This window comes from Phalaenopsis equestris, unplaced genomic scaffold, assembly GCF_001263595.1.
Source record: "Phalaenopsis equestris unplaced genomic scaffold, ASM126359v1 Scaffold218652, whole genome shotgun sequence".
Classification (NCBI taxonomy): Eukaryota; Viridiplantae; Streptophyta; class Magnoliopsida; order Asparagales; family Orchidaceae; genus Phalaenopsis; species Phalaenopsis equestris.
The window spans coordinates 8,218-80,306 of NW_018237078.1; the positions used below are offsets into that span (position 1 = coordinate 8,218).

The following is a 72,089-nucleotide window of genomic DNA, read 5'->3' on the forward strand; positions in this document are numbered from 1 at the left end:
TCTCTCGAAGAATTCCTCACAATTAGACTCTCTACACTTTTTCCACACTTCAATTTTGAGCCTCATTCTCCCTATTTTCGGCTAAAGTCTTCTCTTTAAATATGTTGATGAGTTTTCCTAAGAGTTGCCTAAGCACCCCACCAAAATTCATCCTCATCCAATGCATAGTTGGACATAACCGTGGAGCTTGCCGTCGGCGGCCTCGAGGGGGCCATCGGCGGGGGGGCCGTCGGCGGCCTCGAGGGTGCCATCGGCGGGCCTTCTAAGTGAATTAATTCTGGAGTCTCAGGAAAAGTCCGTCGTCGGCGTCGTTGGGCTCGCCGTCGACGCCCTAGTTCAAATCTTCACATTTTGGTCCTTTTCGCACCAAATTCGCTCCTTTTTGCATCTTTTTGCTCCAATGACCCTAATTCATCATTCCTGCAACAAAACATAAAAAAATACCTTTCTTTAAAGTGAAATATCATAAAAAATAGTGTAAAATAGGTATGAAAATCTAAACATATTTTCCTTTGGTCAACAGTCAGTCTGAAGGCATTCATCAGGACATCATCAAAAGAATCGCTCAGATGCCCTTTCTTTTCACTTGCCATTAGAGCATCCACATGAAGAATAATCCAGACTCTAGACAAAGGAGAAATGCCAGTCATGACAACTGACAAAAGCTGTTTGGCAGCACACGGAAATCTAAAAAAATTAATTATTAAATTCTGATTAAAACTGCAATTAATGAAGTGATTAACTTTCTTGTATTCATAATAGTTGTCATTCAAAAAATAATAAAGTTGGGAAACTATATGTGTATGGCCAAGTCAAGGTGGCACGAATCACCACACAAGGATATGAAACACAAAAATGAGGTGGACCCATAACTAAGATGTGTCAGAGCCGGTTTGGGGAATCAAATTAGATCATTCGGAAAGACAACAGTCAAACCTGAAGGTCGTCACAAAATACCAATGGGTCGCCCGACTATATGACGAGAAGACTAACCTAAAAAATCGAACAAAGAACATCCGCAGAACCAGTCGAGCAAATAATATCCATCGAGCGGGGAAAAGCAGACCAAGGAACTGCGATGGGAAAACCGGTGAAGCTGAACAAGAAGACCACATACTGTCATCATGTGATTCATTCGACTAAGAGACGAATGAATGAAAGCAAACCGAGCAAGTGAGTGGTCACCCCATCAGTAAAAGGTCCATTTATACAATGTATCATGTAAATTATCTTAGTACCCCTGAGTTTTTTGTATAGGAAGAGAGCATAAAGATAATTTTTTACATAGGGTACCTCTCATACCTATAAATAGAGAATCCTTTCATGAAGAAAAACTCTGCCCTGTGTTCAACTGTTTATTTACTTATCCTACGTGCTTTATTTTTTTGGGCATGATTCCCGAACATTTTTGGGTTGAACAGTTTAGATATTGGATATGCAAATACATAAGAACTGTGTGGTATGTTAATGACTTGTTCGTGCTAGATGATCATCCACTCAGGCAAGAAGATCAACACCCAAGTTCATAAGAATAGCTTGCTTGCATCACTCATTAGCATCCTTGTCATCTTCCAAGTTGCCTCACAACCACTGAGCTTGCCTGTTCCAGGGCCGTCTACATGTGCCCATTGTTGTTCTGACCATAATAACAATGTATTTCTACATATCTAATCAAATATTTTCTTTTATTCATTTTGATTTAGTCATGACATAGCATTTATTATGGCGTCATTTGCAGATGATCCTTTTATGTATTTTCAATTTGGCCACAAGTTTTTTTTTAGAAATACCTATCCTCTCCAATATCTTCATTATTTGTCCTATAAGATCATAAAAATTATATTAGTAAACGTTTTCATCATCACAAATTATCTGTATCCGTCACATCAAACAATTTTCTATTAAATGAAATTGTAATATTTAATTGCCACTGTACCAGACCGGCGGTTTTAAATGAAACCGTTTAATAAATCACAGTAAAGCACACCCTCCAATTTTCTTTAGCATGCGGCATAGAGCAGATGTTAGTGCAATAGTGCGTTGCTTTGCTTTGCATGACGATTAGCGCGATATATTTCCCCCTTGGAAAAAAGCAATAGGCTCGGTTTCTCTCTCTATTCTCTCTCCTGTTTGTGTGGCTCGCAGGACGCACCAACCACTCCTCTCCGTCAGCAGCGCCGAAGGCATGCTTTTCCATTTTTGGTAAACTATAATATAATTTGAAGTATCCCAACTTCGCTTTTCTCCTCTCTCTTTCGCTCATTACTCTGCCATTACTCCCGCACTGAACCCTTCAGTCTTCTCTCTCTTTTCTCCTCCTCTTCCCTTCGTATCTTTCCCTGTTGAAGTTCCTCCCCTTCCTGCTCTATTTCATGGAGCCTTTTGCTTAGGAAAGCAGGCGCCTTTCTCCTCCTCGGGAGAAGATCCGTTTGCCATGGAATCAATTTTTTCAGGTTAGTAGGCTTCTATGTTTCTCTTTTCTCTGACAATGCTGGTGATTTCTGTCGTTTATTTTTCCCATTTTAGTTTGTTTTTGCTCCAACCTATTCCCTTTTTGTAAGCCATTTATCTTTAAGTGGGAGAAAAAGGTTCTTAGCGTTTGTTGGACGGTTTCATGCCGTTTTCTTTTTGGCATTGCCTTACCGAGAGTTATCGTGAGTTATTGTATCATGCTATGGTTTCCCCTAACATACAGCTCTGCTATGCAACGACTAGGATGAAAGATTTAAGGGTTTTTTTTAGTCTTCCTTATTATTGGCCTTTGGAGAGAGAAAAATCCCAACTTTTGGTGTTTAATAATTGTCAATGTGGGTATATGAGCATGCACTTTCGTCCTTTCCTACATAGTTCTTGGAATATACTTTCTTTAGTGGAGAACTGTAGTTTAAGGGTTGATTTCTCCTTGTGTTGGTTTATGAATTTGTTGGATGTTTTAAAAATTCATAATATCACTTGCTTTGCAGTGATTATTGGAATGCCATGGAAGGTTATGCTTATCGTGGCTATTTGTTCTTCGGGTTACAATTTTTTCTGTTTTATAAATTTATTATTATAGATATCTCAAGATTTAGTATATTGGGTTCTTGTTCATTTTCATCATTATAACGCTTATCTCATCATTCTGGGTTGGTTTTATTAACCTTGATTCTGTATTTATTCATGCTAAGTGTGTCAAGAGGTGCTAAACATATTGTGCTTAATTCTTTGATACTTCTATCCAACTTCAGAGACCATGCAATGGTCTTGTTATGTAATTTAACTCTTTGGTTCATTCTAATTAAATGAAGCATGACAAACCTTGGAGGCATAAATAGTCTTCAGCAACTTTGGCTGACTAAGAGCAATGCAGGTGTTGTATTTAAACAAGAGTTCTTTTCAAACTGAACGAGATAGCTAGGATTGGTAAGGGATGTCTTTATTATTTTTTTATTTATTGTTTCAGTTTACTAGTCAATTTGAAAGATGAATTTTGTGAAGTAAATATCAAAATAGTGGCAATGAGCTATTGAAGCAGTCATCATGGAAAATGGCTGAGCCCTGAAATGATTGATTTGTGGATAACGCAGAAGCATTAAAATGATCATTTTTTTTTTCACTTTTGCTATTTTTTAACCCTAGTTGGAAGGATTGAGAATATTTGTCCGAACAGATTCTTGTTAACTTTCCTCTATTAGGACACTTTTCTAGCAGAATCCATCAGTCACTTTGTGGAACGGATCCCACTGTATATTAGCAGTCTTATTTTAACTATTTATTAGTTTTGAATGAAGGAGGATTGATTGGATAGTTTAATTTTTGCTCTTTGTCATCTATTTCAGTTTGGTTAACTGTTATAAGTTAGTACATCTTTACTGGTTGAAATCAGCTCGAATGAGAAAAATTGAGGCAATAAGCTGCTATTGTTCAAATTATACATTATAAATATAATTTGGCACTTTGTGATACAATGAAGGATGTTCTGCTTTGAATACATGGATGATTTTCTATTTTCTTGTTGGAGATTAATGAGTAATTATTTAGTGTTCCTCATAATTAGGGACCAATTAAAACATTTGAAGTAAAATATTGATAATTATAAACCGTAAGTTTTCCAAGCTTCGTGCATTCCGTCATTTAGTAAGCTTATATTAATTGGAAAAGTGACTGATAATTTAAGAGGAGGCTGGATAAATTAATACACATAAAAAAATAGCCATATATGTGATGCCAAAGTATTTTTGCGCCTAACAGAGTTGAAATTCATGGGTATCTACTACAAATGCTTGTATACTATGCATCTTTCACGTAGAGGCATTTTTAATACATGTGGCAGTTTACTCATGAGCATATATAATTACACCCTGCTTTTGAAAAAGCATCTAACTAATCATGAATACCGCCAAATGATCACATCTCTTTAATGCTTACGCAATGGTCAATGTACAGCCACTCTGCCCTTTAGGCTTTTCAACACCATTCATGCGACCACTCATCTTGATGGCCCAACAGTGGCCAATAAACAACTCCCCCTTCCTACCATCCGACAACTTAATAATGACAAGAAGCTGTAGAGGAAATGATGGAAAAAATGGTGAGTTTCTTTTGACTTGAAGATTTAAACTCCAATTTTGTCCCTTATAATAATGACTGAAGAATGTTTTTGACCACTTAGAACCCTAGCTGCCTTTAAGAGCTATCAGTAAGTATGAAAACTCCTAGAGCTTAAGTGTTGCATGTTCAGCGACCAATTCAGTAAAATAAATTAGAAGATGACAAATTTCTCCCTTTGTGTGATAGTTTCATTGGCTTTCTCTTTACATTTAACTCTCCTCTCCAATTCCTCTTTATCTTCTTCTTTATACTTCCTAACATCCAGAGTATCATTGCCAGTCAGAGTTATGTATAACTCTCCAAGATGTTAAGTTTGACATTCATAATGCTTGCAATCAATGCAAAATAATCTTTATTTGTAAACCATGGCCTTTAAATCTTATACTAGTTATTGAATTTTGCCATGAAAAATGATAATAAATTTGATAAGCATGCATATGCATCAAATTGCTTGCGTGTATGCATATAAGTATTTGAGGATAAGATTGTAGCATTGGGTTGATTGCATCCATTTTGATCTTTTAGGTCTTATGTTTGCATTGGGGAAGATTTAAAGAAAAAATCTTTTTGCAATGTAGTTTAAAGCTATGTTCATGTACCCCTAACTTTTTCTTGCACTAAGCTAGTCTCATGCATCCTGTTATAACTTTTTAAAACATGTTTGTAAAAGGGGTGTAAGAATGCTCGAAGTATTTACTTATTCAAAATTCCAAGGATTTTAGAGTATAGACTAGATATAGTTCCGTGAGAATAAAAAATTTTTTAAATAGAAACAAGTATCAAGGAAAACTAATAAGATATGATATGATTATTTAAATTTAGTTCTTTATTTGTATAGGGGTTGTTTGATTATTCATAAATGAGATGCAAAACAAATGAAATGCAGTTCATTCTGAATGCTCAGGAGTAATTGGTTCTGTAAAGTAAATGCTGAGTTTTTTTTTTTCTATCTATTTTGTCAGATGCATGCAAAATTTGTCAGATGCATGCAAAATAAAGTAGTAACATAATCTAAAGACTTATGAGTTATTTGGTTATATTTAAAGTGAATACAGAAGTATTATTTTCCCTTTTTACTAGTTTTATAGTATATAATTTTTATAAAATTACATATATTAAATATTAAAATGGTAAATAAATATAAAAATGTAAAATACAAGTGAATTAGTAATTCATTTAGCTACACTTTTCTCAAAATAAATGTAATTTTACTACTAAGAACTTACATGACTGTTGATTTATATCACATAAGTTGAGTCTCTTGCATCATAGAACAACACGACTTTGTCTGTTGGTACTTGCCTAGCCAATTTTGGTTAAGCTTTATTGAATCTTTCTAAACAAAGTTATTTGCCTTATTGGCCTAAGTGTCATCGGCGAATGAAGGCAAGAACCTGTAAAAACAGTACCATAGACCTTGGACCAATTAAACTATAGATCTTAAAAAAATTCTTATAGGAGTTGTATTATAGGCTCTTAGCCGACATTTAAATTATCAACAATTTGCTGAATATCAAGTTATATTTAGATTACCCTGGTGACTATGAGTGATATGTTATGCAGATCACATGTCATGAGAAGGATGACCTCAATTTAAGAACTCAAGCCTATTAACTAAAGTTCAATGCCTGGCAAAATAAGCTAATGTATAAGTTCTAAAAATAATTGACATTGTCTCATTTTCTTAAGCATAACACACTCATTTCTTGATGGAATGTGATGATTTCGGTATAGTTACAAAGCTAACAAAATTTTCTACAACTTTATGTTATTTATTTCAGCTAATTTCGATATGATATTGACGCGGGAGCGGACTTTCTCCCGTAGAGGGACACTGGAGCAGGTTTTCTTCAGCAGCGGGACACGGGAGCAAGAAATCTCATAGGAGGAACACGGGAGTGAAAACTCCCGTAGCAAACCGACCGGTCAATTGAAGACCAGTCCAGTGGAATCCTGAGCCGAGCCGCCCGAGCGAGAATTCTGATGGGGAAAGTGACCTCCCGCGCCTCGTCCCTTGTTGTTTTTGCTTCTCCTTAGCGAAAGATTTTAATGGCTATTCTGGAGTATTCCCGCTGTAGGAGTTTCCTTTTCTTCCTTTTCTTTCTCCTCTTCCTGCCTTTCTTGTTTCCTGCCTAGCCAGAGCTATATGTATGCTGGTTTGCTAAGAGTCTATGGAGTTTTTGCCGTCTGTTGATTTCAGATTCTTGTGAGGAGCCATTTTTCCCTTTGTGGGCTGTATCCGAGGAGGTGGTGGGGCTCCGGTTGTATACTACTCTGAGGTGGTGATTGTATCTCTCTTTTTATCTTTCCTACCTCTTCTCATCTACTTCCCTTAGCCGTTGGCCACCCCCAACAGTTTCTCTGCATGCTGTTCGGCCTGCTCTCTTGTTGTACAGCCTTCCGCGCTTGCTGTCCAGCCTGCCCTCTTGCTTTCAGCCTTCCCCGCTTGCTGTCCAGCTTTTTCTTTTGCTGTCCAGCCTTCCCTGTGTGCTATACAGTCTCCCCGCTCGCTATACAGCCTTTTCGCTTGCTGTCCAGCCTTCCCACTTGCTGGCCAACCATTCCGATCCACCTAGCTGATCTCCACCGCCCTTGGAATACACTCTCAAGGTGTCCGTTTGTGTCGTTTTGTGTTTTGGTGATGTTATTGTCAGTTTGCGTGTGTTGTAACCCTCGTTTCCTATCAACAAATTTTTTTTTGTGTTTTGGGTCTTTTTTTCTTTCTTATCATTTTGTTATCAGAGCTAGCCCAAATCAAGTCTCATAATATGGTTCCGTAGGACCCACCCCCACTCAAACCACCCCCAGAAAAAGAGCCATGAATGTTTTCAACAATGTTCGTAAAATTGAAAACGATCTTGGGATAATTGATTCTTTCTGAATATTTCAAGCATAACACATTCCATACTTGATCAAAATTGACATTTTTAGTATAGTTGAAAAGCTAATAAATTTTTTTACAACTTTTATGGTATTCATTTCAGCCAATTTTGAGGCGAAACATTACAATTCTCAGTAATGTTTGTAAAACTGAAAACTGATACATTACAATTTTCAGTAATGTTTGTAAAACTGAAAACTGTCTTGGGAGAACTAACCTTGTCTTCCTCTTTTAGGTATAACTCAATATTTGGTAGAATTTGACTATTTTAGCATCGTTAGAAAGTCATTAACATTTCATACAACTTTTATTTTATTCATTCCAGATTGTCTTGACGCACCACGTTTTCAGTAATACTTATAAAACCGAAAACTTGCTTGGATAACTGGCCATCTCACTTTTTCATGCATAACATGCTAACTCTTGACAAAATTTGATGATTTTGGTACTGCTGAAAGTTAGAAAAAATTTTTTACAACTTTTATGCTACTCATTGCAATAAATTTCGATGAGATTGCACAGTTTTTAGTAATATTAAAAATGCAAAATCTTTCTCTAGAAGATGAGAAACTTAAAACTGTGATTTTTGTAGAATAAATGCTTCATTCATTTTAAGACAGATCTTTGAAACTGAAAAATATAAACTTTCATGTTGCTTTGGTTAATTTTTATTTTGTCTGCAATGGCAACACTTTCTATAATGGTGGAGAATATTTCAATTCAAAGCTTTGAGCACATCACAGAACAATGCCTTATATGCTATGATTGTGTTCCTTGTGCGGTCGACAAGCTTGTTTTGATTCCTCTTCATTGATATTTCCTTTTCAGTTTACTATACTACCATGAAAATCTTGCATTTACTGGTGATTTTGTTTTAACATTTAAAGTTATATCAATGCTTTAATTTCTGAAATTACTTGTGGGATAAAAAATATGTGTGTGTGTGCACGCGCGCTCACCAAATACACAAACATTTCAGAATTTCAATGTTTGTTAAATCTCAGAAAAATGATGAGCTGCCTTGGCTAGCATCTTGGTAACTACTAATGTCTATTCAGCTTTATGGTATATGTAATTAGTTTTATGGTATTTCTAATATGCATTTTCAAACTTAAACAAAATCATAACATGAAATTGTACTAGTTATTGTCATAAGTTGGTCATGTGAGCAACTAACAAAGCTGAAAATTATTTTAAACATTTCAAATTATTCAGAAATTATAAAAAGTAAAAACACGAGGAAATGTAGTGGCATTACTGGGAAGCATTTAAAGGCTATTCTAATATTGATGTCTTCCTCAAAGGCGTAACTAAAGGAGTTTTGCTCATTTGGAAGATTACATTTTAGGTGATCATATCTTCATCAAATCCAAAAAAATTAAATTTCAAACGTTTTTTTTTAATTCTGTTTAGATTTACATATATTCAATTTAATAGAATACAACATATATTAGTATACCTGAAATTAAATTTCAAATATTTTTTCTTTCTTGAATTCTATTTATATTTACAAATATTCAATTTAATACAATACATCATACATTTGTCTACATGCATAAAGCACAAAATAATGGTTATAAGTTATGGGATGTAAACCAGCAGTTTAAGCCAGTGCTTGAATCAAAACTTATAAACTTCAAATATGAATTAGCAACACATTGAGTTCATCTATCCTCTTAACTAAATCAATACAGTTTTAAACGCAAAAAAAAATTGCTTGTAGAAATGGCGCATTGTTTTATGTCAAAATAATATTCATTACTAGATCAAGCTCATGATTGGTTCACATTGATCATTGAGGAGAGTGTAAAATTATATCCAAAACCCAAACGCCAGATCATTAAATTATTAAAAAAGCACAACAAAAAGAGTACATTTCTTCATTTTTTTGATGAAAAAGAGCTAAACAAAAGTATTATTGCCCTTCCTGCAGAGAGTAAATGAAGATCAAGTACTCTACCAAAGCACCACAAAAGTCACATAACTATAAAGAACGATACAACTTAAGTTGTTACAGTTTTATGAGTAATCCATCAGTACGACCCTAAAAACAATCATTTGTTTAACTCCTGCAGTAATATACTCTTTGATTCCACAACTTTCATGAGGAATGAGTTGATCAATGTTAGATTTTCTTGATAAATTATTGTATAGCATTTATCTCTTCGTCAGAAAATCCTAGAATACTTGATAACTCAGTCATGACCTTAGTAAACATTATTCTTTCCTCAGAAACCCTTGTTGTACTCTGAATTGCATTAGCCATTATACCAATATGATCACAAGGAGACTAATTAATACCATGCCATTTATTTCTCTTACATTTTGCATATCCCTTGGAAGATGACAACATCAATCTCTTCATTAGACCCATGAAGTCTTCTATAAGATTCACCCTAATCCAGTCGGTTGGAATGCTTCTTTGCCAATCTCAATAATAGCTAAGGGTTTGTTATTGCCCAAGTTGATTTATTGGGTATCAAAAAGAGTTTGAGAATTAGCAAATTTCACCCACTCACTCGTTAGTTAATGTTTTTCTGTCACACCCTTGGTCCGAAAGGCGGTCCACTCCAGCAATGCAGGGTGTGATGAATAGAATTGCAATTATTTTGTATTCACAAAAGAAAAATTGCATGTTAGTACCAACAAAAATAAACTAGAAAATATAAATTTTATTCCATAAATAAGAGTACGATAGATACAATTGGACAAACAACAAGAATTCTGACTGAAATAAATTGAAATGATGATAGACAAATACTACTTAAAACCCAAATGGACAAAAAATAATAACTTATGAAAATTTTTTAAAAATACGAGATATAAATGTAGAAATGAAAAGTTTGATCCTATGGGACCGATCCGGCAAATGCTTGAATGAAATCTGATTTGTAAAAATAACAACAGGTGAGTTTGACAAATCAAACTTAGTAACTAACTATTATTTATTAAATAATAAAAGACCAATATTAGGTGTTTTGTACAGATATCACTCATCAACCATTTAACACTACATAATAATATATAATTTCATTATAGACACACACACACACGCACACGCACACGCACACGCACACGCACACGCACACGCACACGCACACACACACACACACACACACACACAGATATATATATGTTTATACAACACTCTGAAATAAGGAAAGGTAGATACCAATCCCATGAAAATTCACTGATTTCTTTGAGGAACCGTCGGCCCGGCTAGCCAAATATAGAGTTTAATGCAAAATAATAATATTATAATATCAATTATATTTTATACATCACAATAAAAAAACATGAATATAACTATAAAATATTATCACATATTTATAATCAATTATGATAGTGTAATAATGAAATTTCACATATCAATGCTATAAAAAAATAATAAATAGTGAAATATGACATGCAAGCAATTAAACCTTAGTCTATGCAACAATGAAACAATTGTAATTACACTGGAAAGTCATGAAGAAAAATGTAATATACTGTAATTATATTAACAAAATTTAAATGATAAGGCTGATAAACCTACAAATAGCAAGGAATCTAATACAAACAAGAAAATGTACATTTTTCCCATAATAAAGAATAATTATTTACCTTAGTGCAGACAATAAAACTTCTTAAAAGTTTTAGTGACTAACCACCATCAACTAATAGGTTCTACACAATTTACACTAATAGATGTCAACAATTATGTAAGTATATATTTAGTAAAACTAATTATTTCATGCGTTGGGTGTAACCTAATTGATCTACGATGTTATTATTATATAATACATGTATTTTCAATTATTATTATTATTACAATATTAATGGAAGACTACAAGTGAATAATAATTATAATACATGTACGAGAATAATATAACAAAAAGAGTAAGGAGAAAAAATCGGCAACTATCACTTCATCAAAAGAGAGAATACCTAATGCCTATGTTTCAGCCCAGGCGAAAAGATCAAAGATGCTCGATTAGGGCTCTGAGAGGAGGAAGGCGTAGCTATGGGGTTGAAGCAAGAAGTTGGGGAGGAGAGGGACTTCAGTGGCTGCGGTTTTGGGTGAAACCACGAGCGATAGTGGGGGGAAGGACATTGACAGGGGTTTCAGTGACTATAGAAGAAGGCAAGGGAGAGACGAGCGATGCCCCAAGCTTCAACATTGATCCCCCCTGAATAACCTTAAGAGGCAGTGTAGGCAAATTAAGGAAAAAAGCATGTACAAATCGGGAAGGCGGCAATGATAGCAAGAGGAAAGAAAAAGAAAGATTATTTTGAGATTATCATCTCCAAATAGGGAGGAGAGGAAGATAAAAAAATTCGGATATTACATACAACTCAAAAGAATTTGGTCTTCAAAATCATACTCAAATTTACATCAAAATTTACTAGAGGGAATATTATAAGTGTAATAGGTATATGTGTTTTGTTAATAATAATCTCATAGTCGTGAAACTATTGCGTGGCAAAAAAAGATGAGCCAGATGACACAGTTAATGCGATATGCGACTTTAATGAATAAACTACTATACCAAATGCAAATTTATATAATATGAATGAATGTGATGCTATAATAATGAGATTTCACATATCAACAATAATAAGTACTGAAACATGTCATGCGAGTAATTGAACCTGAGTCTATGCAATAGTAAAATAAGGCTAATTGTATGAGAAAGTTATTTTGAACAAAATGAAATCCACTACAATTATTTTAATAAAATTTAAATTATAAGACTGACAAACCTATAACTAGCTAAAAATCTAATACAAGCAACAAGGTTAACACTCCTAAATAGCGATGATATGTTCATCTCATAATAAAGAACAATTACTTACCTTAGCACATCCAATATAACTTAAAATTTTAGCGGTTCAACCAACGTCAACTAGTAAGTCCTATACAATTTAGACTTATAGATGTCCACAATTATGCAAGTATATATTTATTAAAACTAATTATTTCACGAGTTAGGGGCAACCTAATATATCCACAATGTTATTATTATTTTTATTATTATGTAAATACAAATATTTTAAATTATTATTATTACAATTTTAATTGAAGGCAACAACTGAATAACAATTACCATACGTGAACAAGAAAAATATACCTAAAAAAGATTCAACTATCACATTATTGAAAGAGAGAAACCTGATACCCTAGGTCTCGGTCCAAGAAAAAAGAACAGAGGCTCGATTAGAGCCATGGGAGGAGGAAGGCATAGTTTTGGGGTTGAAGCAAGAAGGTGGGGAGGAGAGGGACTTCAGTGGATGTGAAGTTGGAGGAGGAGAAAGATAAGAGCTCCGGTCTCTGTGTATCCCACAATCCTGTTGTTGCTTTCTCACTTAGCTCTAATCGTGACTGTATCTTAAGAGTTCAACAGAGGAGAAATATAGAAGCTTCGGTGGTCGATGTATGCCATGATTCGTCATTGTCTTCTCGGCTATTTCTAATCCCTACTGTAGTGCAATGATTGAATGAATCAAGCAGTGGTTTTGGGTGAAACCAGAGAGGGGGGACGTATGCCAATAGGGGTTTCAGTGGCTACAAGAGGAGGCAAGGGAGAGATGAATGATACCCCTGGCTTTAACGTCGATCCTCTCTAAATAACCGCAATAGGTGGTGCCGTCGAACAAAGGAAAAAGACAAGTGGAGGCAAGGGAGAGACAAATGGTACTCAAGCTTCGAAGTTGATCCTTCCTAAATAGCCGTAAGAGGTGGTGCAGTCGAACGAAGGAAAAAGACAAGTGCAAATCGAGAAGGTGACAATGGTAGTTGGACGGATGACAAGGGAAGAGTATTTGTGATAATAGAAAATAAAGAAATTCAAATCCTACACCTTGAACACAAACCTTTTCTAGTTCTACATAATTTGGAATTGAAGTTTTAAAAAAATATACATCTTTTGAGAATGCCTGCATTATAGTAAATGAATTATATGTCATATATAACTGCTATATTTTATATAGAAACTTACAAAAAAAATTACTTCAATATGTGTTGTGTATTCCTCTTGCCCCATTAATATCATTTTTCTATTTTTATCCAATGACATTTCAGATTTTGGTTTAACTCCTGAATGTGACTTCATATAAATTTTTTATACCTAATCTGATTTTTGCATTGTTCGGGTGTTACCTCAATTGTAAACTTCTTTTCAATTTTGAGAAGCACATTTGTACACAATTTATCCAAAAACTTGAGCATTTCTCATATTAGCATCCGACGTAGTCACACATTATTTGGAGAAACTAAAAAAAATCATGCTAGTTTTTGCATCACAAGAAGTTTCTTCTTTTAATTTTCAAAGCATGTATAAGACTAGGAGGATGCTCCATTTGTCCTTGAAAGATGTAATCAATATGCTAAAATTATTACATACAGTTAACATATAAATTTATTATTTTTAATAAAAAATATATATATCACACAAAATCACGAATAATTTGATCTCATAAAAATATAGACAATATGCGATAAAAAAAGTTATTTCTATTTACAAAAAAATTATGCACACTTTGTAAAAAAAAATAATATGTATTGCTTTCTCAAAAAATTATGTACAACTTCCATAACCAAAAAAGGAATAATATATGTTTCTATTTTCCAAAAATCATACAAACAACAACAACAACAAAGCCTTAATCCCACTACGTGGGGTCGGCCCAAAAATCATACAAAACTAATGTAAAATAAATTTCTATTTTTGAAAAAAATTATATTACTTTTTTGAGAGAAAGGAATAGAGAAAAGGAATATTTTTGTTACCAAAATACCTAGACATAGCTAAAAGAATTGTTTTAGTAATCGATTTGGTTCATTCAACTCTATATTGCGATTGTTAATTGGCTTTTTTTATCCATCCACTCCTTGTAGTCATTAGTAACTTTTTTAGATTGCCTAACAACATTTCTTCTAACCCACTCATCTTCTGATAGAATGAAGTCATCACCAACATCTGTAATGATCAACTTATGTAATTTGCAGTATGCAAGGACAATGTCAATTTGTGTTTGTAGGGAAAATTATAGGTCACACTTTATTTATTTTTTAGAGAATCGAAGGCACGCTTTATAATGGTATGCAGTAATGAGTTATGACGGTTAACTAATTCTTTGTAATTTGTATAAAGAGATATATAACTCTCTTTAGTTAAGTTTCTACCATCAATTAAATAGTGTTTACTTGTAAGATAGGTGTTAGTTACTCATTTATAAAAGTGACATAATTATCAAGAAGAAATATTCAATGTGTCATAAGTTTGTACTTCATACGTTCTAACACGCAAAATATCAGGTTCCTATAATGAATTGCGAAGTAATATGATATCATGTGTTTTATATTCTCAACCAACTATTAAATATGTGAATCTCAAATCGAAGTTCATTGCTGCAATTATATTCTGTCTTGGTTAAGGTTTTCACCCTTTAAAAATAGATTCATGTTGCTTAACTAACCTTAGATTAACGTGTTCTATCAACAACTTCAATGTAGTCATAAATTTAATTACTGATTAGTTATGTTAGTGATAGTAATTGAAAATTTACATAAGATATCATGTTCATACATTAAAAAAATGCATTAACCTATCATTTATTTGTATCTTATTTGGAGTGTGTAGTGCAGGAGGCTTAATCATCTTATGCGTAACTCTCCTAAAACATGCACCACAATATTTAAATACATATTGACAATTTCTCCGAATTGTTGAAATGTAAATAAAATAATCTGAATGCGTACACTATGCACTGGAGTATGTAGTAATATAGTAACATGCTTTTAATGTGCACATTAATTGTGTCTGCTAGTTAGCGCTTTATGTGGAATAAATTATATAATTAGAAAAAAGTTTTTACCTTCATTTGCACCATACTAACACAATTCAAATCAGATCATGATATAACCTAGAGAGATACCTTTCATTTTGAATATTCTAATTGAGATTTTATCTTTTTCTTGTCTCCTTAATGCAAAACAAATAAACACAACCTTAATTGTCCTAGCGATACTACCATGGACAACTGAAGTGTTCAGATTTTCATTCGTCAATGTGTAATTACAAAAAATTGTCCCAGTTGGATGCCTTTTATTATTCACATCTAATCTTTCAGCCACAAAGTCTTTTTTCTCTAATTAACATTTAAGATGTGTTCGTCGGCTGCAAAACCTTTATCCAGTTGGATGCCTACTACAACTACAACAAAACCTTTATCCCACTAAGTGGGGTCGGCTGCATGAATCATTTTTCTCCATTGCATCTTATTTATTGTGATATTTTCATTTAATTCTAATAAATTAAAATCTTATTTTATACAATATGCCCATGTCTTCCTAGGTCTAACTCTGCCTTTCTTAACATAAGTTGAATCTAAAACATCTACTCTTCTAATCGGATCATCAGATGGTCGACATTCAATGTGACCAAACCATCTAAGACGGCTCTCTAATTTTGTCCTTCACAGGAGCAACACCAAACCTATCACGGATATATTCATTTCGCATTTTGTCTCTAAGTGCAAATCCACTCATCCACCCAATCATTCTCCTCTCGACAACACTTACTTAGTTTTATGCTTCTCTTTTAAAGGCCAACATTCAACGCCATAGAGGATTGCAGGTCTCACCTTTATTTTATAAAATTTTCCTTTCAGTCCGAGCGATACTTTTCTATCACACAATAGGCCCGAAGCATTCCTCCAATTCAACCAACCAGCTTGAATTCGTCTAATAACATCCCCATCAATATCACCAACACTTTGAACAATAGACCCGAGATATCTAAATTGTTCTCACCTTTTAGTAATTTGATTATCCATAATTATATTTCTATCACTTGAGCTACTACTAATAAAATTACATTCCATGTATTCAGTTTTAGTTATACTCAAACGAAAGCCTTTAGACTCCATGGTAGACCTCCATAATTCAAGTTTTTCTTGAGCTTTTTTCTCTCATCTTATCCACGAGAAGGATATTATCAGCATACATCCTCCTGTAAGTGTCCAGTAAGACCATCCATAACTAAAGCAAAAAAGATGGACTTAAAGCTGATCCAAAGCTGATCCTTGACGTAAACCAACAAAAATAGGAAAATATTTGGTCAATCCTCCTTTTGTTAGAACACAAGTAATAGCTCTTGTATACATATCCATAATGACTTGAATATACGTCATATCAACACATTTCTTCTCAAGAAGTCTCCAAAGGATATCTCTTGAAACCTTATCGTAAGTTTTTTTCCAAATCAATAAAAATCATATGTAGATCCTCCTTATCATCTCTGAACTTCTTTATCAAACCTCTCAATAAATGTATAGCTTACATAGTAGACCTGCCCGACATAAATCCAAATTAATTATGAGAAATCTTTGTAGTATGTCTTAACCTATGTTCAATTACCCTCTCCCATAATTTTAAAATATGACACATCTATAATTTGCACACTCTTGTGCATCCCTTTTATTCTTAAAACCAAAATACTCTTCTTCCATTCCTCAGACATCATTTTAGTTTTTAAAATAATATTAAGAGTTTAGCGAGCTAAGAAATTCCCAAATCTTTTATATATTTCCACACTTCAATTGGGATCACACATATTTCCACACTTCAATTGGGATATCATCAGATCCTACAAACTTTCCATTCTTTGTTTTCTTTAAAGCCTTCTCATCTTTTTTATTAATGCGCAGTAGAAATGAAAAATTTTATTATTATTAACAATATTAAGATCACTAAGGTCGATTGTATTTTCCGAAACTTCATCAAAATGTTTATCAAAATAATTACCCACCAATTTTGAATATCTTTTTCTTAGAAAAGTTTTTTTTTTAATTTTCATCTTTAATACATTTTACTTGAGTTAAATCTTTATTTTTTATTTCTCTTTGTTCGGAAAATTTATATATATATTTTTCATTCTCCTTAGTATCTCATCTATTAAAAAATGACTAAAATCAGAATTTTAGCATCATAGATTGTTCTCTTAGACTCCCTATGGGTCATTTGATAATTTTCCCAATTCTCCTAGCTTTTGCTTTTAAACCAATTTTTATAACATTACATTTTATATTTTATCTTATCTTGCACATTATTATTCCACCACCAACTATTTTTATTTAAAGAAATTTTTTCTTTTGATTCTCCAAGTACAATGATAGCAAAGTACCGCTTAGACTGAAAGGAAAATTTTATAAGACAGTGGTGAGACCTACAATGCTCTATGGCGCTGAATGTTGGCCTTTAAAAAAGAAGTATAATAATAAGTTAAGTGTTGCCGAGATGAGAATGATTAGGTGGATGAGTGGCTTTACACTTAGAGACAAAATGCGAAATGAATATATTCGTGATAGGGTTGGTGTAGTTCCTGTGACAAAATTAGAGAAAGTCGTCTTAGATGGTTTGGTCATATTAAACGTCGACCATTAGATGATCCGATTAGGAGAGTAGATGTTTTAAATTCGACTTGTGTTAAGAAAGGCAGAGGTAGACCTAGGAAGACTTGGGCTTATTGTATTAAAAATGATCTTAATTTACTAGAACTAAATGAAAATATGACACTAAATAGGACGCAATGGAGAAAAAGGATTCATGTAGCCGACCCCACGTAGTGGGATTAAGTCTTTGTTGTTGTTGTTGTTGATTCTCCAAGTACACTTTTGTCATTTGTTTAATAGTGTTTGTTTATTCCACATAAAATTTGCTTCTCATGAACATCCCAAATTTTGAAATATTAAAATTTTTCTCATAAAAATAATTTTATTTGTATTTTTTAAGTACCACTATCTAATTCTACGATGATGATTCCTTGTATTCTTTATTTTACAACTCATCATAAAATCTAGAACTAATAATCGATGTTGAGTACTTAAATCTTCACTTGGAATGACCTTACAATCTTTACATTCTTGATGATCTCCTCTTCTCATAAGAAAATAATCAATTTGTGTTTTATTAGATCCATTTTTATCAGCGATAATATGCCCATCCCTTCACTTGAACAAAGTAGTAGCAATAACAAAATCATACGCTAAAACAAAATCTATTTTAGTTCTACCTTCTTCATTAATCACTCCAAAACTGTGGCCACCATGAATATTTTTAAAATCTTTTACCACTCTACCAACATGTCCATGTTACTCTCATCCAATAAAAATTCTTTCTTCAAGAGGTATCATTTGTATCAAGTCTCCAAAGTCATTCCAGAATTTCTCTTTAAAACCTATATCTAAACTTGAGTAGCATAAGTACTTATAATATTAAAAATCTTAGTATCAACAATATTAAGGGCTATAATTCTATCTCCAACTATATTAATTTTTATAACATTATCTGTTAACATTATCTGTCAAACTCTTAACATTATCTGTCAAACTCTTATCTATAATTACACCTACACCATTTATAATATTAAAAATCTTAGTATCAACAATATTAAGGGCTATAATTCTATCTCAAACTCTATTAGTTTTTATAGCATTATCTTTCAAACTCTTATCTATAATTACACCTGCATCATTTCTAATGCGACTCTTAATTGAATACCAATGTTTAAAACCTAAGTTATCAATCTCTCTAGTCTTTTCTCCAACCCATTTAGTTTCTTGAACACATAAGATATTTATCTTTTTGTGAATCATAATATCAACTAATTTCATTAATTGGCCAGTGAGAGTACCTATATTCCAAGATCCTGTCCTAATAATAGTTTCATGGACTAACTTTTTTACCAGCATCCGTTCGTAATGTGGGAACTCTTGCTTGCTTTACACTACACTCGAGCACTGGTGTAACGATCCCTGCACATTTTTCACTGTATTCAGGCCATATAGCGCGTTTCTTCCATGGGACACCCTAACACTTACACAATGATCAAAATGATTCATGTCATGATTTTTCGACAAGTTTTACGCTGACTGATGAATGCCTAATGCAACCCTCCACTTTTCACATCTGGGCTTGGGACCGACAATAACAGTGTTCATTAGTAGACCTAAGATGATAAAATGATTGGATCATGATTTAATGTATTTGTACTTTCATAACCAATCCTTGTGCATTTGAACTCAATACCTTACCTTAAATTTGAGCATAAAAAAATTTCTTAATTGGGAGTGATATCGTGCAAATGACGATTAACTCCAAAAAAACTAACACTCATAAAACTCTCAACAATTTGTTTACATAAACATTGATTTAACGTTAAGTAAAATATGGTTTAAACAAACTAAATTAACCTCAAGAAAAACTGGCCATGAGTTCCTGTAACATCAGCAAGCGCTGGAAAGGGTAGCTATTCCTAAACGATTAATAAGTAGATCCTTGTCCGTTCAAGCCATCACATTAAAGGAATCACCTTGGCGTTTACTTGACCTTAAAATAATTCTTTGCTGCTCAAATTAGCTCTAGGTTAAAATCACTCCAATTTTGAATTGATGATGGCTTCTTCTGAACTAGTCGGAATTGAAGTAAGAGTTGAAATTAATTGCTCTAACAAAGAGTTCATGTAGGAATCTATTGAAGAATTGAAGAGCATGAAAGTATTGAAGAAATGCTATGGCTAATAGGGATTAAATTGGACTTGTTTGCTGGAGGAAAAAGTTAATGAAGTATTGACAATTTAAGATACATTCGATAATGTGAATCACAATGTTGTGAAGCAGGATATCAAAATAGTGGTCCATTTGTACTTTTATATGAAGAATAAGATTTCGGGTAGACATTTAAAGAAGTTTTAAGCCAAATAAATTTCAATCAACAATAGCATTAAATATAAATAAATGAGTCAAATAACAGCAATTCAAGCGAAAATTTCCTTAAGATCCTTTTTACAACAGTTCAAACCCCACACTTTAATTTAAACAACTAAAGAAGTTTCATTTGTGATGAGCCAAATTTTATGTTCAACAACTCCTCAATTTGGTAAAATATTAAATTTTATCCCCAACACTTACATCATTTGGACCTAGACAAATCCAATTGTACAGTTCAACCAGACAAATATGAAATGGCATTAATCGTTATAGTTGGTTACAATGAAGTGGCGTTAATGGATATAGTTGGTTAAAGGATCTCATCAATGAATTTGTACAATTTAGCAAAAATACAAAATAGCACAAGATCTACTATTAAAAAAAAAATTTGTATGACTGCCACAATCTTCTCAATGACCATAAATACATGGTGAAGTATAGAGTGGATGCTCGGTTTGAGCGAGAGCAGGTGACAATAAGGGGCTAAAAGAATAGAGTATAAAAGAGGGAGAGGGCAAGAAAGAGAGACACGCTACTGCATGATGAGTAGAGGTGCTACAGTTACAAATGACATTATAAGCTCAAAGAGCACGTGGGAGAGTGGGAAGCAACGCTCAATTGTGCCAATCACGAAAAAACATTCTTTGCAGGAAGTATAGTGTCAATCGCGATGAATCATACTCGCAGGAGGATGGATATTGGCCGAAGGCGCTACTGGTCACGAGGAATCCATGCCAGATACATCACATGACAGCAAGTAGATATAGAGAGATTGCGAGAGGAAGCATAGTGGAGGGAGACTGATTGCAAGATTGCGAGGCGGAGCGATAACGTCTTGTGTATTTAGACTTTGCTAGAAATATTTGAAGTGGAAATTCACGAGAGCAAGCAGTTTTGAGGAATTAGAAACACCTTCATAGTTTGCATTGCTTTGTATTTGCTTTGTCCAAAATAAACAAGAAAAGTAAAATACATGTAAATAAATGCAACACTCCTTTTTCACCCAACCAAATAGCCCCTTAATGATAAAGAATGAAATAATAAACAATGTCATGGATTGGTATGATGGATTTATTAATCTTAAAATATTTTTAGATTGCTATTAGCGGAAAAATATGATATTTTAGTAGTTTAGAATTAGTGGACATTCGCATCAACCAATATTTCCCCTCACGTTGTGGTTGTTGGATAATAATTATCATAATGATTGTGCCAATTGTCAGAAAATTTGGCGGATTGTAATGAAGTTGGATAATATTCCATCAATCTTCTCTATATGTTTTGTCCAATCAAAAAGAACTAGGTTCATTGTAATGCTAATGGTAGCATTAATTTCACGGAATACTTTCATTATACTACTTGATGGTCTCTTTAATTTTTGTTGTATTCTATTTGATAAAATTCCATCACAAAATATGTCACATAGACCTGAATTCCAATAGTTAATCTCCTCTAAGTATAGCACTTTCTCAATTTTAATAAGCAAATACTTCTGCACTTCTATTAGGAATTTTTCCTAAAATAGAATATTTTATTTCTTAGATATTGTAGAATCTGACGAACAACATTCATGTGTTTCTGAAGTAGTTTTTATGAATCATGTTGGAATACATGCTTAGGACTGCTGATTTAGTCTAAGTTTAATTGAGTCAAGTTTGTTCCTTAATCTTAGGAGTTGGCTGCTATTTTCTTGATCTTGTTTCTTGTTTTTTGTTTCTTTCTTAGCTGTTTTTAAGTCTTTTTCTTGGAAGTTTGTTATTAGTTCCAAGTTTAAATATTGTAAGACTACACAAAATATGTGTGGTTCTAATTTTCCCTTCAATCTACAATAATTCTCTTAAGGTTTCTCTTCTTTCTCATTTTAAGAAACCAACAATTTGGTATCAGAGCTCTCTTCTTAAGGGATCTGTGCGTGAGTTTGAGCGACAATGGAGATCGAAGCTAGTTTTTCCTCAGTTGCTCCACCAGTGTTTAACGGAGACAACTACTAGATCTAGGCAGTCCGCATGGAGACATACATGGAAGCTTTGTATCTCTGGGAAGCAGTGGAAGAAGACTATGACATTCCTCTTCTCCCTGAAAATCCCACTTTAGCAAAAATTAAAGCACAAAAGGAGAAGAAGACAAAGAAATCCAAGGCAAAAACTTGCCTGTTTGCTGCAGTTTCCTCTACGATCTTTACTCGTATCATGTCATTGAAAATGACAAAGGGGATTTGAGGTTATCTCAAATCCGAGTATGAGCGAGAAGAAAGAATTCGAGGGATGCAAGTGTTAAACTTTGTTCGTGACATTGAGTTGCAAAAGATGAAGGAATCAAAAACCATAAAGGAGTATTTTGACAGACTATTCAACATACCGAATAGCAAGGATTGTTCAGAAAATCTTTGTAACAGTGCCTGAAAGATTTGAGGTTACCATCACCACCTTAGAAAACACGAAGAATCTGTCAAAGATTGCTTTGACAGAACTCTTAAGTGCTTTAGAAGCACAAGAACAGAGACGTGTAATGAGGGAAGAAGGGGCCACGAAGGAGCTCTACCAGTCAAGCATCAAGATGATGAAAAGAATAGGTGGCCCAAAAACAAGAAGTTTCAAGCTACAAGTGGACGAAGCTTTGCACCTGAGAACAGAAGCAAAACTGAAAATAAAAGATTAGGAGTAAAAAAAGATTACCCTCCATGTCAACATTGTGGCAAGAAAGGTCATCCTCCTTTCAAATATTGGAGAAGGCCAAATGCAAAGTGCAGCAAGTGCAATCAAATGGGACATGAAGCTGTCATTTGCATGAATAAAGATCAGCAGCAAGGAGAAGAAGCACAAGTGGCAGATCAAGAAGAAGATGACCAACTTTTCGTTGCAACTTGTTTCTGAGTTACGAAACAAGTGAAAATTGGCTCATTGATAGTGGCTGCACTAATCATATGACACATGACAAGGAGTAATTCAAGGAATTGAAGAGCACCGAGTCTAAGAAGGTCAGACTTGGGAATTGTGAATATATTGCAGTCAAAGGAAAGTCACTCTAGCCATTGCAAGCTGTTCAGGAACCAAGTTGATCACCGATGTTCTCTATGTACCAGATATTGATCAAAACTTACTCAGTGTTGGTCAATTAATAGAGAAAGGATTCAAAGTGATGTTCATGGAGAAGACCTGTTTGATAGAGGATGCTACAAGCTAAAAGATGTTTGAAGTTAAGATGGCAGGGAGGAGTTTTTCCTCAATCCAATGCATGAGGAACAAATTGAAAGCACTATGATAATTCAATCAGCAATTGAGATGACTGAGCATGTGAAAGTTGATGCAGAGCTGAGGAAATTAGAACTGGAATCAACCTTACAGAAAACAACTGTAGTTTATTTAGAGTTGAAAGCTCGCCTTTTGAGTATGGAAACAGAACTCCCAGCCATGTTGCGAATGAATGATGAATTGAAAGATGAAATGGATAAGGCAATGGCGAGCCAATTTAATTCGGAGATGAGGCTGATAAAAGCTACTACAGAAGTCACAGAACTGAAAGCAAACCTCTTGGATAAGGAGACAAAGTTGCAAAGCATTATGGATGAGAATGAACAGCTAAAATTCGAGCTCAAGAGAGACAGGGAGCATCAGGAGAATTATGCTGCAGCTCTATTGGATGTTGAGAGAGCAAAAACTGCAGAACAAGAAACACTGATGAGACTAGGTGTTGTCAATGGGGAGGCTAAAAAGAATAACAAGAAGGCAACAAAGGTTTTGGAGCAGCTTGAGGCTGAGCTAAGGAGGCTTAGGGTGCAGTCAGATCAATGGAGAAAGACAGCTGAGGCAGTTCTCACACCAGGGAACAATGGCAGAATAGTTGAGAGGACGGGCTCTCTTAAATCATACTACAATTCACTGTCCTCCGACGACTTGGATGATGATTCTCCCAAGAAGAAGAATGGCAATATGCTAAGGAAAATTTTAATGAATCTCAATCTAGAGCAGAAAGAAAGCAGTGAGATTTTTGTTGATAACCAAGCTGCCATTTCCATTTCCCATAATCCTTGGGAAAACTAAGCATTTCAACATCAAGTTATTTTTTCTAAGAGAAGTACAAAAAGAAGAATTTGTGACTCTGATTTACTGCAAATATGAAGATCAGTTGACAGATTTGTTTACAAAGTCACTTCCAATCAGCAAATTTGAGTTTCTAGGGCAGAAATTTGGTGTTCGTAGCTCCTAAAGTAAGGAGGAGTGTTGAAATACATGCTTAAGACTGTTGATTTAGTCTTAGTTTAATTGAGTCAAGTTTGTTCCTTAATCTAATGAGTTAGTTGCTATTTCTTGATCTTGTTTCTTGTTTCTTGTATCTTTCTTATTTGTTTTCATATTCTTTTCTTTGAAGTTTGTTATTAGCTCCAAGTTTAAATATTGCAAGGCTATACAAAATATGTGGTTCTAATTTTCCCTTCAATCTACAATAATTCTCTTACGTATTCTCTTCTTTCTCATTTCAAGAAACTAACAAATCTGCTTGCCATGCTAACCAAGAAGCAAATATCACATTTGGTATGTGTCAAATAAATCAATTTGTCTAAAGTATCCAATATCTTCTTTTATTAGTTGAAGGAATTCAACCCTAACTGCTCTACTTAATGAATAATGAACAGTATCAAGGATTGGAGTGATGGATAAATTAATCTTGAAATATTTTTGGATTTCTATAAGCGGTCAAAAATATGATCTTTTAGTAGTTTAGGATTAGTGGACATTTGCATCAACCAATATGTCTCCTCAAGTTGTGGTTGTTGGATAATAATTATCTTTTATACTGAGTTTAGAATTTCAAAATTTTTATGACATCTAGCCTTAATGATTATGTCAATTGTCTGAAGATTTAAGAAGTGTAAACAAGTTGGATAATATTCCATCGGTCTTCTCTATATGTTTTGTCAAATCATGAAGAACTAGGTTCATTGTAATGCTAATGGCAGCTTTAATATCACATAATACTTTCATTATACTACTTGATGATCTCTTCAATTTTTTGTTGTTTTCTATCTGATCAAATTCCTTCACAAAATACGCGTCACGTAGCTCTGAATTCCAATAGTTAATCTCCTACAAGTATACAACTTTTTCAATTTTAGTAAGCAAATACTTCTGCACTACTATTAGGAGCTTTCCTAAAATAGAATATTTTATTTCTTCAACATTGTAGGATCTGAAAAACAATATTCATGTGTTTTTGCCGAATTTTTTATGAATTCGCTTCCCATGCTAAGCGATAACAAATATCACATTTGGTATGTGTCAAGTAAATCGATTTATCTAAAGCATCCAATATCTTCTTTTATTAGTAGAGGGAATTCAAACCTAACTGCTCTTCTTAATATATGGATTCAGAAATGTGCGCTCATTGGTTGACACCTTAATATCCGATTTTTCTCAAGGATATCAAGAACATTCTTTGCTTGAGATGCAAAACGTCATCCTTTGACTAGGCAAATTTTATACTAAGGAATATGGAAGCTATCCCAAATCTTACATGCCAATTTGCTTGTCAAAACATTAATTTTAAGTTGGCTATTTCTCCTTCAGATTACGAAAACAACGGTTGTGTTTGTTGGCACTGCGCTATCCAACTTCGGTAAACCACATAGCAGTAGATTTTCCCAAGGGCCACATGAGTGAGCGACATTTTGATCAAATTCTGGACGATGTATTCCATAGTGTTAAATTTAGGCACCATGATTCTCTAATTGTGGAGGTTCTTCAAAATTTTATATAGGATATTGCAGGTGGCCATAATATGTGTACGGTCTTCAGTTTCGTTACATTCCCAAGGACATAATTCTTCAATGCCAATCCCTCTCCTAAGCAGCCAGTTGTTGGTAGGAATGTTATTTAGGAGGATTCTCCACCAGAAAATGTGCTCTCTAGGATTTATTTTTTTAGTCGATTAGAAGCTTTAGGTTCATTGCCAAAGTGTTTTTGTTAGAAAAGTGCAGTTATCATGCAGCCCGAGTGGGCGGGAAAAATGTCCGCATGATCATTTTGGAGTTTATTCAGCTGCTGCACCCGCAGAATAATGCTACAAAGCTCATCACCAAACCAATTTTTTTTCAGGGGAACATTCCAGTTTCCCTCCATTAACTGGTCCACCACTTTCATTTCCTATGGGAACTCGACACCGACGAAGGTTGGCAATTTGGAGATGGGGAGATGTAAAATCTATATATGGTTCAACATATTCATAGCATAACCACATCATCTCGACAACTCCTAAAGCCATGGCCTTGTACTTTGCCTCTGCTATTGACCTCGCTACTACTGACTATTTCTTTCTTTTTCAAGAGACCTCCGAACATGCAGTATCCTTATGTGAATCTCCTGTCATCAACATAACTCGCCTAGTCACAGTCACAATGGCCCTCAATGCCTACATGCCCATTCTTCCTAAAGATCAATCCCTTCCTTGGTTTGTACCTCAGATTCTGATACCCTACATCCATATGGCCTTTCTTTGGATCATGCATGTAGCGGCTCACCACGTTCACTGCAAATGAGATGTCGGGATGAGTGTAACTCAGATCAGATGACCCACCAATCTCTGGTACCTCTCCTGATCAACTGGCTCTCTTGCATCTATATTCAACTTGTCCTTCTGATCAATTGAAGAGACTTCAAACTTTCATCCCAGTATCCCAACATGTCTGCTTCTGTTAGGAAATCTAGTACATACTTCAACTGAGACAAGACCACCCTCTATGGTTTAGGGGCACCTTAATCTTAAGGAAGTATCTGAGTAGTTCAAGGTTCTTCACTTCAAATTTTTTGCTCAATCTTACCTTTATCTAAACAATCTCTGCCTTATCATCACGAGTGGCAATCGTGTTATCAACATACACAACAAGCATAGTGGTATGACCTCCATGTTGAAAGAACATCGTATGGTCGACATTGATCTAATGATATCTCATGCCCACCATAGACTTTCTAAACTTATCAAACTATGCTTGAGGAGACTGTTTCAAGCTATAAAGTTACTTCTTGAGCCTGCACACTTTGCCCACTGTCTGGCTAGTACCAAATCTTAGTAATATCTTCATACACTCCTCTAGTTACTCACCATGAAGCAACACAGTCTTCACATCGAGTTGCCAGATAAAGCAATGTTTTCACTGTACTCATCTTTGCTACTAGTGCAAAGGTTTTTTCATAGTCAATGTCATACATTTGACTATACCCTTTCACCACCAATCATGCTAGGTAACACTATCTTCCCTTTGGATTTTGTTTCACAGTGAAGATCCACTTGTACTGAACTATTCTTTTCCCCACTAATAGTGGCACCATCTCCCATGTTCAATTTTTATCGAGAGCCCCAAGCTCTTCATGCATGGCCATTTTTACTTGGGATTCTCCTTAGCTATGTGTCAATACTTGGGTATAAAAACAGTGTCCAAAGATATAAGCAATGCTCCATATATATATGATATATTAAAGCATAAAACTAATGTGGAAAATACTTGTCAGCCCAAAAGATTAGAACATTCAAAAAACTAATGTGGCTAGTACATCAATTTAGAGTAATAGAACTTAATATTATGTTCTATTACCAGAGCTCAATACATTCACCACTATACCATATTAAGTCAGGGCTGCCTTGTGGAAACCTTTAAAGAAAACAAACACATCACTTTTATTTTTCATAGATACACCCAAGTAACAAGAGGAAAAATTAGTCCATAGAAATCACAAAATATCGATAACTATGCATTGAACTCGTAGAATAAGGTCCTTAATCATCAAAATGTATCAATTAAAAAACACAAGAACTCTTATTCCCAAAACTGATATAAGAGCACCAAGTAAGCTTTGTAAACGATTCAATAAAGTAAAACAAGTATGTCTCGTGCGTCTGTGATGTCGAAGTAACACATCCTCTGCACTCCTCCCAGATCGCCCTACTCCGACAGTCATTGCCATGGATGTCAAAGCAAAGTTTATCCCCACTTTATCCAAGTACCGAAGTCCACTATGTCTTGTTTCAGTCTCAAGTGTCCGACCCGTCACATTCTCTTGAAAGATCACCTTAAGAATATCAAATGAAACAACAGATTTTAGTTTGAGAATAATGACACTAATGGATAAAATGTTCACTGTAAAAGGAACATGCAAAACATTTAACAATGTCATATAATTAGTACATCTCACTGTACTCTTACCAACTACAGGTTGTGTTGTACCATCTGCAGGCTAGATGCTCTCTGGAAATGCTAGGTGAGTATATGAAGAGAACTCTCTTGCATTACCCATCATAATTCAAAGTGCACCAGAATCTACTATACGTTTTGATGATCTTGTGGTGGAAATAGAAGAAAAAACATGTGTATCACTAGCAACTTTATCAAACTAAGCATAGATAGCAATGTTACCCTTTGATGATGATGAGATGGAAGCATCCTCATCCTCATCCTCTACTGTTTTCTGCTTCCTCTTCAACATCTCCATAAACTCATGATCTTCATCAGTAAATACCATACTTGTCTCTCCCTCGTCTGCTGCTATCATCATATTTGCCCGGTATCCCCATCTTCAACCTCTTTGACCACCGCGATCATGACCACAACCATTAAAATATTCACGTCCACCCATCTCTCTCTCCTTAGGTGGCCTAAGACAGACCTTGCTCAGATGTCCTACTTCACCATACTTGTAGCACTTGCGAGTCTCCCCTTAGACACCTGTCAAACCTAAGCTCGAGCCAGCCAAAGCTGATCGCACACCTGGAAGTGCACTCGCTCGGAGTGTAGCTTAATGCGACTTTACTCTTGTATCATCGCAACCATGAATTCATCTAGTAAAGGGATTATCATCTAGGATAAGTTCAGATGAGCCAGAAATTGCATGGTTCACATCTGTACAAAGATCTCCCCCTTCTTGTACCCCAAATCACCGGAGCTCAATATTGCCATGAAGTGATCAAGATTTGCTCACAGCCACTTCAGATCTATTGAGTACTTCTGAATCGAGCTATCAGCCTGTATCACTGCCTATATCTCATGCTAAATTTGCAACACCCTAATGTGGCTCTCAACCCTAGCATAGATCATTTTCAGCTTCACTCAGATGTCACTCACCTTTTGAATGTCATCCACCAATGCAACAATCGATGGAACCATTGAATAGAGTAGCCAAGTGTAAAGCAAGGAGTGTGATCCTCCACTAATCCCCCTCAGCACTATTACTCTTTGGCTTGACTCCCTTCAGATATCTTTCTAGTCTCTTTCCTACTAGAGCAGTTTCGATCTGACTTGACCAACTCAAATATGTGGCTAGTACATCAATTTTTAGATCATTAGGATGGAGATCTAATTTCATCTACGTTGGAACACATTTTGAGGTAATAGCTTTTGTCAGGACTCTAGCTCCTTGTATGAGCCCTACCAAGTCGATCAGAACTTCATGATCTATCTTTCCTAGAAGCTCTAATCCTTTATCTCCTGCACTATCTCCGTCCCCTAACATCCACAAACGCAATGATCAAAGTCTAGATCACACATCACACGCAAATTTGATTTTTCGTGTCTGACTGTTGTGTGTCGCTATCCCACCGCTGGCATCCCAATTCACTCTAATTGTGGTCACTTTGTAAGGACAAATAGGAAGGTAGGGAATTTCGGGTCTTTGTACGTCGATCCCGACCTGATTGCCACTACCCTGTCATTGGTGTCCTAGTTTGCTCTAATCGCGGTTGCTTTGGAAGGATGAAATGAAAGGAAGAAAAAAATTGGGATTTTGGATCCCAATGGCTACTTCACCGGGACAAAGCGGAACCAAAAAAATGGCTAGGATTCAACTTTGATACCAAATAGAAAAATTGCTCTGGAAACTATCTTCTATTATTAATGAGTTGGGCTTAAATAAAGCCTTACAATATTTTACAAATAAATCCTTAGACTTCTTCTATATTTCATATTTATAATAGGACCCAAAACTAGATACAAGTCTCAACAACAATTATGTTATGTCATTGCACTTGTATTGATGTTGTACCCATTTATGTGATTCATGGGTTGATCATGATCACATAAAGATAGTTCATTAGTTTTGTTATCGATGTGCGGATGAGCAATCTCTAGGGTGGTATTTGGTGCGATATATTTAACCGGATTTACGTGCTAAATTAACGTAAATCCTGCCAAATGCAAAAAATGGGCTAAATAAATCTGACGACATGTTAAATTCACTTTTCTCTGCTTCCATTAATTTTGTGGCGTAAATCCAGATTTATTAAATCCAATTATTAGTTGGACTTAACAGATTTAGCATACGAAGGAAGCACTTCAAAGAGATTTAAGCTAAACACATTAAATGGCTTTAGTCTTTATTGAATCAAATATTATTTCGGATTCAACAATACTTTAATCTTTATTGAATCCTATTTAACTTAGATCCTACTTGCAGCCAAACACCACCTAAATTTTCTTCAGAATCATGGTTTAGTTTTATAAGCTCTTTGATCTCTATCCCCTTATTTATTTTTAGCCTCTTGGTGTAAGCAATCATTTTCTTATTCGTGGCATTGCGTATGGATTCCAATGGTATGGATTTTTAAGTGGAGATTATTTGTACCTGTGGCAAGGGTAGGAATGGATCAACAGCAAGCATGATTTTCAAATATGGGTATTCCATGCAATTATAATACTTAAATACTAGCTTTGGTATAGAAGAGCCAATTTTGCAAAGCAGGTGCTATTCATTGTAGTGGAGAATATTTTTTGAATGCTGATCAACACTTATACAAGTTTTTCCTTAATTGATTACCCCAGGAAACTAAATTTGAGTGATTTGAGTCCTAGTTTGTTGCGAGGTTGAGAATGTATGTGGAACAAAGGAGGAGAATCTGATAATTTTTGCGGGGTTGGATGAGATGATATGGGCATGAGAAGAGATATGAAGGAGTTTTTGAAATGGATTTTGGAAGTTCAGTATTTGGGATGGCATTTGCTAGATGAAAAATACTGCAGTAATATAGCTTTAACCCAACATTATTTTGGAACATGTTAAGCAAGCATAATTAATTGGGCCACTTCCATCATATCTCTTTTTTTGTTGGCAATACCATTTTGTTTTCGCTGATGATATCCTTCTTGTGGATAAGACTAGATAAATAGTTTAGAAAAACTTGAGTTATGGAGGTCTACATTGGAGTTTAAAAACTTCCGTTTGAGTAGAACTAAAACTAAATACATAATGTAATTTTAGTAGTAATAGCTCTGGCGGCAGAGTTGTAACTATGGGTGATCAAATCATTAAATGGGTGACATTTTAGATATCTCAGGTCCATTGTTTTAAGTGATGGTGATATAGATGAAGATGCTATTAGTAGAATTCAAGTTGGTTGGTTGAAGTGAGAAACGCATTGAGCATATTGTGTGATAGAAAAGTTCCTCTTAGACTGAAAGGAAAGTTTTATAAGATGGTGGTGAGACATGCAATGCTATATGGCTTAGGATGTTGGCTTTAAAAGAGAAGCATAAAACCAAGTTAAGTGTTGTGAGATGAGAATGCTTAGGTGGATGAGTGGCTTGACACTTAGAGACAAAATGTGAAATGAATATATCTGTGATAGTTGGTGTAACTCCAGTGGTGGACAAAATTAGAGAGAGTCGTCGTAGATGGTTTGGTCACATTAAACGTCGACCATTTGATGATCTGATTGGAGAGTAGATGTTTTAGATTCGACTTACGTTAAGAAAGACGGAGGTAGATCTAGAAAGACTTGGGCATATTGTATAAAAAATGACTTTAATTTATTAAAATTAAATAAAAATATGACACCCAATAGGATGCATTGAAGAAAATGATTCAATTTATGTTAAGAAGGATAGTAATAGTCCAAGAAAAACTTGGGCATATTGTATAAAAAATTATCTTAATTTATTAGAATTAAAAGAAAATAAGACACTCAATAGGGCGCATTGGAGAAAGAGACTCATGTAGCCGACCCCACTTAGTGGGATAAAGGTTTGTTGTTGTAGCATTTTGTTGTAGCATTGGCAATACCAAGGGTAGAATGATACGAACCACTTCTTTTTTTTAGTCTAGAGTACTTGTATTTTAACTTGAAATAGAATTTGCACCATTGATCTTATTGAAAATTTTAAAATGATGTTAACTTTATGATACTGTTCTAGGGCTCCTAGAAGGTATTGAGAATGCATGTTTTATGTGTGTGTGTGTGTGTGTGTGAGCGGGAGGGGGGGGGGGGGGGGGGCCTTTGGGTTTCTCATGTTGTCATAGCAAGTGGGAAAACAATAGTCCAAGTCGAATTGGCAATGTACTAACGTGAAGGAGAATTCACTACAGATTCCCGAGCAAGCTAGGTAGGGGGGTAGTTACGAAATGTCAAGGAAGTGATAATAGGAGTTGGTGGCTTTGGAGAAGATGTACAAAGCAAAATCTATTGAAGGATAACAAGTGGGAAAACAACAGTCCAAGTCGAATTGGCAATGTACAAACGTGAAGGAAAATTCACTATAGATTCCTAAGCAAGCTACAAATACACTACTTGTACTATGAAGAGCATAAATCAGAGAAAAAGTCTCTTAGCTTCAAAAAATCAACCAAAATGAAAATCCAAAATCCTAATAAATCATATATAAAAGTCCCACAATAGAAAATAACTTAATTGAAAATATAAAAATAGGAAATAAAGGAATATGAATTAAAGAATTTGGAAATAAACCAAACAAAAAAAAGGGTTGGAATAGGAAACCGGGCAATCCTGTTCGATCACTCGCAATTGCTAGAGCTCTAAAACAATGGGATAACAAAAGCTGATTTGTGTAAGTCTCGCTCCTGCGACACTATTTACATCCAATATCATCTTCTCAGGTAGGAGAGACTTCACCTTTTTTACTGGAAGCTTTTGGAATTGATCTATAAAGTCATTGCTTTGTTGTGCCTGAGGCTCTCCAAATGCAAAATTTATATTCACGTTACTATCATGCAACTCTAAAACACATACGTTATTCCAAAGCATGTCTTGATAGAATAAATAGCTATAATTTTTTGGCACAGAATGAGCTGGTGTTGCATTTCAGCTAATATTTTAGTAGTTTGAAGGGTGGGTTTGTTTTAGCTTTTGCAGTTTTTGAAAAAAATTTTGAAAGAATTCAATTTGCTATTTTTGAAAACAATTTGGAGCAGATGATGGTGTAGCCTCGGTGGTAAAAACATTGCCTTGAACTTCACAAATTTGTGTTATCCTTGATTTATATTGTGGAGTTTTACTCTGAATTTTTCGGCATTTATTTTTTCTTTTTTTTGTGACAATGATCGAATCAAAATTTGTTTGTATTTTTGTGTTATCTCCTTCATAGCTGAATTGAGTTCTAAGGGTTATAAGGGCAAAGTTGATAGTTGTAAGAATTATTGACTAGTAGTCCTAACATCGCCTTTGTTATGATTTTCTCTCATCGAAGCTTTGAGAAGGTTTCATGGATGTTGAAAGAGGCTTCCTGCTTAAGATTCTCAAAAAAAAAATTTTTACTATCTTCTTCTATTGCTGGCTAGTTTTATGGCTCCATCATACTTCATCAAAGATATCAAGATTTTTAAATAACGAGTTAAAAGTTTAAATTTTGTTGCGGCAGTAGCTCTGTCGCATGTCATGAAGAATGGTCTTGATCTTGAATATGGTTGAGGTATTGCCACATTGAAGGCCTCTTTTGTTGCATCCCAAGTTTTGTAGTTCGAGAAAATATCTTCAATTATATTTGGTATAGAATTTGTTAGCCATTATTTTACCAAATTATTTTTCCCCTTTCGTGCCTAGAATTTGGGATCTTTTTCATTTGGTATATGAGTTGCTTCTGTGAGATAATCTTTCTTTCCTTTTCCATGTATCACTCGGTATTATTTGATGAACTTTTCCCCGTTAAACTTGTGACTAATGATAGGAAAGATACAAATCTCGGTAAGGCCTTGCCATTGATTATGATTGAAGAGTAAGTGCTACCTCTATTGTTAACCATGAGAAGGGAGGGGTGAAACTAGAAACAGACAACATAAAATAATAGGAAAATTTTGGGGAAGAGTTAAGCGAAGTTCTCTTATATGATGTAGAAATATGTGGAAGATTTTATTGATTCAATTCTTAAAGGATTTTAGAGTATAAGTTAGGTAAAAATAAGGGAGATGATGCACTATTTTTTATGGACATAAAATTACTTTTCTAAATAAAAATAATTATAAAAAAGAATTTTTAGATCGATTTTGAATATTTGAATAAAGATCTCTATGGTACACATAAAAAATGGAATGGGTTGATGAGATGGACAAACCAAACTTTGAAATTTTTTGAATAGGTGTAGGCAGACGAACATGATCCATGAACTCTCTAGGGTCCATGTACATTATATAATAAGCCAATAAGTTGTATACAAGCATATGCACATTAATTTGTGACCGCCTAATTTAGGGGTACTCCACAGGCTTAATGGTTTTAAGGTACTACTTTAAAATGCACAAATAAATTCATATTTGTAATTACAATCACTAGTTCAATTCTTAATGTAAAACTAGGCCATGCTATGAACCTTTATGGTTTTAAGCAAATTTGTATACTCGATTAATGATCCAATGCTTGCTCATGTAAGTCTTATTTATGTTCACTTTCTTTAGCTAATTTAATAAGCTTGAGTAAAATTTTAAAGCCTTATATATAAATGATTAATTTTGAAAATTGTTGCGCTTCTTTGTTGATGTTTGTGAATATGCTTGCTTGGTTTTAACAAGTAGCTTAATAAGAGCTTGATAAGGCGCTCATTCAATGATAATTTAGATTTATTTTGAAATTTATTTTATTTTATTTTTATAAATTTTCTTATGTTCTATATACTCCAAAAGTTTTTAATATTAAGAGTACTATAAGTATGATGAAAAAATTGACCGCATAGCTAGATAGATTGAAAGTTTAATTTTATTTTGCAATAAATATTTTATTATTACCGCTTTGAACAATTAAGAAGATGGATGATAATTAATATAATTGTTAGTTTTAAAATATTAGAAGTAATATCGAGCTCAGTAAGAAAATAAATTAATGATTTTGAATAACTTAGTGATTGACTAGAGTCGGTTCATTTAAGCATTTTTGTATGATTTATGACGGATTTCCTTTATATTTATACTAAAATTTGTGGTTGTTCAACAAGGATTTCATTTTTAATTCCGAAGTTTTTCTTAATGTTTGTTAATGGGATTCTCAATTCTCATTATGTTACCAATTATTCATGAGGTGAATTGATGATGCTATTATAGTTTTTGTTAAGAGTTTTGCAAACAATTATACATGGACTCACATATGGATGTAAGCTTTTGTTTTAGATTTGCTAATCATTGTTAGCTGCACTTCGTTCTCCAAACCCAAACGTATAGTATACTAAAAATTTCATTTTTTGTGGCACAATTTACCCATTGAAAGGTTTGTTTGATAATTAGAAACCATAGCATTATGTATGCCGTGAACATGTCCATATATGTGGTTGTTTGAATCATCAAATTTGGTCTATAACCAGGATTGCTGTTTTAGATAGAAAGCCTATAAGATATTGCTATATTCTTCCTCATTTTATAGTTTTATTCATGAGTTTGTTTTCTCTTTGGCTCCTAGTCAACAATTTTTTTTAATTGTTGGATTAGTTATTGCTTGAGAATTAACTGTGTGCAGGAAATCGAGATTATCTTTGCCTTTTTCTTTTTATTTTTTTTAATTTGCACCCATGAACAGTAAAAATAAATCTGATAATAAGGATATGATTTTTTTTTTAATGTAAAAGCCACTAGGGAAAATCATGGGGACTTTCCTACTCTACCTTCTTTCATTTGAATGAAAAAAGCAATAGGCGTCTCCATCCTTACTTAGAATATTCATTATAGTTATTAATGATAAAATGTGGATATCATGCTCTTTTATTATCAAAATACTAATGAAAGATGATGGTATTAGGCTTTCTTAGTCGGCCCGCTTGAACCCAAAGGGTTGTTGGTGGTATTGTGGTGGGCATTATCAACGATGTCTCCAAGCCGCACTTTAAACAAACAATGTTGTGGATTTATGTCACAACCCGACTCAGTGTCTTGAAATTACTAGGCATAATCATCCAAGTAAATTTTGAGGATGAACTTTTTGTATCTGGGGAAGATTGTAACGCCTTGTTTGAAAAATAATAACCGATAAAGGTTAATGTTGTTTTCATTGAATCGATGTTGGTGATTCCGCGGTTACACAAGTGGCCAAAGATGAAGGGAGACCTTGAATGTGAAATAGAAGATCAGGCGAGCTTATATAGGAGAGGAAACGAAGGAGAGGGAGTTGAATGATTTGCATTGATTGCGCAAAAGAGCAGTATCACGTGAGTGATGCTAGCAAGTTAATCGACAACAAGAAAAAAGCAATGCTCAACTAGACAAAGAAAGCAGGCCAGTCTCACTGTTTGTGAACTAGATTGAAACCTAGGGTAATGATGAGCATGATTTTGAGCTACGACAACGCACAAGCAACTATTAAGCATGTGAGGGAGAATGACAACTAGGATGGATGCAGCATATGAAATTGAGAGTTGCTTTGTGAGAAATCGTTGCATGTGAACTTCATTTTGGGTTTGACGCACTAGCAGTTTGATAGCCTAAGCCTTGAATAAGAGGAGCGGGTGCAAGAAAGCCGGAAGGGTATGAGAGACGTTTAAGGAAGAAAGAAAAAAAAATGAAAGGGTTATGTTAGTTTTTTATGTCTATAGGTTTTTGAGATTATTTTGCTGCGTTCGATTCATTATAAATTACTGTTACTTAAAACTAAAGCAAATTATTAAATTTGATGGCTAGGTAAATTTGTCCTAAACTTTTTTGACTTTATATTTATTTAATTGTAAATTTTCTATAGTTGAAAACAATATAAAAATTTTTAAGTCACGTTTACAATGTGCAACCAACATTATTGGGTGTGCAATATTATTTGCGCAACACAAATCGAACAAGTTATTGAGAGGGCAATAGCTGAACTGTGTGTGAGCAAGAAAGATAGATGGTGGCTACAAATTGGGCTTCCTTCTTTAGAGATTGAGTTAAATTAAACTTAAAAAATTCAATCTTTTTCTTTTTACTAAAATATAATAAATTGAGAACTAAATTGTATTTAAAGAAATTTTAGGTTTATGTTTATTTTTTGTGGATGAAATTTTATGTATGATTTTCAGGAAACATTTGATTTTAAATTATGAAAGAAATACAAAATACTCTAAAATTCATGTCATATAGGAAATTCATAATAAATTTAAAAAATATTTAAAGTTGAAAAAAATGATGGTTAAGATTAGTAATTAAAAGCATTTAATAAAAATTGAAAGATATAATGATTTAGTAAATTAAACATAAAACATTATAGAAAAATTGAACAATGTAACAAATACAAATTACTAACAAAATGCTAAACTTGTGCAAAATTTTGTGAGATTGTGAGCAATGATGGTTAATGAAATTAATAAATATAAATTAGTTAAAACTTATTTATGGTGAAATATTGTTAATTAAAGAGATAGAATTCGTACACACATAATTTAAATTAAGTTCAATAATAAGGATAAATTAAAGAAATGTTCAATATAATGTTTTTAAGTTGCAATCATTTGCACTAACTGATGAACATTAGTTAATGATATATTATATATAACAATAAAAGTTTGACTTACGTACTCAAATGAAAAAGGTTATGATTAATATGTTGAATTAATATCAGTTATCATATATATGATTATATGCACTTATTTAAAGGTTATTATAATAACTAGAAAAATAAAATAAAAAAATGAAAGCAAATTTCAATGGGTAGGGTCGGTTCAATCAATTATCTCATTAGTTTTTTATTTCAAAGAAACGAAACATAGAGCAAGAATGAAGAAGTTAAAGAACAAGGTTGTGTTTATCTCAGACCTTGCTTTCGACAACACATTTGACTGATGGAAGACTGTCAACATTACTCACCATCGATTCGACCTCGGTAAACAAAACGACGTGGCTGCTCAATAGTGAAGTCGATCTCTTTCACAGTAGGGAATCCTGGTAAATCATCAAGAAAACCTTCTGAATCCGTACCACTTAAATATTACCCAAAGAAAGTTATCTGTTACATGAGCAAAAAAATCTTGGTTTTCACGTTTCGATAATTTGAAAAATTTCAAACAGGTAATTATCATTGATACCAACCCTTTTTACCACAAAATTTGACTTCTACCTCCCTATATACATTTATTTTAACAATTTTATATTGTAGTCTATTTTGACAGAGTTTTTAGACAACCAAGCAATTCCTAAACTTACCTCAAATTCCATCAAAGGTAACATAATCAATTGTGAATCAAAATCCTTTCCACCAATTATTAGCTTCATCTCACATACATAATTAACTTCCATATAAGTATCGTTTGACATTCTAATAGATAATATCACAATCATTAAGGTAATATTCAATTGCGCCATTTCAACCAATTCTTCTGTTACAAAAGAATGTGGTGCTACTGAATCAAACAACACTCTTGTTAATTTATTCTGAAGATATATAATATCTATCATTAAAACCATTATCGTGAATATTTGGGTTGACTTATTAATGCATTTAATTTTTTTTAGGATGTTAGAACGACATGACATGAATCTTATCATAATTAAAAATGCACTTGATAAAAATTTCTCAATTGTAAAATCTACCTGTGATAACTTCAAGGGAGTCCTTAGCTTCCTGTTGTAAAACTGTTTAAACCTTAGGCTAAACATTCTTTTGGGTCTGGCCCTAAATTTGACACTGATTTTGAAGACTCAGTTGCACTCTGCCTACCAAGCTACTCCGAGGTGGTGCAACACTGCCCTTAGAGTATATTGGGGCCTTTTGTCCCAAGCTAGGGCAATCCATCGTCATATGTCTTGGTAGGTGGTACTAAAAAGACGTGTTGATTCCAAAATGACACTCACATTTATGAGATCTTTGATATTTATCACACGTCCTAGCTTCAGTCTGGTTGGCAGCATTGATGGATCTGACATTGTTGCCACTTAAATTTCCTGTCTAAAAAGACCGTATGCTCTGAAAGCTTTGAGGAAACCTGGGTCCATCTGAATTACTCTTTTTGAAAGTCCCTCATCTGGGTAGCTTGTAAATCCATCTCAATTCTTTTGGGCCTCTCTACCAAAACAGAGTAATCATCTATTCCAAGAGGAATCATTGGTTTTTAAATCATATCTTTCAGCCCAAAGAAAAACCTATGACACTCCTTAGTATTTGGAACTAACTGGGTGCATACCTTGAAAGTATAGTGAGCTCTGTCTCATATTGCATGATGAAACAATCATCTTGCAGCAGTTTAATAAAATTGTCGTGCATCTGTATCCTAGTTGATAATAATATAAATCAGTCTAGTGTGTTTACGAACTCATCCCACTGTATCAAGTGGCTAGTTATTCCACCAAACTTCTTTTGCAACTATCCTTGCCATCATCTTAAATTCTCCTTCAAAGACAAAAGTGGCAAGTGTAACCCTCCTCTGTGGTAGACAGATAACCCATCAATAACCTTCTCCACCTCTCAATAGCCAGTTTCAACATTTATTGGACTTCCTCCAGAAAATAGAGGCGATCTCATATCATGAAACTGCTTTAAATAGTTGTCCATTTGGCCTCCCCATTAGATTTGATATGAGTATGAGAGATCTTAATCTTTTAAGTCACTGCAGTCATAATCTCAATAATAAACATCTGTGCTCACTAAGATATTCAAAAGTGTATCTGCTCCATTGTTATTCTACTAACTTCTCTAGATTATTCATTTTTCTGAAATAACATAACAAAAAATATAATTACATACAATCAAACTTTTATCTATATTGTCTATTAATTAATTTAATCAACATTGTAACTCTTTTTTCTTAGTATTCATATCTAATGCCTCTGATACTACTTTTCTTATTGTCCGACCTAATAAATTAGCATTAATAAGTCAAGAACTACGGATAGATGCTATTATCATTTCTACTACTTTTCACAAATTTTCAAAACTTTTACTTTTCAAAAGAGTCACTAAAGAATCACAAAATACATTACATAGAAATGAAATTATCCAAAATTAACAAAATAGTTTACAAATAAAACATCTTAAACCAACACAATAGTATGACTGCTTAGAAGTAAATAGTATATTAACTACAACCGCAACACACAATAATACCTATTAGCAGTAGTCTTCCTCCCGCAGAATCTCTCTCGCCCTTCAGACATATTAATCTAATATTTTTCTAAAAATAACCATTAATTTTAAGAATAATTGACACCACTTAGTAATTACTTTCTTATATGTATTGGGATGTTTTATTATATAGAGGCAGTGCATTGTTATTTCAGATATCTGCTTTTATAATTATAGGCATGTTGTAAGTTAAAAGAATCACTTAAATGAATAAAATGAAGTGATAAAAAAATGATTGTTTAATGACTATAAAAAAAGGATAATTAAGGGAAATGAAATGTAGAAGCTTAAGTCATATAAGATTAGCCCCAAATGTGATACTGATACGGGATGTGATGTACCCAAGCACGGAAAAATAAATGAAAATGAGAAAGGTGTAATTTTGGGTGCAAAATTTTGAGATTATTTATGGGTATAATTTTGAAGTATAATTTTAAAGATTCCTTCAGATATGACGGTAATCCTGATATGATTTATTAAAGATGTTAACATAGATAAATACATGAATTAAAATGGGAAGGGTTAAGCTCATAGTTTGATTTATCAATAAATTACATTGTTTTGGGACATTCATGCATAATATTTACATATTTAGTGCATAAAAAGATTGTAATTGTTCAAAAGTGGTGCAATTTATTTTTCAAAATTAATGGTTACTTTCAGGAAAATGTTAGATTGTTATGACTAACAGGAGATTGGATTTAAGAGGACTACTGTTGATATGTATTATGTTGTGTTGTAGTTATAGTTATTGTATTGTTTATTTCTTAGTAGTGATACTATTGTGTTTGTTTAAGATGTTTTCCATGTAGACAATGTTATTTATTTTGATTGATTTCATTTTTTTATAATGTATTTTGCCGTTTCTTAGTGGCTATTTTATAAATTAGAAGTTATGAAAATTTGTGTAAAGTAAAAAAGTTATAATATTGTTCGAGTGTAGTTCTTGACTTTGTTTATGCTAAGCTATCAGATTAGGTAGTGACGTTCACCACTATGATATAGACAGAGGGCACCAATGTACTCACATACGTAGATGTTATTTTATCACCTCAAATAATTGTGATATTTAGACTGTTAATCACTGTGCTTGGTTGGAGAATATTGACTAGGGGTGAGTTGGTATCTTTCCACCTTCAATAACCGTGTAAATTAGATCACAAATTGTCTTGTTGATAGAATAATATCGATCGAGGGTGTGTTAGATCATGTTTTGATGGTGTTTCTAAGACATGTAAATGTTAATAGTATGAAGTTAAAGTAAAATTAATGATTAAACTTTGAAGAATACAAATAAAGTTAATGCATAATAAAGCTTAATTTATTTCCATTGAATAAATGTCATGGACATATACATTAGATTAATATAGGATCTTCCATAAAGAAATATAAAAAACCAACATAAATATTATCTTCTTTTCGTTGTGTTACTGTAGTTTAGAGTTTGATTGCTGCACAGAGTTATATTTACATAACTTGTTATGTTGTTTTAATATTTTTTTTTATGTTTTTAGCTTTTGAATAAGATGAATATAAGAGGAACCAATATGTACAAAGGACAAGTTCAATAATTTGAAAGGTATATATTTAATTATTAATGAAATTGTTTCTTTAAGCCGCTATTTTTATATGTGAATATTAAATTATTAGTGATATAATATATGAAGTTGTTACACTATATGAGGTTACTTCTCTTTTTTGGTGGAGAAATTCTAGTGTAAGCTGAGAACTGACTGATTAGTGAAAAGATTATACATGGGTTGTCTTGTTCACGAGAGAGTAGGGTGACACTTATCAATTTTATCTTTTAGAAAAAAGTTGAGAGATTGTGGCAAGGACAGTTTTAGGAGAAGTTTGGAGGTAGAACCGACCACTTGGTGAGGTGGGAAGAGTTTGTGGAAATTTTTAGAGATTGGTTTGTACTACTGTTAACTATGAGATAAAAGCAAGGCAAGTGGGTTGTTGCAGAGAGATTGATCGATTAAGCAATATGATTTAGAGTATAATATACTCGCGAGGTATGCACCACAAATCCTTCCAAATGCTGCGAAGAAATTCCACAAGTTCCTTTATGAATTGAAGGATTCAATTAGGTAGTCAGTAGGGCCACTTGGGATTGAAGACTTTCATTGTTACTATAGAGGGCTATGTGGGTGGAAATTGATTTTCAGTAGGCTCAAAAGCGTAGGGACTTACACTAGAGGAAGAGTTTGGGAGAAGTGACACTAACAGTTCATTCTGGAGAGTCTAATGGGAAGAAGATTAAGTCATACACTGATAGAGTTATTAGTCGGATTGACTTCAACAATATTGAATCTTGTGTTAAGTGTGGGAAACAACACCATGGTGAATGCTTATTTGGTTCTAAGTATGTTATTTGCACAAGAGGAAGAGTTTTGAAGAAGTGACACCAACATTTAATTTTAAAAAGTCCAACTGAAAGAAGATAAAGTCATGCATTGATGGAGTTATTAGCCAGATTTGCAGCTCATGAGACAAAAAGTTGTGGTGAAGCAAATTGGTCGAATCACGCAAGTATATATGTCAAGTAATAAAACGGTTAAAGAGTACCACATACCGATTGCACGAGGATAGTGTTAAGAAATCAAATGATAGGAAAAGCCCTTAGGAATTCAATACAAAGAGAGGAAGAGAAACCTAAGAAACTCTCCAAAATCCCCCTCTTTCTGCTCTCTAGCCATCTCCAAATCTCTCCTCCAAAATATGGCCTAAAGGTATGTTTTTATAGCTTGATTCATAAATTTGGTAAGAAAAATTCTTGCCAAAACAGATTCCCACTCCATTAGTGTGGTCACGTCGAAATGCAGCATAGTCATGCTGGCCTTTTGGATCAGGCGGCCTGGTCACGCCAGCCCTATGAAGATATGACGTGGCCACGACCGTTTGTGACGAGGCCACGACCGTTTGTGACGTGGTCACGTTGCTTGTGACGATATGGTGGCGTGGTCGTAACACTTCTAGGAGTGGTCACTCTGCTTGAGGCCACTTTTTCGTTGGTTTTTTTCGCCTCGAAATATGCATATTCAACATCTATAACCTACACAACGTTAATAAAAACCTTTCACAAGTGTAAATCCATTATAAATAAGTAAAAATAATAGGGTAGAAAGCAAGTAAAATCACATAAAATTGATTCATGTCAGCAGTAATAATATTGAAGCTAGGGTTAAGTGTGGGAAGCAATACCAATGGTGATTGCTTTTGGTTTTAATGTATGTTATTTATATAGACAACCTGGACATGAGTTGAAAACTTGCCCTAATTTTGCTAAAAAATCTACATCAATTTTTAACTTTAGGAATAGATTCAACTCGGAGAAATTTTTAGGAGAGATCTATTTTTAGAAGGGGCCAACAGAGAAGTTGTTATAGTGACTCATAAGGAGCAAACGATGCAAAATATTCGACTACGACTTTATTTCCTAACTCAACAGGAACATGAAGAACCTATTGTTGTTGATATATATGCTAATAGATTATGATGGAGTAATTTGTCATTTGAGTGTCATGTAGTTATCTGGTGTTTAACATCTTTATGTACTTTGATTTCAGAAATTGGGTGTTATTTTAGTTATATAATTATTCTTTTAGTTGTTTGGAGTTTTTTTTTTCAGTTGAATTATGTTACTTCGAATGTTGGATTTATCTTATATGCTCTTAACGAGAATCAAACTTTCTTAAAGATTTGTGGATTGTTCATTTTAGCTTGTGTGATGAAATTTTATAAGGATGAGAGGTTGTATTAATTAGAAAAATAAAATAAAATGAAGAGAAATTTCAACGAGTTGGGTTGGTTCGATCAATTTTCTTGCTAGTTTCTTTTAATAGATTTCAACAAGATGAAATGATGAGAGATAAGGAAGAAGTAGGAGGAGGTTGGCGTCCATCTCGGACCTTGCTGTCAACGTCACATTTGAGTGTGGGAAGGCTGTCGACATTACTTACCATCAATTCGACACTTGTGTTGTCTAGGGCAAGGAGATGGCGCCCCTGTTGCAGTGGAGGCGATTGATTTCTCATGCGTGGAAGGAAGGATGTTGTCGCAGAAAAGAGGAGTTATGCATGCCCTAACCGAGCAAAGTGGTAGAAGGAGAAAAGAGGAGACATAAGCCCTAGTGGAAGGATTGTGACCTCACCGTAATGTGTTGGAGTTGAGCTAAACTCTAAGGAAGAATGAAGAAGAGTTGGCTCGTGTGTGTGTGGTTTCTTCAAGAGAATGTTGAAGTCAGTGAATAGAAAATTGATCGAGCCATTAATAAGGTAAGAGTAGGTTTTAATTATTTTAATTTCTGAATTTAATAAATATTTATGTATTAATTATGAGTTCTTGTTAATTAATGTTAGGAATTCAAAGGTGAACAAGTTTTAGAATTGGATCTAGAAAAGTAGATGATTGTAAAAGAAGGGTTGAGTTCTATTTCCAAAAGTATTTAATTTAAATTAATTATTTAATATTAGATTAACTGAAAGGACAAATTTAAAATTTAAGGATTTAAACTCTTAATTAAAATTCTAGCCAATCCGTTGTTGTCCGCCCCTCCTCCTTATTGCTGATCCTTTGTTGTCCCAACCACTTAACCCATTTCAGCCACCTATCTCTGCTCCCCAACCACTTAGTTGACCTCCACCGCTCATGGATCAAATCCTAGTGTGAATTTGTGTTGTGTTGTTATTTCCTCTTTCAAGTGTGTTTGATTGTAATCATCTATTTGCAATCATTAATAATATTTATTTTTCTTATTATGATTTGGGTTAACTCTGATATCAATTAGAGTTGAATATATTAGTAGTGTTCAATACATTGCGGTTCAACTCAACATCTTTTTTTCTGACAATGCTCAAATTACATTCAGTTTCAGTATTTTGTACTGTTTATAGAATACACACACACAAAAATGGTTAATAACCCTCTTCCTTCTGAAATTCATGGTAATTCTTATGATATTCATTTTATTTGTTTTAAAATCTCCAAGAGCTTAACTCATCCCTAAAATGACGCTTTTGCCATATTATAGGTTTTGTGATAGATCCTGCAAAATGCAGTGAGCTGAGTTTGGAGGAGAAAAGGGAGCTAGTACATGAAATATCACGATGGGCAGACAATGCTCCTGAAATTCTTCAGTCATGGACACGTCGAGAGCTTCTTCAGCTCATATGTGCAGAGATGGGAAAGGAGAGGAAATATACTGGTGTGACAAAACCTAAAATGATAGAGCATCTCCTTAGGCTGGTTTCCCAAAAGAATGGCATGGTCAGTGATGATAAAAATTCCATTTCACTTATCTCTTTGAAAAACAAAAATGGAACTAAAAAGAAAAGGAAAAAGGAGCAACCACTACAACCTGGAAATGACTTGCACTCGGATCTGTCCACTGAAGCCAACGAAGACAATACTAACAACCACTTCTGTCAGAATCTTGTATGCCGAGCCACTCTGTGTCCTCCGGATCAATATTGTAAAAGATGTTCTTGCTGCATCTGCTATCAGTACGATGATAATAAGGATCCTTCTCTTTGGTTGGTTTGCAGCTCTGATCCTCCATATTGTGGTGATTCATGTGGTATGTCTTGCCATCTCAAATGTGCGCTCAAGCATGAGAAGGCAGGCATTTTGAAGACTGGGTATTGTCAGAAGTTGGATGGAAGCTTCTACTGCGTTTATTGTGGCAAAATCAATTGGCTTATAGGGTAACTTCTTGCCTTCTGAACTCTATTTATTGATCAAAACAAGTATAGTTTGTCCATCAATTAGCTTATAGGGTATCTTTTTATTGATCAAAACAAGTAAACTCCCTCCCTCCCTCCCCGGTATCTTTTTATAGTGTGGTTACTTTGACCTGCTTTTCCTTTTTCTCAAACAGCTACCAGATATCATGATTGGTGTTAATATTTAATCTAGATGTTTCAAAACATTTGCTATTTTGAGTTTCACGTTCAGTTTTTAACATGTTTTGTTTGAGTCTTTATCTCGTAGGTATCCAAAGCTGTTAATTGTTCAATTAAAGAAGCATGGCTATGATTATTTAATCGCTAAACTCACTGAATATTATAATTTAACTTTCATGTGGCTGAAATTTAATGATATGACATTTATTTGGGGATACTAGGTTTACTTATTTATTTATTTATTTGTATTATTATTATTTGAAGAATCATGTCACATTCACACGCACACACACACCAGCTACGTATAGAAAGAGCAACAATTATTGGAAGATTTCTCCTACGTGCAAAGTTACACAGATAATATAATGATATTGTCATGGGAAGAAGTTTTTTTCTCTATTTATCTTTTGTTTCATTAGAATTTTTTTAGTTTCACGTTTTCACAAGAAAATTATTGCATTGCCAATTGTGAGTCCAGTTTGTCTTACGTACCTTTCTTCGGCTTTTATAACTATAATTTCTCAAAATTTTGATTTGTCTTATCATTGAAGTCAGTTATCATGAACTAATTTTTATGATAAATACCTTTACATTTATTTATGGGTCTCAATACCCATGCATGGGCTTTAATTACTTGGATGTACTTTTTAGTTGCCAATTCCATATACTTTTTACATTCGTATGATTACATTATATAATTAGAAAATTCTTATATTTAGAGCGGCTAAGGATTCAATTGTGTCATGTGTAGAATTTATTAAATATATATGGTTCAATGACCACTCTTAGAAGGATTAACAAGGTCACAATTATCAAAATAAATATTAAGCCTGCATCTTTATATATTGTTTTTGGAGATATTTTAGTTGCATTTCCCAAATAACAAAGTCTTCTTGATCAAAATATAGGAGTTAGAACAATAGGTGAACATTTTTAAAGATGAAGATCTAGTATTAGTGAATTTAAATTGAATACTTGCTCTACAAGTGGATTCAGAATTAAATTAATTTATTCATCAGTATTGGAGAGTCATGTGATGCATATGTGTGATAAGTTTGAATGTCGTATCATGATTTTACAATAAAGTTAAGCCATATAGAGGAGTATACCTTGTGGAGATAAAGCTGATTACTTAAACTTGATGTGTCAAAAAGGATTAGAAAGGATCTCAATAAAAATGCATAAAGTCCCAAATAATTTGTGAAGAACATTTTCAAGAGTTTAAAAAACTCTCAACAAGAACAATTGGGAATTGAGAATTCATAAAGTTAAGGTTAAATAATTGGGGCGGAGCTAATAATGATGAGATGACAATAATGATACGAGTGTTTCAGAGTTGTTTATAAAGAATTTTATGAATTTTTAAGAATATATTATTAGAAAAATATCATTGAGTCAAGCTATTTTGTACGGATTCAAGTGTTGGCTGATAGTGAAATCCATAACAATTAAATTTTCTAAAAATACGATTGCTAAATTAAATGTGAGAAAACTAAAACTTTGAATATTTTACTGAACATTGTAATAGAAGTAAGAGAGGTTCAATATTCAAAGGTTTAATTGGAGTTTAACCAAAGCTGAATTGGATGGCATAATAAAATTAAAATTATTTTAGTATGATTTAAATAATATAATAATAATGCAAAAATGATATCTTTCTCTAATTTAATATACAATATTCTAAATCGGGACACTTCACCCTCAGATATTATGAAAATGATTCTGAATCTAAATTTTGGGATATGAAATTGTAATTAGTTTCTTTATTTTAATCAAAATTTTTTATTTCCATTTATTTGATTCGATATTGGAACGGGGTGGTTCTTCAAAGACCAATTCACAAGTTCCTTTGTTAATTGCAGGTGCGGAGCTGTTATGGCTAGTTTAGCGCGCTAGAAGTTTTGGAATTGGACTGAATCAGCCGTTCCAAAATAGTTTTCGCGTAGAAGTGGTGAGAACTATGGATAAAAGTAAGATAAGAGATGAAACTAAGGAAGATTGACAGGAAGATAACTATTTTAGAAGATCAACGATAGTAACACCTATTAAGCATGAGGGTATCTCAAAATTTGGTTTGGTTATCTCCACAGGAGAGCTTCATCGATTATATGGGAATAAAGAATCAGTCTGAGATGTGATAAGTAAAATGGGCGGGCCGAAAGCACCTCGATGGTACTGAATTAAAAAGCTTCCATAAATTGAATTAACATATGCTCCACTCAACAAAAGTGAATGGAGAACAGGTCTCACAATGTCAACTCAGAATTTTTAAGATATTCTATTGCTAATGATGATGGTAACAGTAATTTTATTAGGGAGAAGTTTTATTTTTAGTTAGCATAATTATCTAATTTCTAGAAATCTAAATCTTTTAATTTGTTATATCACTAATAATCCTTACCTAGTTTGTCTCTGTGGAAGCTAAAGTACTGAACTATCATTCTGCGTTGAGTTCAATCCTTAATTTGGCTTCAATCATATCATACATTTTACTCTAAATTCACTAATGCTATTTAAAGGATGATATTTTAAAGGTTACAAGCTAACATCTATTTTCACATGTCAATGTTTCTATCTATTTTATATCATGGCTGGACTTCTAAGCATGCTAATACTCCTTATATATCCAAATTTGAGAAGTACGAAGGAATAGATATAGATGCTTAGGTTGTCCCTATAGGCTAGCATTCATCTATAAAGCATGTATATAGCTAAAGGAAATTACATCCTTTTTTTTCATGAAAAAAAAAAGGTACACTTACAGTCCACGGTTCTATGTTAAAAACTAATTGTTAAATATTTTTTATACTTCACCTCTTGGACATGACCTGGACATGTATTAGACATAAATTGAAAACAAAATATGTTACTGTGACTCAATGACATGTCAAATCAAATTTTGATATAGATTCTATCATTCTTTCTAGCTATTAATATTTTTCAACGTTGTTGTAACTTTCAGAGTTCTTAACTTCTGTGCTTAGTATGATTGAAAAATAAGATTTTTGTTTGGTATTTATGATAGTAAATATTTATGCACCCACAGACAATTGGAAATCACCTGTAGCACACACAAAACACGTGTATCACCTCTAGCTTTACCACTACTATTATATGTAGATCCTCAATTCCTTCGGAATGAGTACACATGTATATTTTTTTTAATGCACACAAACGCATATCACCCCTAGCACACACACATATTTATAACCTCTAGCCTTATCATAACTATATTATATATATCCAGAATTCCTTTTGATTAAATGTTATATAGGTTATCTAATTTTACAAAATCCTTTTGGCAAAATATCTTGTTACATTGCCTTTGTTTTAATCCCTTATCTTTTACTTATTTCTGTAGATAATTTTCAATCACCAAAGTCTGCTTTAAATTATTTTATTTCAATAGGTTCTATCCTTTTCTTCTTTCTTGTATAATTGTCTCTCATCATAGCTTTCCTTGCTTTAGTTTTTACAATGGGACCATTTTAATATTCTACTTCCTATTATACTGAATTTGTATGTTAATGACTTCTACATTCCTTAATGCTTGATCCATATAGCATAATCAACCTGATTCCTTTTTAATTTAAATTACGAGCATTCACATACATAGCACACAATTCTTATGTATTCACATTTCCCACACCTAAACTTTCATATTTACACACATAACACTCAAATCCTTAATATCACATCAAAATAACACTATTACCTTTTTTAAAAGTGAAATACACATTTTGATGCATGGGTACCAAAGTGCTATGTATGTAAACATGAAAGTTTAGGTGTGAGATTTGTAAATACATAAGAATTGTGTGCTACGAATGTAAATTTCCCATTAAATTATCTATAGGCTGCCATGATTTCTTTTACAACATCTATCTCATGATGCACTTCTTCGTTTTAACTAATTAACTTTATTTTTAAAAACTATGCTTTGCTTGCTTACATACAGAGTAGTGCTTGTAAGTTTATGCTACGCTAGTGTGGGCTGCTACTGTTGATGGTTCTTCTTTAAGAATTTTAACATATGCTTATGTTTTATATTGCCCTATGTGATGTAAGATAATATATGGCATATCCTATGTTTAATATGAATTCACTCCCCTCTACCAAAAAAGAATAATGCTAATAAGAAGCTTATTTTAATTACCCTCGCTCCTAATACATACATAATATGTACTGCTTCCAAGGTTGTACTTGGTTGGGGTGGTGGCTTTGATGCGAGATTGCAAAAATGCTTTTGAGCATGGTTGTGAATCATTGCAGTTTTATGTAGCACCAGTGAGTGCGGCTATGAATCAATAACCAGCAACAACTAGCACTAATGGGCTCAACTGTGTATGCATAACTGTGCAGGGGAAGAGAGATTTCTTCTAAAGTTTTTTTTTTTCTGGTATTTTATATTGCCTACTCACCACACCATGTTAATTTCATATTAATCGGCACCAATTTGCAGTTTTTAATGGCATATTTATCTGATTTGTTATTTCCCGTGTTTTTAATTCCATCATAGTGTCTTTAGGGAAACTATTTACTATTAACTACGTATGGACGATGCAAATCCATAATTTCAATTCAAAATTTTGTTAGAAATGCCAAGCTTGCGCGTTGAGGATTAAGAGTTAAATAAGTATATTATCATAGCTAAATCTCACTCAACTATTTTTGTTTTCCACATAAATTGGAATAAATAAAAAAATTTGCATAAATTAGTTCAACAACTTATACAATATTTAGTAGGAATAATTGAAAAACAGAGATTCATAGTGGTTTGTGATGATGATGATGAGATGATTGTATGAAATTGATCATCGCAAAGCCATTGAATAATTTATGATCCAGTCATTATGCTAACTACACGTTTATGTCTATATGCCCTATCTGTTGAAGAGCAAGAACGAGATTTTTGAAGTCTCTCCCGTCAACTAATAAGATTTAAGCTGTTTGTATGAGATATGGTATATTTGGGGAGTGAACCCGTAAAAGTACTTGTTATGTTTGGCGTGTCATAATGAATGTTCTCCGAAGAATGACCAATTTAGCATTTGATGATTTAATTATTTTCTCCATGCAACTGAATAGCAAAACATGATAGAAGTTGGTTTTCAAGGATTATGAAATATTATGCTCAATTGCCTCCTTAATTATCTTTTGGTTAGCCATTTCCTTCAAAAAATGTTTTTTTCCCTTTATTTTCTAAACAGACGGTGAACAGAAAAACAGGAGAAATGTTATAATAATAAATTAAAAAAATGCATAAAACTCATCCTACATCATCTCCTGCTAAGGACTTCTAAAAACTCTTCCCAAATAAAAGAGAACACTACCAGAAAACGTGGATAGTGCAGCTATAGAAGTAGGGTGGTCTAGGAAGCATGCTATTTTAGTGAAGTATGGCAATTGTCCATGCAAATAATTGAATTAAAATATGAGTGGTTGCAATTATGAGGTGCTTTAAATGGCTCAAAATGACATTAATGTGGACGTTAATTTAAAAGATATGACCTTAACTTAAAAAAAATTAAAATCTTGAACTGCACAAAACTGCAAGAAGCAATTTTAACTAATTTGCTTATGTTCGAATGTGGAAACTTTCAACTCATTTAAACTATCGAAATAAAATAGGATCTTAAGTTTATGATTAATTTCAGAGATGAAAGACCATAAATTATTTTATGGAACTTACTAATTCACTGAAATCAATCCCAATTGTTTAGTAAAGAGGCCAATGCACGGAGAAAGATGAGGTGGAAGCCATTGGATTCTTTTAAATAGGATCCAATGCTTGAGATTAATCTTGCAGGGATTTTTATCCAGTTTATTTGGATTATTGCTGTGTGCACTCTAATGAACCAATTTGACTGAAATTTTACTTATATGCGTATTTGAGCATTTTAAATCCAATAAAAATGGTTGCATGAAATTTTGATGCTCTTTCATTTTCATGAATTCAAAATTTTCACTTCATTATCTCTTCAGTTTGTTGAAGGCTCTTTTGTAGAGCTTGATGAATTAAAAGAATCTTGCTAATGATGTGGTAAGTTGATGAAGTTGTGCTCTTAGAGAAGAAGATGAGAATTTTTTGTTGAAAGAGATCTTGGATTCCATAAATCATTTTTGTTAGACAACTTTCCATCTGGTCTAAATGCTCAGAAGTGATAAAGTTTAATTATTTCCGTAGCATTAATAATTCTCTTCTATTTAAATTAACTTCTTGTTTTAGGTATCATCCACACCCACTACACCTTAGAGGTTTATGTAGATTCTCTTTTTTTTTTAAGAGGAAGATAGTTGTATTCAAAGAATAATATGAAAGGAGATTTTTTCTTCTTACATTCCTATTCTATTTGATTTGTCATGAATTATATGACTTGCATATGTAGCTTTTTTTGCTTACGAGTAACCACTAGACTATGCAACTGCGCATAATGGTTGAAGTAGTGTTTGGCTAGAATAGCAAATTCATCAACTTATGATCAACTACTTATCTTCATTGTTCAGGACACTCTTGTATGCCATGCGCTATACATGATCTTATAAACCACTAAAGACATTTTTTTGAATATGCCATGAATGTTAAAAGAGGAAATAGTAATTGTAATTTTGACTGAAAATCAGGCATACATTAAAATATAATGTTTATACAAAAAAGATAAAATAATACTCACACATAAAGATATAAATTATTTATCATCACATTATAGCATTAGGGGTCCTACCTGTTTTTTCTATACCATTTATAAGTTAACACTTCCTATCAAGTTGGGCTTATACATCTATTAGCTTGTCATGTAAATGAGGAAAGTGTCCTAATTGCTTTGAGTTTAACCTATTTGCTGCCTGCTGTCACTCGTCCTTTTTGCTTACTGCCAGTGCTGCTTCTTGCAAACTGCCAGCCTTCATCAGCAACCATTTGCCCACACACCAATTGTTTGTCACCCTCTTCTGCCACCTATTGCTAGTCGCCAGCCGCCACATTAGACCTCCATTTGCTGGCCACCTGGTTTCGTCAATCACTGCGAGCCATCACCATTATTATTTGAAAAACTATGCAAGGAAACTAACAAAAAAAATATAAACTTCTAAAATTTTAAACTAACCAAATATTGGTAAAGTATTGTAAATACATGATTTTTCTTACATTTTACGTAAAATAATTTGAAATTTCTTTTGTGAACGAACAAATCCTCTGAAGAATTTTAAAGCCATTTATTTGGCATGTAACATGGGCCACAACTTTGTATTTTGCTTTGACAACCTAGCGATAAGAATTATTATTATTTACTTTCCTTGGTTATCCGATTTCCTCAATGATTCAATATGATGAGGTTGACTGTCATCAATTGATCTACTATAACAGGCCAAAAAAAATGTTTCAGCATTCAAACTCTTTTATTTGATATATAACAATCTTTTTCTTGAAGATTTTTTGATATATCTAGTACAATTTTATGCGCTAATGTCACGTCTCATGTTTAGGTTTACTAATTATCATTATTTTGAAGGAAGATTTACATACATACCACTCAATTCCTATGTACTTACATGTCTAATACCCGCACTTCAATTTTTTTCATTCATACCACCTTATCTACGCATAAAAAGGTGTATTTTACTATTTAGAAGTTAAAATAGTGATATTTATGTGATATGAAAAATTTTCGTGATAAATATAAAAAGTGAAATTTGTGTTTGATATGTAAATACACAGGGAATTGAGTGGTATACTGGTTTGCATGTAAGTACCCCTATGTTAAAATTTAGATTGTTTTTACCTTCATCCAAACACAAAAAATGATCTCCTAATTTTATGTTAGCATTAAATATAACGTTTTGGTTATCCAAACTAAAAATTTTACATTTCAACACCCAAAATATAGAGAGTATATTTCAAAGATATTGTATTTATTTTATACTGTATTAAATTTCCCGTATACTATGTATACTTGCGGCCATACAGCCTCCTAATTGTTTCATTTAATTAACATAAGCAGTTAACTTACTCAACTTACAAATAATGGCAATGGATGAAATGCAGAAGCTGGCGTAAACAGTTGTTAATTGCGAAAGATGCGAGGAGGGTAGATGTACTATGTGAGAGACTGTTTTTAAGTCACAAGATCCTCAGAGGAACTGAAGATTACAAGGAACTCCACAGCATTGTGAATGCAGCAGTGAAGAAACTCAAGAAAGAAGTTGGTTCTCTTGATAAAGTCTCTGCAGTGATGGCAAGGGGAATTGTTAACCGTCTTGCTTGTGGTGCGGAGATTCAGAAGCTTTGTGCTTACGCCTTGACAACTACAGATTCCATTCTTTCTTCTTCCTTCGACCTCATGGCTGGTGCTGCTCTAAACATTCCAAGTAATTGCGCTTTTTTTAATAACCTTGGCTCAATCCTTTTTTGTGATGCCACTTACAGCTCTTCTTTTTCATCATTTGCATCAGGCCCTCAAGTTTTCTGCATCCGATTTGAAGATCTCTCTCCAACTACTATCATTGTCTCGCTTCATTCCATAGACGAAGTCTTTGAAGAGAATATCATAGGCTGCAAACTATGGCATCGATGTTCCAAGGCTTTGGACTACCCTGAAGAACCAACCTGCATTATATTGCGACCTGAAAAGAGAATCATGATATCAGGGCTTTGTCCTTCAACGGAATACTTTTTCAGAGCAGCTCCGTTCAGCAGCACCAAGGAATTCGGGAGATGGGAGTCCAAGTGCTCGACACAAAACCCGAGTGGTAACAGCGGCAGAGTTCCTGATCTTAACCGCGTTTCGTCATTCCCGAAGAAAGAACATGAGACAGCCGAGCAACCTATTATCATTCAAACGGATTCTCAAAAAGGTTCGACGAACTCTAGCGATGATCACCTCGCAACCAAAGTCCATAAACATGACAGCGATAACAACGAGAGCCATGTGGTGCCATCTAACCTGGAGCCATGTGCTTTTGTGAGCTCAAATTCTGTTCCCGCTGAAACACCAAGCAAACCTAATCGAGTCATCGGCGCACCAAGTTCAGCGAACAAGAAGGAATCAGTAGAGAGGGATTACGAGTACTGCGTTAAGGTGATTAGATGGTTGGAGTGTGAAGGGCACATGGAGAAGGAGTTCCGAGTGAAATTCCTTACGTGGTTTAGCCTGAAGGCCACGCAACAAGAGCGGAGGGTGGTGAGCACCTTCATTCATGTTCTGATTGACGAGCCTGCGAGTTTAGTGGCTCAGTTGGCAGATGCTTTTATGGATGGAATTTGCAGCAAGCAGCCAGCAGTTCAGAGTGGGTTCTTTAGCAGGTTGTGGCATTAATCAAAGGTGGTTCACCATCCTCAATTTTTATACCAAGATGGTTGATTCTAAGCTTGTAGATTTTATCATGGTGCAGAAACCATACAATAGGGAGCAGTTAGGATATTGCTGATTTGTCTTGATTTGGAAGAATCTTACCTATTGGAGAAGGAAAGCTTCAATGTTAAGGCTTTCTAATATTTGAAATTTTTGGTTAAGTTAATGATCTTAATTTTTTGTTGCAAACTTTGACTAGGGGTGCCATGGAAAAAATTGGTTTCATGAATGTCATTTGGGTTCTAATTTTTGGAGCACATAGCTCATAGTAATTGATTAGAATTGTTGTCATCTATAATTGATGTTCGCTGAAGTTTCTAATCTACCAAGGATGCCGTATTTTATGTTTTGTGATGTTTGTTGTTGTTTCCGAACTCTAGAAGAATGCAAAATAAAGAATAAGGTGATGTTCAGTTTTCTCAAAAAGGAATGTTTTGTTAAGGAAAAAAAAAAGAATTATTATTGAAATGCATTGTATTTAAAATATTTTGAAATAGTTTGGATTAGTGTTCTATGCTAAAAAATGACTCTCGAGACAATCTGACAGTCTTATTTAAAGAGAAATTAAGGAACATCTCTCTGATGAAAAGCTATGAAGCCATTATTTGTTTATCAAGTAGTTCATCATTTATAAGAGTATCAACATACAATGAATGTACTACTTATAAATTGGCCAAAGCCTGGCCTTTAATAGCACGCAAGGGAACAAAGATTATATTAAAGTGAAATAAAATTGACTGTATTTTTCTTAATAGAGTTGGATATGTCATCAAATATTGTAAAGTATTAAGCCTAGAAATAAGACTAATTTTGTGAGTATGTAGTATCTTAATTTTTTGTACGACAAAAATCAAGGACAAATGTTGATTTTCGATTGTGGGATAGTTTCTTTTGGCTGAGATAAATTGATGACTCAAGTAGTATAATGCATTCTTTTTATCCTCATTAATTTGAGTTGATAAGGCACCAAGGGATTCATCTGAAGCAATAATATAGTAGATTAATGACAGAACTAGGATGGGGACTACTAATGTTGGAGGTGTCTATAAGTATTCTCTTATGCTTTTAAAGGCTTGTTAGCCGTCATTGATATAATAAAACATGGCATTATTCTTATTTAAAGTAGAAAATGGATGACACCTATCACCAAGGTTATAAATAAAGCATCTTAAGTATGCTAGTTTTCTCTGAAATGATCTTAATTGTGTTAGGCTTTTGGAAAATGACATTTTTAATAATGATTTAATTTTTTCGGGGTCAAATTCAATCCCCCATTGTCATACTACAAACCCTAGGAATTTTTTAGAAGTCAAGTCAAAGGCACATTTCAACATAATCATCTCAGGGTTTTATAAGCGTAGACATTCAAATGTAATGCTCAAGTCATATAAGTGGTCTTCTCTTTCTTTACTTTTAAGCAACATGTTATCAACATACCATTCAACCTGTTAGTAGATGATTTTGTCAAAAATCTTAGTACAGATCATTAGTAGGTAGCGCGAATATTATTTAGTCTGAATTGAATAGTTTTATAGCAGTAAACTCAAATCGAGGTTCTGAATGCGGTATGTTTCTCATTATTAGGAGCCATTTTTATTTATTATAGCCCAACAATCTATCAATGAAGGAGAATATTACGAGTGAAGAGGCAATGTCAACCATTAATTCTATTCTGAGCAGAGGAAAGTCATACTTAATACATGCCTTATTAAGATCTTGAAAGTGAATAGGCACATAAATTTGTCCATTCTTCTTTTTAACCGATACAACACTTGCCAACTAAGAAGGATATTTTTCTTTTATGAAAAAATTAGTTGACTGCTTTTTCCATACTGATAATGTAATTTTATATGTTTATAGTGGCTAATCCTAATGATGTAGGTATTACTAATCATTGATTTCAAAAATTCACTAGGATAAAAACACAGTGCATGTATCATTCAAGTAGTATATGACTCTAATGAAGTCCCAAGTATCGATCCTACGGGGAATAAAAAACTGATTTTATAGACTTAGTAAAACTCTACTTAAACTGTGGGTAACTTATCTAGGAATTTAGATTGAAATTATGTGTAAAAAGGAAACTTATACCTACTAATTCTATTTCTAAACTTAAAGAAAATACTAAGTGCTTTTAAACTAGCTTTACGTAAAAGAGTTCAAATTATATGGAAGTTATTCTCCTTGCAATGAGATCATAATTAGTGTATGAATGAAATGTTTATAGATTTAAATGTAGTTTTGTGATAAATACGAGCATATCTATTCTTTACTCTCATCCGGGTGCATAAAGAACTGTTGTGGATATTAAAGATCCAAAAACTATCAGAATATTTAATGTGAATGGACATACACAGACCTGTCTTTAATGAAGTGTTAATGTTGGGTCAACCAGAATAATGTCTGAATACGTCAGATGGCGACGTTAAACCAAGCGCTTTATGAGAGGCAACCTATAGTTATCTATGTAGTTGATTTAAGTTTGCTTTTGTTTAAGTTAGGTGTTTTGGGTGAATTCTATGTGCTATAAAGACCTACATGTTAAGAAGATGCATACAACACTATAATTAATGATCCAAAAGAGATTATGAGTGTTATTTGGACCTTAGGTGAGGCGGAGTAAATTTGTGCACTGACTCCTAGGCATCAAAAATTGCCGCCTAAGCGCCATATTACAGTGAGCCTAATGCTTAAGCGCCTAGATTTGGCGCCTAGGCTCCACAATTCAAAAAATGCCCTGTAAATTTATTTTGATGGTTTTATACGAATTGTTTTCTAGTTAATTCCTAAAACTTTCATTTGGGGTTATTTGTGATCATTTGAGAGGGAGAGGATCCATCATTTCTTAATCTCATGGCTTCTAACACCAAAGCAAGCATAAGCCCTCAGATCTTTGACAGAAAGAGGTTCATTAGCAAGGTTGCGTAGAAGTTATATGATAAATCTCTTATGAAGAAGAGATTGATTAAGGAAAGAGGTTTCATTACTCCGGCTGGTTCTGTGGAAGAGATAATCTCGCAGAGGTGTTGGGAAATACTTTGTTACACTAGTACTGCCGTTATTATCTCTGTCATGAAGGAATTTTATACTAGTCTTCATGGGATGAACCAAGAATTTGGCTTTGTTCGAGGCAAGTTGGTACTTTTCACTCCTTCAAGAATCAATGAATTTTTCTTGATAGAGAATGCTCCAATTTGTCATTATGCCAATTTTGCTCTGACTAGAGACAATCTAAATGAAGTGTTTAGATTCTTGACGAATGAAGAAGAGACCTGTGAAATGAGAAATGACTTCAAGGTTAGTTTTCCTACTTCGATGTTAAATCCATCCTCGAAGCTGACATTCTTCATTTCAGTCAAGTTACTTCTTACCCAAAAACTCAGAGAAGTGATGAAGGAGAGTGTTATCCTCAATTATTGTATTCAAACGGGGAGGCAAATCTATTTGGGGGCTCTAATCTTTAGATCCATTCTTGGCTTAGCACTAAATGGATCTGCTACTAGAGTGGGACATCCATCAACTATATTTTTACTGTGTAGCCAAGCTCAAGTTCCTTACAAGAATTGAGAAAAGGTGCTTCTTCCTTGGAAGCCCATAGACTAGTCTATTATGAGTTGTGACTACGTGGATTTTATAGGAACACATGGTAGAAATGCTTCTATGGATCAATCTCCTCAAAATTTAGCATCATTTTCATGACCCAAACTACCTGATAACCTTGTTATTATCTTAAAGAAGATTAAGAAGTTGTAAGAGGAGATGGCTATTATTATGAACAAGATTAGCAGAATATCTGATCCATTTGACCATTTGGATTAGCAGATCAAACAACAATCAGATCATACTGCACTTATTGAAGAAGCAAAGGTACAAATGTTTAAGAAAAATAATTGGATCGAGGATGATTCGACAGATGAATTTCCATACCGTCCTTTCTATAACTTGTATGTGCACCACCAGTCAATGGGCGAATTTAGAGAAGTGGAAAGTGTTGTGGATGAAAATATGTAGTGGCTCAGAAGTACTGAATTCAAATTCATAAGAGCTTTTCTATGTTGTGTTGAAAATTTTTTTATTAAATATAGTTGAGTATATGTGCTTGGTTATTAATATTTTTTATTAGTTTGCAGCGCCAGTATATTTTTTGTTGTGATTTTAACACTGTATTAAGTGTCTAGTTATCAGTGTGTTCGTTTGTTTAATTGTTTGGATTTATATATAAAAGTGTGTTATTCATTATTTGTAAAAATTAGAAGTTAGAAGATGTTTAATAATGAAAATTAAGTTGAATTGGTCTAATTAGAGTTCAAAGAGCTGTGGTGTTTTGTGTTTTTTTATATAAAAAAAAACATGGTGCCTAGGCGCCAAAATATGACGCATAGGAGTCAATCACCCGAGAAATTGATGCCTAAGCGGTAGTTCGGCTGGCTTGCCAAATCACAGTCTAAAATTGCAAAATTGGCCCATTTTCACTATTTTTTTGCCTGGTTCATCTTCTTCACGAAAAACACCAAACCATCACCCTAGGGCAACACTTCATTTGATTTTAAGGCCATCTCGTGGATTGAAAATGTTAGATTTCTTCCTGGTAAGAGCTTCTCTTTCGCTTAGAAATTTTTAATTTTCACCATGTATTTCTTCTACATTATGAAAATACCAAAAATTCAAAAATTTAAAATAAAATAGTGAAGAATCCATGGTGTGAAGTCTCTTAGCTTTGATTTTGATTTTATGAGTTCATAGAACTTTTATTTAGAATTTATTTGGAATTATTATGAATTTATAGAATTATCATGGCTCCTAAGATGAAGAGGGGAAAGGAAAAGATGCCTTTAATTTTAAGTAATTTGCCAATATAAAAGCTCAATACATTTATGATGATCAAATCAATTCTAAAAAGCTTATTCAAGAGTGAGATTTCTTCAATCCCTGAGTAGCTGTTGAAAGTTTATTTGTGACCTGACATTGGGAAATCTTCTGCTACTTTACTGCTATAGCAGTTATCTCTATTGTATGGGAATTTTACGCTAACCTCCGAAAAGCCTTTCATGATAAGATATTTGTTCAAGAAAGAAGTGTAGAGTTTACACTAGAGCGGATCAACACTCTTTACCAGGTACTGGATATACCAAACTACAATTATTCTTCATTTGAGCCTATTGAGTCATAGTTGGATGAGGTTAATTTATTTTTGACTGACAGTAGAAGAGTTTGGAAAATTAAGAATGACCACAAGGTAAAATTCTCTGCCTCAATGTTAAATGCACCCTCCAATGCATGAAACTATTTCATTTCCGCACGACTTCTTCCTACCAATCATCTTAGTGAGGTTATGAAGGAGAGAGCAGTCTTGATATTTTGCATTCAATAAATGAAATCTATAAATATTGGCTCTCTAATTTATCAAAATATCCTCATTTCTTCTAAAGGTGGAACAACTTGAGGGTTAGGATACTGTGCCCTAATTTTTGCTTTATGCCAGCAATCAAGGGTAGGATATGAGAGATAGGAAGAGCTCTTACAACCTCTTAAACCCATTAGCAGGACTAATGTGCATGTATTTGAGCTACATGCTGGATTGAAGTCAAGGGGTGGAATTTCAGATATTTCTTCTACCTCCACTTTAAGACAATCTATCTTGGGTACTGTTGCTCACCCTTCAACCACTCTGGATGAATTTCATAGTTATTATCAGGCACTGGAGTGTGATATTACATATCTATAAGGTAAAGTGATCGATATTGATGATAAGCTTGATCACGTTCAGGGATATTTGAAACTCAAACATGATTATGATACGAGTTTCAATGCTTCTCTGGTGAGTTTTCTTTAAGGAAATCAGGATATCCAGTTTCCATCTAGTCCTCCATTTCCAAATTATGAACCCTAGACCCAAATGGAGGATAATGATGATGATGAGAATGAGGAGTAGTTGTATCTTTATTTTTGTTGGAAGTAGTTTACTGTTGTGTCTGTGGTAGTAGTTGTATTTCTATAGATTTGTCATGATTTATTATTTGTGCTGGTGTATTGTTTTCTGTTTGTTTTTACTACACTACTATCTATTTTTAAATTTATTCTTATGTCTGGTGGTGTCTTTTACTTAGCAAATTATTCTGACATATCATGTTTAATGAAACATTACTTACTGCTATACACTTGCCTTTTTAATTTGGATATGCATATTTTCATGTTAAAACCCTGTATAAAAGGTCAATTTTATAATTTGTATTTATTATTATCTTTCTACTCATATTTCTACATTGAATTTTTTATCCTATTAAAAATTTAAGTTTTGGGGAGGGAGAAAAAAATTCAAAAATTTAGCTTTATTTTTCCTCAATGTCATTATTTTAAAATAACCTATGGTATGTCGTCTTATCTTTAGGATTCTAAAACTTTTTTTTAGGAATGATATAGAAGAACTTAGTAGAAAAGTTGGTAAAAAGAATGAAACTATATATAAGATATTTAGTAGAAAACATTAAGGAAATGATTTTACTATTTATTGTAGGAAAAATTGAATTTTCAAAAAATGAAGGATTTTGAAAATAATACTTCTTAAAGAATTTAGTTTCTATGAATTTTTTTTTTCAAAAACTAATGCAAGATCTTAAGTTAAGGATAGAAAATAAGTTTTTGACTTTAGAAAATGGATAGTGAAATTCAAAATCATTAAAGACCTATCCATATATAATAATCCTCACCTAAAATAGTAGGGATTAAAAAAATTCTGAAAGAAAAAGCAAAAGAAAAGAAAATGAAAAGAGAAAAAAAGAAAAGAAAAGTAAAGTATGAAAAAGGGAAGAGTGATCCACCTAAAAATTACCTATTTTTAGTGTACATTTCATGCTCATTTTATGTATACTTTTTATGATATTTCACTTTAATGGAAGATCTTTTTAATATTTTTTATTTCAGGTATATGTAATGGACATTTAGAGAAAGTGAGGACAAAATGGAGCAAAAATAAAAGATTTTGTATGGTGTCATAACACCACTTATCGAGCGCATAAGGCGCTATAGTGCATCAGATCGGTGCTATAGTGCCAGTAACCAAATTTCTAGAATATCTAATGAATTTGACCAAAATTTGAAAGGGTCTTGAAGTGACCCTTGGTGATTTTTAGTTATCTATTAATAGAGCCAAATTCTGTACGAAAATAGAAAAGTTTTGGATGTGTTGGAGAAGACTTTTGGAAGGATTAGAGAAGACTTCTTGAAGGTTTTAATGTGTGTGTGCGTGTGAGAGTGAGTGAGAGTCTTTGTTTTGTGTAAAAGTTTGGAGATTGCTTCAAGCAAACTTCAGGATTTTCTTGGGGAGAAGACATAAAGATAAGTATCTTGTATTTGTATTTATGCTTTTAATGTAAGACTTGGCTTTCAATACAAATCATGTGTTTTTATTTTATCTTCATGAATTTTGAGTAGTTCCCTTTCTTTCTCTTTCCATATGGGAGTTAATCTGGTGGGATGAGAACGATTTATATATCTCTTATTATTTTTTATTAAACATTGTAACGGTATCTTCATCGATTCTCCATTGACTTTGCGAGCTGGCCATTTGTATTCTTAAAATTCGTTGAGAAATATAATGACACGGGAGATTTATGATTTAACCAACTTGTGATTGCCACCTTTCAACTTGGGCAGAGCCGTCGCGATCACCTGAGGGGGAGTGCAAATAGATAGGGAGATAAGTTTTGATGGGCATAGAATTAATGTTTCTAGGGTGACAAATTAGATTCTTAATTAGATTCTTTTATCATTCTTTTATCAATTTGGTCTAGAGTTTGGATCATAAGGGTCCCTAGTAGGACCTATAGATAGGGCACAATGTGTAATCTGGAAGTGAGCGGCAAGAAACTACTCAGCACTACTACACAAGCTGGTAAAAAATTCTAGGTTAACCAATGTTCTTTGTAAGCATTGAGAGGTTGTAAAGAATAATTATGCTCCTATTTGTCACAATACATCATTTTATCTTTTTCATAATTCAAATCCTACACTGATTAATATCTCTTCGCAAGGGGAAAGATCTTTTTATAAAATTCAAACTCTTTTTTAAATTTTATGAGTCTTATAAACTTTGTTAGTTTATTATTAATCTTTGCTAGTTTTTTTAGCTTTGTTCTTATTTTCTACCTAAATTTAGTGTTAAACTGTTACCAATATTTCGATATTGTTCTCCTATCATGTTTATTTGTAATTTAGATAGAGGTTTTATAAGTCATTATTAAGAATTTTTGCTTTCCTCGTGGGATCAATACTGGGGTTAATAAGAAAAATCCTATATTACTTGAAACAATATGTATACTTGTATAGTACCCTTAGTGTGAAAACTTATTATGTATTTTCTAAATCATTTCATCTATTCAAGCTAGTCACTAAATATAATTTGGGCCAAGTTTTTGGCAATCTCTTGGAGTTAAGAAAATCTGCGTAGTTGCGGGTTGTATCAAGTTTTGGCACCATTTCTTGGGAGAGCAATGAAATTTATTGACTTAAAGAATTATATTTGAATTATAGATTTTTTTAGGAGAATTAAAAATTAATTTTGGTACTTTTTAATTTTCAAAAAGCATTTAAAATTTGAAAAACCCCAAAAATCCAAAAAAATTGAAAAATAAAAAAATCTAGAAATTTTTAACTATTTTTATTTTGTTTGAGTTGATTTTTTTTCTAAAATTTTATCTTTTACATGCATATTTTGAGATCTGAAGGTTTAGTGTCCTACGATTCTAAATTAAAATGAACAATAAGAAAAAATTGAAGATAAAAAGGATTTCACAATTTTCAAGAAATGACAAACATATAACAAAATAACATTGAGATTCAAAATACTGAAAAATGAAGATTATAATTTACAAAGGTCTTTAAGGGATTATGCAAACCCTACAGCAGATGAAACTCATTTAGGTATTCAAAACCTTGCTGTAGCGACTAAATCATTTGAACTTAAACATGCAATTATACAAATGGTACAAAATAATCAATTTGGGAAAACACCATCTGAGGATCCAAATTTACATTTAGCAAATTTTCTAGAACTATTTGCTACATTTAAACATGATGGCGTATAAAACAATGCTGTCAGACTTAGACTTTTTTCCTTTTTACTTATGGAATAAAACAAAAATGTGGTTAAATTCAGTAGCACCTGAATCTATTAGCACTTGGGGGGAATTTAGCACAAAAATTTTTTGTTAAGCATTTTCCTCCTTAAAAAACTATTAAGCTTAGAAATGATATTATTTGTTTTACTCAGTATGAACGAAAGTCAATATATGAAGCTTGAGAAAGATTTAAGGAACTCCTTAGAAAGTATCCACATCATGCTCTACCATACCGGTTAATCATTCAAACTTTTATAATGAGATAGTAGGATCGCTTAGATCTATCATAGATGTTGGAGGTTCATTAATGTTTAAACCATTTGATGAAGCATATTCATTAATTGAAGAGATGGATACAGACAATTTTCAATGTCCCTTTGAAAGGGTAAATCTAAAGAAAGTATCCAATATTCATGGTAATGATGCTATTTCAATGGTTGCATCTCAAGTTGCTGCATTATGTAAGAAAATAGACCAAATTGGAATGAAATTTTCTCAAACACCCCATGTGATTGAAGAAATTTCATTAAGACAAATGATCGATTCTCATATTTCATTAAAAACTATAAATGATATTAATCAAAATAATAAACCATATTCTAACTATTACAAACAGGTTTGAAAAACTATCCTAATTTTATCTGGAACAATAATTCTAGTGGCGAAAGTCAATAATGAGAGAACAATCAAATAAACCCATTGGGAAACTAGAACAACCTGAGTAATTCTAATTATAGACATACTTATCCTCCTAGGTTTAGTAGTAAACAACAAGTTAAGGAGAAGAAGTTGTTTGTAGAAGAAGCAGTGTTACAAATGAGTAATCAATTATAAAGTCAAAAGACCTGCTATTAAAAAAATTGAGAATCAACTGGGATAAATTGCTAACGCACTTAGCAATAAGCCACAGGGAACACTTTCTAGTAATTTTAAGATCAATCCTAAAGATAAAAATAAAAAACAAGAATAAGTTAAAGTTGTCCAACTAAGGAGTGGAAAGGAATTAAATGTTGGATTTCCAAAAGATATTGCTGGGAGAGAAAATTCTGAAACTAAAAAACCTGAGGAAACTATTCTTCAGGAAGTAGAACAACCTGTCTCTCCAACTAAGAGTAAATTAGGTCCACCACCTCGTTCTCCTCAAAGACTTAAACAGGAAAATTTGGAACAATGAATTTCAAGATTTTTTGAGATATTTAAGAAGTTTACAATTAATATTCATTTTGCAGAAGCTTTGAAGCAGATGCCAAGTTATACCAAATTTATGAAAGAAGTTTTAAATAAAAAAAGTAAGTTTGAAGATTATAAGACTGTTGCACTTAGTGAAGAATGTAGTGTAATAATTCATAAGAAGCTTCCCCAAAAACTTAAAGATCCTGGTAATTTTACCATACCTTGTGCAATTAGAGAAAAATTGTGGAAAAACTTTATGTGATCTAGGAGTAAGCATTAATCTCATGTCATTAATATATATATAAGGTTAGGTTAAGGAGAGATATCTCCCACTACTGTAACCTAACAGTTTGCTGATGGATCTATTACTTATATTAAAGTGGTTATAGAAGACGTGTTGGTTAAAGTGGATAAATTTATCTTCTCTGTTGATTTTATTGTGTTAGATATGAAAGAAGATAAAGAAATTCATATCATTTTGAGGAAACCTTTCCTTGCTACTGAACGTGCAATGATTAATATGCAGAAATGAGAATTAATCTTGAGAGTTAATGACCAGGAAGTTACATTTAATATGCTTAAATCAATAAAGTATCCTGATAAAGGAAAATATGGTAAATGTTGCAGAATGGACATTATTGATTATATGATTGCTAAGCATTACCAAGAAAGATGTGAAGTCACATCAAATAAAAAAATGAAGTCTTATCAGATCAAAAAGAACTAGAAAGTGAAACTGAAAGTGATTTTGAAGATAAATTAAATGAGATAAATACTGAGAATTCAAATTAAGTTCCGGAAAACTTTGAAATTTTAGATACTACTGAAAATGGTAAACATCTGATTCCTTCTATTGAAAAATCTCCTGAACTTGAGAGAAGAAAGTTCTCCTTACTCATTTAAAGTAAGCATTTTTTGGGAACTCATCTACATTACGGGCTATTATATCCTCAGGTTTAACTGTAGACCAAGAAGAAAAATTATTGGAGACAATGAAAAATCATCAGAAAGCCTTTGGATGAACATTAGCTGATATTAAGGAAATAAGCCCTTCAATCTATATGCACAAAATTTTATTAAAAGATAATCATAATCCTAGGGCTGATCCTCAAAGGAGATTCAATCCTTTAAGGAAAAAAAAATTATTAAGAAAGAAATTTTAAAGTGGTTGGATGCGGGAACTATTTATCCTATTTCAGACAGTTCATGTGTTGGTCCTGTTCATTGTGTTCTTCGTAAAGGGGGAGTGACAATAGTTGTAAATGAAAATAATGAACTAATTGTAATAAGACAACTCACTAGATGACAAATCTGTATTGACTATAGAAAGTTGAACACCGCCACTAGAAAAGATCACTTTCCCTTACCTTTTCTGGATCAAATGTGGGATAGACCTACTAGACACCGCTGTTTTTGCTTTTTGGATGGATATTCCAGATACCACAAAATACCCATTGCTCTTGAGAATCAAGATAAGACAACATTTACTAGTCCATATAAAATTTTTGCTTTTAGAAGAATGTCATTTGGATTATATAATGCACCTACAACATTTCAAAAATGTATAACGTCAATTTTCTGTGATTTAACTGAGAAAGGAATTGAAATTTTTGTGGATGATTTCTCAATTTTTGGAGCTCTTTTAATTCATGTTTAGATCATTTAATAAGAGTTCTAAAATGTCGTGAAGAAACAAACCACTTTCCAGCTCTCAATTTATGGTTGCAGGAGGAGTTGTGTCACACATAAGATTTTGGAGAAAGGCATGGAAGTAGATCCGACAAACCACCTCCTACAACTGTAAGGGGGGTAAGAAGTTTTATGGGACATGTTAGTTTCTACAAGCATTATATTAAAGAGTTTTCAAAAGTTTCCAAGCGTTTATGTCATTTTTTTTTTGAAAAAGTCACTGATTTTGATTTTAATGACGAATGCTTGAATGTCTTCCATTTATTAAAAGAAAAATTAATTGCTGCACCTATTATTATTTCACCTAATTGGAAAATTTTTTTTGAATTAAAGTGTAATGTTAGTGATTGTGTTATAGGGGCCGTTTTAAGGAAAATATACGACAAAATTTTTAAAGTAGTATACTATGTTAATAAAACCTCTTTAATGAGGCTCAAATTAATAAAACTGCTACTTAAAAGAAATTATTAGCTATAGTGTATGTTTTTGATAAATTCATACTTATCTTATTAGAGTTAAATGTATTATGCATACTGATCATTCTGCTATAAAATATTTAATGATGAAGAAGGATGCAAAAGCACGATTAATTAGATGGGTCATTCTGATGCAACAATTTGTTTTTCAACTTCTGGATAGGAAGGGTACTGAAAATCAGATAGTTGATCATTTGTCAAGGCTTGAACATGAAAATAATTTTAACATTAATGATGAAATTATTGAAAATTTTCCTGATGAACGACTATATGAAATTAATGAATGACAAATTTCGTAGTATGCTGATAAAGTTAACTACTTAATAATATTTTACCCTATGGATTAGATAGCCATCAAATTAAAAAGTTCATAAATGATGCAAAATTTTATTATTGGGATGACCCTTATTTATATATATAATGTAAGGATTTAGTTATTTGAAGATGTGCGTTGATAGAAGAAACCTAAGAAATTATGCAAAAATGTCATAAATTAGATTTTGAGGGACATTTTGGGGTTGATAAAATTGCATTTGTGATTTTACAATCTATATTTTATTGGCCTACGTTCTTTAGAGATGTTAGTACCCACATAAAATCATGTGATAAATGTCAAAGAGTCTACAATATTTCCAAAAGAAATGAAATGCCCCTAAATTTTACTATGGAAGTTGAAATTTTTGATGTTTGGGGATTAAATTTTATGAGAACATTTATACCATCTTATGAAAAAATTTATATTTTGATTGCTGTGGATTATGATTCTAAATGGATTAAAGCAGTTGCTTTACCTTGTTGTGATGCTATGAGTGTTGCAAAATTTTTGAGGAAAAATATTTCTATAAGATTTAGAATGCCTAGAGTAATCATTACAGATGAGAGAAGTCATTTTAAGAATAAAATAGTTGAAACATTAACTCAAATGTATGGGATTAAGCATAACATCCTACCACACTTAAACCAACGGTTTAGTAGAAGTAGCCAATCGTGAAATTAAGAGAATATTAGAAAAACTCTAAATCCTAATAGGAAAGATTGGTCAACTTGACTTGATAGTGCATTATGAGTCTATAAGACTGCTTACAAAACTTCTATAGGAATGTCACCATATAGGCGCTTATATGGAAAAACTTGTCATTTTCCAGTTTAATTGGAGCATAAAGCTTATTGGGACGCTACATAATTTAATTATAATTTGAAAGATGCTCGTGAGAAAAGAATATTACAATTAAATGAACTTGATGAGATAAGAAATAAATCTTATGAGAATGCCAAAATTTGTAAGGAGAAAATGAAAATGAGGCATGATTAAAGAATTTAAAAAAAGCATTTTGAGCTTGGACAAAAATTTTTATTATACAATGCAAGATTAAAATTATTTCCAGGAAAACTTACTTCTAGATGATTAGGGTCATTTATTATGGTAAGAGTTTATCCATATGCTGTTGCTGATATTGAAGATCTTAAAACAGGGAGAATATTTAAGGTAAATGGACATAGATTAAAAGCTTATATAAGTGGAGATAGTCCTACATTTGAGGAGATTCTAAGGTTGGGTCAACTGGAGAAAAATATTGGATAAGTTGGGCTGATGATGTTAAACTAAGCACTTTGTGGGGGCAATGCTTAGTTATCAGTGTGGTTTGCTTTGTTTAGTGATTATTGTTATGATGAGTTTATGAAGTGATATTGAGTCTTACATGATTAAGACAACACATAAAATTATTTTATTAATGAAAATGAGGAGGAAATGAAAGAAATTTGACATTTGAAAAAGTTAGTTTGGCACTATAACACCAGATTTAGCGTCATAGCACCACAATTTGAATAACTCCCATAAACAACCCAAACTCAGTTTTTTGCCTTCTTCTTCTCTCTTCTTCTTTATAACACTCCCTATAATGGGAATGGAGGCATCCCTTCACAGTTCTAAACATTCTTGAGAGACTTGAGAGTAGAAAATTCATACTTAGAGAGCAATGGAGAGTAGTAGCAATGGATGGTTTGAAGACAAGAAGATGACACATAAGGATGCTCAAACCTGCTTCAATGGATTTCTTGCATTAAGTTTGGAGCGAATTATAGATAAACATGAAAATATTGAAGAGGAGTTATCTCATCTCCCCAAAATGTTAAGTGATATGTATCACAAGTACAAGCACTTGGAGTGGCAGTTGAAACTCAAATTCAAACATTTGACGTGTTTCCAAGGATATCAGGTAAGAACGTATGAAGACAACAAATGGATTGATGATAAGGTTGCTCAAGATTTTCCTCGTGATCCAATCTACCATCTTTTTTATCGTACTTATTTGGAGGGTGAAAAGGTGGGGGACAACACTGAGCATAACTACTCTTAGGTGTTGGATTATGTGAAAATCTGTTAGTATTAAGTGTTTATGTGCGGTGTGCTCACTTTGCTCTTTATTGTGGCTCTAGCACTTCTTAAATATTTGTTTATGATTGTATTGACATTTAATTAAGACTTTATTGTTTTGTATGTATTAATTTTATTATTAATATAAGAAAATAAGTTCTGTTATGGTGTGAAAAGTTGGTCTTATGTGTTTGAATTTAAAGTTGCGCACTTAAATTTTGGAATAACGACGAACTCAACAACATTCAAAATGACCGTTAAAAATGATATATTGGAGAGTAGAAATCTTAGTTTTGCCTTGCTCTTTCAAAATATACAAAAATTTCCAAAATTTTAATAAGTTTGAATGACGCCATAACGCCACTATTGGGTGCTATAGTGCCACTCATCAAGCAAAGCATGGCGCCATAAATCAGTGCAATAGCACCAAACCAACTTGAAACTTGTTTATAGCATCAAACCACTAGTTTGTACCACTATTTTACCTTGGTTTGTCTTCTTCCTCCCCTATTTTGCAACTTGCTCCCCTAGGGCTTGAATATATGCTTGATTGGCTTGGAGTTGAGGCTTCAAACTTTAGATTTCATCTTCTCTTGATTTCACATGGCTCCTAAAATGAAGAGGGGTAGAGGAAAACCTGTTTCAATAGCAAGAAATTTTCTAGTTCGAAAGCTCAGGACAGCTATGGAGATCTGCAATCTAAAAATTTGATTGCAAAGCGAAGTTTTCTTTGTCCTGGAGGAACTATTGAATATTTGATTGCTGAACGATAGTGAGAGAACTTTTGATATTTCATTGTCATTGTTGTGATTTCTGTGGTTCATGAGCTTTATGACAACCTTCTTGATGAATCAAAAGATTTGGTTTATGTTTGAGGGCAATATGTTGATATCAACCATATTTGTATTAATCATATTTACAAGCTGCATAGTGTTCCTACCTGCTTCTATTCAGAATTTAATCCTTCTAACGTTGAACTGGATGAAATTATGGGATTTTTGACTGATGGTAACGACATTTGGAAGATAAAGAATGGAAGTCAAGTTAACTTTTTGTTTTCAAAGCTTAACATTCATTTTCATGCTTGACATTACTTTATTTATGGTAGAATTCTTCCAACTAATCATTTTAGTGAGGTAACCCGAGATAGAGTCACTTTGAATTACTGCATTCAAAAGAAGAAACCTATTGCTATTGGCTTTATCGTTTACAATAATATGATCATTTCTTCTAAAGGAGGAACTACTGGAGGTTTGGGTCAACCTTCTCTTATTTCCACCATGTACAATCTATTTGGAGTTAAGTATGAGACATGGGAGGAAACCTTACCACCTCATAAGTCTATTGGAAAAATAAATTTGAAAATTTATTGAAAGCATACTGGTCCAAGATCTAGGAGTGAAGGTTCTGGCATTCCTTCTACATCAACCTCTAGACCTTCCACTTCTGAGACTTATTCATCGGATATTGTAATTGAGCACTTATTTATAAACTAAGGAGACATTTTTACATT

At 33.2% G+C, this 72,089-nt stretch overlaps 1 protein-coding gene across 3 annotated transcripts; it reads left to right on the forward strand.

The window, feature by feature from the left end:
* Positions 1-2,048: 2,048 nt before the first annotated feature.
* Positions 2,049-56,076, forward strand: LOC110037314 (VIN3-like protein 2). Of its 3 annotated transcripts, none has more exons than XM_020741927.1 (4): positions 2,049-2,453; positions 45,525-46,197; positions 54,440-54,762; positions 54,847-56,076. In XM_020741927.1, exons 1-4 carry the CDS (start codon positions 2,435-2,437, stop codon positions 55,707-55,709), a joined length of 1,878 nt encoding a protein of 625 aa, XP_020597586.1. In that variant the 5' UTR covers positions 2,049-2,434; the 3' UTR covers positions 55,710-56,076. The 3 variants fall into 3 exon arrangements, with proteins under 3 accessions (XP_020597586.1, XP_020597588.1, XP_020597585.1); XM_020741929.1 differs by having other exon boundaries at positions 54,440-54,741; XM_020741926.1 differs by having other exon boundaries at positions 54,440-56,076.
* Positions 56,077-72,089: the final 16,013 nt, after the last annotated feature.

Bases quoted from the DNA above. Each gene is read 5' to 3' on its own strand.
- LOC110037314 (XM_020741926.1), top strand. The intron at 46,198-54,439 runs GTAACTTCTTGC...GATGAAATGCAG, and splicing joins AAAATCAATTGGCTTATAGG to AAGCTGGCGTAAACAGTTGT.